The sequence below is a fragment of the Melopsittacus undulatus genome, chromosome 6, assembly GCF_012275295.1.
Source record: "Melopsittacus undulatus isolate bMelUnd1 chromosome 6, bMelUnd1.mat.Z, whole genome shotgun sequence".
NCBI classification, from domain to species: Eukaryota; Metazoa; Chordata; class Aves; order Psittaciformes; family Psittaculidae; genus Melopsittacus; species Melopsittacus undulatus.
The window spans coordinates 1,804,515-1,875,578 of NC_047532.1; the positions used below are offsets into that span (position 1 = coordinate 1,804,515).

A 71,064-nucleotide genomic window follows, 5' to 3' on the forward strand; every position below is an offset into this window, starting at 1 on the left:
ACCAGGCTGGGGGGAGCACCCATTATGGCTCTTCTCTCCCAAGGGCAGTAGCCATTTTAGAGCCCTATAAGCCATCCTCACCTATGGATGCTGAGTGCAGGAGAGCAGGGGCAGCCTGCTCTGCTCCAGCCCAGCCTCCTGCCTTTAACAGAACCAACACCACAGCACTGCGGGATGCTCCAGTCGCACTCAGGACCGCATCCAAACCCCTGGCACAGCATTGGGCCAATGGGATTCCCATCCACTGCTCTGCCCCTCCTGCCACCCCTGCCCGCTCCTCGTCAAGGCACTTGTGCAGAGCAGCTCTCTCGCTCTATGGGCACTTCCTAATGCGGGTTTTGGGGCCCTGGGGACAGGCAGGGACAAACCAGACCTCCAGCCATGGCAACCCCACTGCCCCACGGGCAGCACCACCTGCCCCACGCTCACTCCCTGAGCAAAAGCAGCTACTTCTGAAAGGAAAGGGAAGCAAGGAAGGAGAAGGGGGTGGCCACCAGCCCCTAGGATGTACAGGCTGTGGGCAGGGGGTGGCTGTACACCACCTGCCCCGTGCTGCTCACCAGCATCAGCCACAGAGCTGGCAGGTCTTTCTGGGAAGAGGAAGCTGGGAATGATTGCCCTAGAAGAGCCCAAGGCTCAGCCCTTCCAGCTCTGGACAAGAGAAGGGCAAGGCAAGGGCAGAGCGAGCAAGAGCTGGTGATGCTCCCGTGTGGGGAGCATGGCAGGCAGGGCGCTGCAGGGTCCTGTCCCCAAAGGCAGGTCCTACACAGGGGCACCGGGTTCCCCTCGTAAACCAGGAGCCATCGGCTCAGCTCCCAGCAGGCTAAGTCTGGGGCTACAGCCACGGGTGTTACACCTCCATGGGGCTCCCAGCACCAAGCACCAGCCTCCTCCTGGCACTCTCAGCCTCCCCAGCACCAGCTGTGGGTCAGGAATGTTTGTTTTCCAGTTTTCCTTTCCAAGAACAGCATCACCAGCTGGGGAACGGGACCAGGGGCTGCAGCTACCCCCTGGTCTGCAGCTGCACCCCACTCTGCTTCCAGCATGGAGACCCTCATCTCTCTGCAGTTGGACACCCTCAGGACGTTGGGAAGAGCTGCCAGGCCAAGGCTGCTGCTCTGCACGGAACAGGAGGAGCACCCGGACTCTCGCACACTGAATGCTTGAGACATGGTATAGAGATTGGTTTTTCTTTCTTTCTTTTTATAAAGAGACTAAAACAAGAGTCAACAGCTATGAACACAAGAGTTTAAAAGGGCAGCGCTGGGGGCAGCAGGGGTCTGCCCCACAGCCAGTGGGATGGTGTGCTGGGGGCAGTGGGCTCTGCCCCACGGCCGGTGGGATGGTGTGCTGGGGGCAGTGGGGTCTGCCCCATGGCCGGTGGGATGGTGTGCTGGGGGCAGCAGGCTCTGCCCCACGGCCGGTGGGATGGTGTGCTGGAAGGAGGTGATGGCAGGTACCCGGAGGCAACGGGCCGGAATCCCACCCGGAATTCACAAAAATAAAAATGTTACCAAAAATTAAAATAATTATAATAATAATAATAGTAGTAGTAGTAAATGGGGTTTGCCAGCTTCCTCCCTGCACGGCTGTCTGCATCTCGGCACCCAGGCAAAGCATCCTCCTCCTCCCCACACACAGCTGCTCCTCGGACAGCTCCACGCCGTGGCCCCAGCGTCGGTCCGGGCTCCGGGACCCGAGCGGTGGCCGATGCGGCACCAGGCGCACGGGCACTTCCCATAAGGACATAGAGGGGTGAGGCAGGGAAATCCCACAGTGAAGAAGGGGAGGTGGAGTCTCTGTGTTTGCCCGCGGTGTCCGAGCGAGCACGGAAAGGCACAGCACCCACCGCAGTCCTGGCGAAGAGGAGGATGCTGAAGGCTCACCCTCGAGTCTCGGGATTACAAAAGCTGAGAACTACAAAACTAAATACAAAGGGGAGAATGGAGCGCGCGGTGTGTGATCCATCCGCTCTCCAGCGCCGGACCCCGGCGCTCCCCGCGCCGTGCCGTGGGGTTCATGTCGCTTCCTCCCTCCTGGCACCAGACTGCTCGTGGGGAGACCCTGGGGGCAGCTGCCCCCCGTGCCCGGCGCTCCCGTGCTCCTGCATCGGTGGCTTGGCAAGGCTGCTCCTCACACCTTGTAGTAAATGTTGGCTGGGCTCTGGGGGGGCATCTCCTGGACAATGTAGACGGGGTGCCCGTAGTCCCCGCTCACCTTCTCATAGTGCGGGCAGTAGTTGTTCTCTGTAGTCCGTAAGGGGATGATGATGTCGCTGGGCTCGGAGCCCGCGTTCCCACTGCATTTCGGGCTGGCCAAGGTGCTGAGGGACAAGGCTGTAGCTCGCTGCTGCGTGTGCTTCCGGTGCCGCTTGCGGATCTTGATCAGGAGGACGACAAGGAAGATGATGATGAGGATGAAGATGACGCAGCCAGCGCCGATCGCCGCAAAGACGGCCACTTTGGAGCTCAAGAAGCCATCGCTTGGACCTTGGGTCTCCTGGCCGTCCTGGTTGACAGAGCCTGTGAGGCAAGAGGAGAGGGTTGTCAGACCCTGGCAGGCAGCCTGCACCCCACCTCTGTGAGGGGTCTGTGCTCTCCACCCCTCAAACTCGGCACAACAGCTTCCTCCCCCCATGCTGCTTGGGGAGAGGAGCAGCCCCTTCACCTCCAAAGGGACAGCAGCATCTCTTCACCTTCCCACCCCTGTCAGACCTACCCATTCATTTCAATCTCAGCCTGCAGGTGCTGGGCAGGGCAGGCAGGAGCCATGACATCTGCAGACAAGGGACCACATGCCCCCTCCACCACCCCAGAGTGCTGCTTCTGCTTTCCATCTCCCAGTCTATGGAGCACAGTGCTGCTCAGGTCTGAGTGAGACCAGTCCACACTCTGGGAGCCTTCACTCTGCAACAGACCTTGGTGCTCTGGTGAAAGTAGGCTCCGGTATCTGGAGCCCCATGATATCCAGTTACTGACCCCCTGCCTCCTCCTGACCCCTGGGCCAGGGCAGCCCCAAGCCCCCTGAGGGGACAGTGTTTGGCTGGCCATAGCGGGTGAGAAGAAAAGAGCAACTCTTCCCTACTTCATCTGATTTCACTTTTCTCTCAGCAGGGTCAGGAACTCAGGAAACCACCTTCAAAAGGCTTTCACACTGGCTCGGCTCACAAACCAAAGGACCTCACCTCCTCCAAGCCCTCTCAGATGTACTGTGAGGAACAGATGGGCAGCAAGGAGGAGGAGGAGGAGAGTGCTGAAACAGCACTTCCCTGAGCAGCAGCTGCCAGGACATACCAGAGCTGGGAAAACAAACCCAAGCTGCTCTGCACTGCAGCCTGGCTGCCTGTGCTGTGCCCTGCGCGGTCCCTGGCCAGAAGGTTCAGGGCTGAGGCAAGGAGATGCTGTGAGCCACAGGGACGGCAGAGATGAGCACAATGCTTATGGTAAACCCATTAGGTCCTTGCTCTGGAGCACCTGGCATTACTGGGATCCATGCTACAAGACTGGCTCAGAGCTGCCCCTGCTGCCCTGTGGGTGTGCAGAGACTCCATCCCTCTGTTGTGTGTCCTGCTCACCTGGCTTGCCAGGCTCCTCCACCACAGGGATCTTGCTGCGTGGGCTCTGTGTGACAATCTTCACGGTGTTGTCGGACTCCTTGCTCGGCCGACTTGTCGTCAGCTGCTCTGGGATCACTGCGTTCGGATCTGGGAAGAGAGAGGAAGTTACACATGAGATTCAACCTGGATGGCAGCAGCTCACTCCTCATTCCCCAGCTGCCCCAGCAATCCCAGCCAGCCACCCCCAGAGGGTGAAGGGAGATAACAGAGCAATGCGAGGTGCTGAGAGCAGCAGAGCAAGGCTGATCTGCTCCAGGGCTCATGGGAAGGAGCTTCCCCACCCTAATCCCCCCTGACTTTTGTTTTCTGAGCTGCCATGCGTGGGTTGGGGCAAGTTTCTTGCACGGGCAGCAGGAGGAACAGGAAGGGAAGGCAGCCTGCCAAGGCTGCAGCACTGCTCCTTCTGTTTATTATAAGTATTGGCCCCACAGTGAAAACACAATAATGAAAAGCAGCCATCAGGAGCTGTGCATCTGAATCAGCGGCTGAAACAAGCCCAGGGCATCCCAGGGCTGGGAGGCACCCGGTAGCTGGGGATGGAAGGTGTTGGGAAGCTCTCTCCAGGAGAAGAGCACACACACACAGTCAGATGCACATTGGTGGTACCCTTGGTGTCCCACTGCCACCATCAGCCTGCACTGTGCTCACACTGTGGTGGCCAGCACTGCTGGGAGGTGCCAGGACCAGTGCAAGTGCTGATGCATGCCCAACTGGTCCCCAGCAGGTCACGTGGACACTGCCTGGGCCACCCCCCCACTGATGCACTTGCATGGTTCATGGGTCCCATGCTGAGCTAGCTTCCCACCACATCAAACCACGAGGCAACACAGAACAACTGCTCCATTTTAATCCCAACACACCAAGCACGTTGGCAAAAGAAAAAAACAAGGGAGAAAAGGGCAAAAAATGAGATTCCACTGAATTAACTGTGGAAGCCTCCCAGGGACCAACTGCCCCAGAATCCAGACCCCTACACACAGTTCAGAGGCCAACATGCTGATGGGCAAAGGCATTGTGGTGACAGAGACCCGAGGGTGCAGAGGGACTCACCCTGCCCCACTTTCATGACGATCTTCATGGAGCGTGTTTGGCAGACCCCTCCTTCCCTGTTCTCCAGGCCATCCAGTGTCCCGTTGGAAGTGGCTGCAAGAGAAGAGAGGAAGCATTAGGCAGGGCTTCTGGAAGCTGGGAGGACACTGCTGGGCAGGTCCCCTATGTCCCCTAGCAGGGGCTCAGCATATTGAGGTTCATTCCTGACCCCTCATTGCCTCATTCTGGCACCCACAGTGTTTAAAACACCGAGTTCTTGTTTCCTACACCTTCTGAAGATGTTTGCAGTGATGAGGATATGATCCCTCCAGCTTCCCCTCGCTGCCACATCCACACAAGCAAACCATTATCCATGCCTGCACCCTCCTCCCCCTTTAATTCCTGGATAATTTCCTTTGCTCCTCGGTGTATAATAGGAACACATGCATATGCACAGTTTAAATTATACATATATAATTACACACTGTGCCTCAGTAAAGAATGTAAACTCAGAGCCCCAATGGGCTTGAGTGGCTCTAATTGCAGGGCAGAAGTCAGTTAAATTCACATTAACTTTCTACTTTAGCCAGCACAGGTTTTTTAAGCCTTTCAGTCCTGCAGGAGCTCAGGGAGCTGTATGCCTCCCACTGCCACCATGCAGAGAGGGACTTCCACACATCCACGTGCCCACCAGCCCTATACCATGGCAGGGACAGCTCAGGGGACAAAATTAACCCAAACCAGAGCATGGCAGCATTAAGCACCTCAGTGACAGACCCTGCTAAACCCACTCAAAGTGGCTTCTAACCCCCAAAGAGCCCTCAAGTACTCCACAGTTGCTGTGCCCAGTGCATGGGTGATGCACTGGGTGTAGGGCACACATCCAGCTCTCCCTGAGACCAGGATGGTCCTCAATACAGCACCTCTGTCCATCACAGCAAACACAGATCATCCAGTGCTCCCAATCCAGGCTAGGGAAGCAACAAACCCTGGGAGAGGGATGGTGACTGCATACAGCATGAGCAGAGCTAAGGAAAGGCTGCACAATGGAGAACCGCGAAGCTACGGGGATAGTTTTACAGAGACAAGGCAGTGAAGCAAAGCAGGATTTGGCCAGCACAGCACAGCTCAATGCCAAAACTCAGCCTCGGGGTTTCACGTTGCCTGCACAGCCCAATTCCTGCCTCCACCCCACAAAAGCTCAGGTTTGGGAGGGCGGTGACTGATGGTCGGTGGGGCTGAATCCATCAGACCCTGGTGGGTGTCGGTGAGGAGGTGATGGGCAGAGGCTGGGTTATGGAGCAAGGTCTTTCTTCTATACTCCCTTTCCCACAGCAAGACCCTTGGGTGCCTTAATGAGGCCTCGGTGCTGGGCTATGCTGGAAAGCGAGCCTGGATCACGCCGGGATGCAGCTCAAAGCCCATCAGCTCTGTCCAAACGCCTCTGTGCAATGGAGGCTCTCGTGAGAAACACCAGCAAATGTTTTACTAATCAGAAAGTCATTGGGCCGTCTGCTGAGTTATCACCTCTCCAGCGGCTCCCTGGATGGAGCTGTACATCCACGCATCTGGGAATCACTGCCGGGCGGCTTGACAGCAGCACTGTCAGCACAAATCCCCACGCAAACGCCTGGGAATGCAGGGAAACGCCTCCCTACAGCTCTTCTTAACCTGCACAGACTCCCCATACAAACAGCTTAGGGAGCTAACTCCAGCAGAAGGCACAGCAACCCAGTTCTCCCAGGCCAGAGGCGCTGGTTTGGGATTGAAACAAGCCAGTATGTCCCAGCTCACGGCCCTGAAGCATTTCCATTAACAGCTTCCCAGCCCCATGCCATGGACTGCTCCATCTTGAATAGACTTCACCCATTCACACTGCAACACAGCAGGACAGGGAAACCAAAGCAGTCTGTAAAGCCAGGCTCTGTGAGACCTCATAAGGTCTTATTTATAACATAATAACCTAATTATATCAGAATGATCTACAGAGTAAATATGGATCCAGCATGAGGAACTATGAGATCCTACAAAGGCAGAGCATGCAGCAGTAATGGAAGACAGTATTTCCTCCCAAATAACGTTAAACAGAGATGTTGTATTCGGATACAACAAAAACATTAAAGATCCAAACAGGATGGAGGAATGGCAGCTGGAGTCACAGGGACAGGCCAGGGGACACAGCTTCCTCCTGTGCCACATGCAGGACGATGCTCAAGAAGCCTCCTCTTGTTCTGATCATAAGAACGATGACAGGAGAAAGCAGCTTTGAAAGGGAACCACATGAAAAAATGAAGCAGTTGCTTGAAGAACACCAAAAGGTGCAGGTAAAACAGCAAACACTTGCAAAACCCATGGCGATAGTCTTCCGTGCAGCCGCTTGAAACAAGGACACCACACTCTGTACAGATCCAAACAGGCCAAAGCAAAACAAGATGCTCCATACAGTTGGCTGGGCTTCCAAAAGTCATAATCCCATCCAAAAGAGTGCAGCTTCTGGCAGGTCTTATACAAACACTCAGACTGATGTGCTGCTGAAGCAGGGGTCCAGAGGCGAGGAGCAGGGGCTGCAGCCAGGAGTCCCTGCTGACCCATGGGCACTGCAAGGCTCAGACTGGAAGAGCTGATCCTCCCACTCCATTTCTTGATGTCACAGCATTAGATCTAACAGCAGAAGGCCACAGGGTCAGGCCAGCAGGGATGTGTGATCCAGAAGGCACACGGTGAGTAGCGAGACGAAGTCCAAAGCATCTGTGCCAGTCACTGCTGTGCTCACGAGGGCAGAGCCATCACCGATCCTCAATGGCTGATGAAATTCAGCACCAATAAATGCACAGTAACATAAGGGAGGAAAGGTAAATCCACAGGCACACAGCAGAGAAGCAGCCCTGAGCCTGGGGAGAGGTGGCTGCAGGGCAGCAGCACAAAGCAGAGCTATGAAATGATGAAGGAAGACAGGCAGGGAGCTGGGGACACCCAGGGGACGAGGAAATGGCAGGACTCAAAGGACAGCCGTGATGTCCACACGCCACACTTACAATGTGCAGCTCCATCCCATTAACAAGGCTTGATCCAGGCAGCAACATGGAATATACGGGAGCATTTTCCTGCCCCCCCACCTCCATTTTGGACTTACAGTTTGACTGTAGGACCAAGAGAGCAAAAGCAGCCTCTGGACAAATGACTTCTACTCAGGCTTTAAGGAAAAGGCAGCTCCCAGTCCTGAGAGCTATTAGATGCCTTTGCCTTAATGAAGCATTAAGCCTCAGGCTGCTGAGTGATGAGGATTTAACACTGATACCATTAACCATGTAATTGCTTGTCAATTTAGAAGAGATGCTCAGCCTGCATGGAAGCACCAGCAGGACATCCACTTGCTGGCACAACTCAACCCAGTCCTCAGGCACAAGACCAGCAAACTCCACACCGCAACCCAGTGACACAGACCAGGCAGATGGGATGATGCCTCTGTGGGGAGGAGAACCCCAACAATCCCATGTTTCCTTCCCCAGAAGCAAGCAGAGCCATGTGCTAGTACTACTGCTAGTACTTAGACTAGCAGTACTCAGACTGTCACCACAGCTTTTCTGCCTTCCCTAAAATATTTCAACTGAGAACTTGGGTTTTGGCAGATGGAAGGCTCTGGAAGCAATACCTGGCAGCAGATGAAGGCAAGGGTCTCTTAAATGGTCAGCTTTGGACAGAGCAAGATGCTTGGTTTCTCTTCTGGATTCCCTCTAGCAGGACTCTGCTATGATTTGGGCCCCAAAGCACAATTAATGTGCTGAGACTGTAGCGAATCCAAATCTCTTTCCTTTTATTACTCTTAATTACTCTTCCATCTGTGCAGCACAGCCCTGCTCCAGCCCCAGCCAGGCGCTGCATGGACACAGCCCGAGTGCCTGCCTGCGATCTCCCCTTCACCCCAGACCTGTCCCAGGCTCCCATTACCATCACACAGCTCTAGGCAGGGGCAGCAGCACCCCATTGGCACCCACTGCTGCTGCCTGAGCAGGTTTTGGGGTGCACCACAGCCTGACCCCGATCCCACTGGAGCAGTGGGAAGGCACAGACTGACCCTGCTGAGGTGCAGGGCAGCTTCAGGTAAGCCACAGCACAGCCATGATACCCATACCAGGCTGGAAGCTCCTCCTGGCACATATAAAACCCTACAGCTGGCCCCAAAGATGTGCTTTGCATCTGCAGTGTGCTCGGGCACTGCCAGCAGACCCCTGCATGAACCCAAGAACAGACTATTGAAATAAAACCCTAGCTCATACCACCTTTCCCCTCCTCAAAGGCTTTCAAGCTGTTCAATGCACCCTCAGTACCAAGGTGTGGGTGATGCACGGGTAGGGGTGTTGCATCAGCAGAGGTGCTGCACCAGTGCCCAGCTCCATCACAGGCACAAGGCTTCCTTATTCCTCCATCCCAACCAGGGCTGGCACCACAGGGACCCACAGAGCCACTGTCAGGTCACGGAGCAGAGGCACACAGATGCCCTGCAGCTTGGTCACAGCCCCTTCTCCTCCTCCTCTCTGAGCAGGGAGGCAGCAGGGGCACACAGCATCAGTTATTATTACTATGACTATGATTTCCTCGCTGGGCCCCGCTGCAGGGAGCAGAGCCCGTGTCCCCCCACCGCACACATCATCCCAAGCCCTTCCCATTAGCTCCAGCACATTCACTGGGTCGGCTGCCAGAGCCAGGGCAGGGGCTGTGCAGGGGGAGCCGAGCCCCACGCTGTCATGCTGCCAGCGGGGCCGGCAGCAGCCTTCCAGCCCAGAGGCAGCTGCACTGGGAAGGGGCCCCGAAGCCCCAGATATGTGTGTGCAAGCCAGGCAGCCCCGTCCTGTCCCTGCACGGCTGCAGGAGGTGCAAGGCTTGGGTTTCACACACCCTCCTGGCAGCTCAGAGCTGCTCCAGCCTCCTGGGCTCTTATAGGAAGACTGAGCAGCCTGATTCCTGCCCCATGCCACCAACCCTGGATGCTCTGGGGTGCTCCAGCCCCAGTGTTGCAGGACACTGGCAGGCACAATACTACAGTGCCCATCGGGACTTCTCTGTCCCCCACACCTACACAGAGCCCATCACTGCAAACCAGCCCACACAGCCCTGGGGTCCTCCATCCCACCATCCCCAGTGGGCAGCAGGATCTCCAGCCTGCCCACCTGGCAGCTGCCAGCATCACCTACTGCCCACTGCTCATAAAAAACCCTTTTGGCAGGACAATAGTCTGCTCCAGGCTGCTCCATCCACAGCAATGGCTGTTGCAAAGGAGTGAGAAACACACATAGATGCTCAGTGCCCTAAGACCCAAACCTGAGTTTCACAAGCAACACCCTTCCTGTTTGATATCTGTATCCTCCTCCTCAGTTTATGGTCTCAGGGTCTCACAAACACACAGCTCAGAACAACAGGGGTGATTTCTAGAAGAGCCTGTCCCAGGCTGCTGGAGCTGGGGTTTTGAAGCACTGAATGGTGACACCTCTTCATGAACCAGCAATCTGGTTCAGGTTTCCTCCGCCTGCAGCACAGCCCCACAAAACCCAGGGTCTGACAACCACAGGCTGCTGGAGAAGCAGCAGTGGGACCCACACCAGCATGCACCGGGCAATGGTGTGAAGCTTCCCAAAGCCATCACTTCACATGCAGAGCCAGGTATGGGCACAGAGTTTGCCCCTACAACAACCTGGAGCCTGTGGCTTGGTTTTGCTGACAGCCCCAACCTCCCAGAACAGAGCTGGGCTGCAGGGCTCACCCAGCCCCACAGCAAAGCAGTGCACTCCCAGCCCAGCTCCCATGGGCACAACCGTACCAGCCCATCTGACAGCATGTACCCATAACAAGCAGGGCACAGAGCTAGAGGGGCACATGGCAAACCCACTTTCTAGCCAACACAACAGTCCCATTTACGACTGTGGTGGTTGCCAGGGATTTCAGCTCTCCAGAGTGCCACATCCTCCTGGGAAGCCCTGGAAGCACCCAAGTGTGGTTGGAGGGGTGTGGGATGCTAACATCCACCAGCATCATGTAACCAGCTCTGGAACTGCCTGTCTACATAGATTTTATATATAAACACATATGACTCTCCCTGCACTGCGGAGGGAAATGCCAGCTCCATGCCACAACCTCAGACTGAGTCCTTCCATCAGCGGAAGCAAGTGTGGCCAAGCACTGGTGGGTCTCCAAGCAAGGCATGAGGAAACAACCTAACGGTGCTGGTTCATGCTGAGTTTGTTATAGCCATTATTTAGAGCTGTTGCAAAACCCTATGAGCTTTTGCCATCAAGGCACAGCAGCTTCACCTCCATCCTCCCCAAGGACACAGTAAGCAGGGGACAGTCGGGGTGACAGCAGAGGACAGACCACTCACTGCATGCCCTGGATAACCCAGATACCCCACACATGCTTCTTGCTCCAGCAAACACACCACAAAGTGAAAAGCACCAGGTTCTAACACACTTCTGGAAATAGCAATGAAAGTCTGGTTGGGATGAAGTTCACCTCTGCCTGGCCAGGGTCAGCATCCCACAAAGATAAATAGAAACATTAAATCAGTCCCATTCCTTATGAAGAGCAGCATTCCTAAAGCACAGGACCAGCAGCACCAGGCAGGTTAAGGGGCTACCAAGGGAGGACATAACACACAGACACTCATCCTCCTCAATGTGCTACAGCAACACTGCCAGCCCTAAGTGCTGTTTTGGGACTGTCTCAGGTACTTTCCGGGAGCAAAGGGGGAAGTACTGCATAGAAGACAACACTAACACAGGTAATGCTTAAGTGAAAACCTAATTTCCCATTGAAACAGCTTTCTGATGGTCAGATTATAACCAACCCTAATTAGCATCATAATTAGGAGTCAGGGCTACATTGCAGGTAACTTCATCAAGGCTAGAAAGCACCTCTTGGTTGCAAGACCACTGCTTGCTTACTTGCTTCCAAGCCCTTTTGTACCAATGCTGCCAAGACACGCACGTGGACAAACCATGCAGGCTCCCAGCATCCCCATCCCTTGCCAGGGAGCAGGCACAGCCGGATACTGGGACGCTAAATAAAGCCTCTTGTCTTCAGGACTATCCATCCCCTTCCAAAAGCAGTGTCAGTATAAGAGAAGTTTATTTGCACAATCTCTGCGGTAGCCCCGGGCAACCGGTTACAGGTCAGGAAGAAAGTGCCATGTAATTCTCCACCTGATGCTCTGCCAGAGTCATTTGTGGGCCCCGTTGGGAGCACGAGAGGAGGAAAGTACTCATTGCATTTTAACAGGGTGCAAATCTCTTCAGTTAGGTAGCAAAACATCTATGACTGACTGAGAACTCTGTTGTGAAGGGGATGGAGACGGATGCACAGGGATAGTGCCACCCCCCCACTGCCCGGATGGAATAAACCCAGAGGAAAATCCAAGTTGTAAGACATGAGAAGCTGATTCATGTGCAAATCTGGAAGTTCAAGCTGCCTGGGAGAGCTGGGGAGCCAAGGAGGTGCAGGGCAGCAGGGAGGGACAGGAGCTCAGGGTGTGCTGTGGGATGGCTGGGAAGAAACCCCACTGCAAGTAAAGGTAAACCTTGCATGGACATCAGGAATCTGTTGGCAGCACACACTGGTGCAGAGCTGCAAATAACCCCATGGCTGGGACAGGAGTTAGCCCAGGCACTGCTTCCATGGTGGATGCAGCCACTGCTGCTGTGCACCCAGCTCAGAGCAGGACAGCCCCCAGGTCACAGCACCTCATCCCATGGCAGCAGGAGCAGGAGCTCACAACACCTCCATACAGCAATGCCCACAGCTCCTCAGGGAGCAGCACAGCAGCACCCACACTGCCCCACAGGAGGCCACTGGCTGCAGAGCCAACAGACTGCCCTTGGGTCCCAGGAGGACCTCAGGAAGTGGTTCCAGCCCTCTTCTCCAGGACACCAGCAAACAGACCTAACTGTCCCCAGCAATCCTATCACAGGATCTGGACATTTCCAGTATAAGCTAAATAAGCCCGACTATTCAGACAAGGACTCATCCCCTCATGCAGTAAAGGATGAGGAAGGGCCCTCTCTCTGCCCAAGTTAGGGCTGACCCCACTGCAGAGGGTTGAGCAGCACCCCCAGGCTCAGCTCTTCCCCACCAGCCTCCACAGCCAGCTCACAATTAGCTCTGTTAACACTACCCCGAGCTGCCAGGCAGGATCAAAGAGCACGGTCATTACACAGCAGCAGCAGAAAAACCATCACTCCTAGGGCAAAGACACCTCAAAGGGCAAATAAAACCCATGCTCCCCAGAAAGGCAAGTTTGTAAAGGTGCCACACACAACCTGTGCAGCCCTCCCCAGCACAGCCAGCCTGGCCAAGAGGCATCCACCACACAGATCATTAGAAAATAGAGATGGAAAAAGGCTGCACATCACAACTCATTAATGCCAAATCTGCTCACAACCTCCATGTCTCATAGTCTAGCTTTCTGCAGCCCCAGAGTGCTCTTGATCTGACAGCCAGCACCCCATCGTTGTGCACCCCAGGCTATCAGCAGCCTGAAGCTACAGCACACCAGGTCAGAGCTGCCGTGGTGCCTGCATGCCTCCTCCCAGAGCTCTGGCATCAAGAAAATTCCACAAGTACAGGAGCAATGGAGTCCATTGGGGATCTCAGGGAAAAAGCCTATGGAAAGGGTCTAGGCGAAGAATGAGTTATTAGAAAATATATGCCAAGGAAGTAGTTGCCTGAACTTATCTACTGCACAACCTTTCCAGGAGCTCCTGGATGCTGGGATGTTTTTCAAGTCTTTGTCAAGCTGAAGGGTTCTTCTGCCTTTCAAGCCTCTTCCTGGAAGTTTAGTCCAAAAGGAGCCAAGTTTTAATCTCTTCCAGTGTTCTGGAGGTGAGCATCACTGAAGAAAAGGGTCCACCAGAGTCCATGCACCTGCAGCTGCAAGACATGCTCTGAGGTCCCTGTGCCCCCTGCTACAGACATGCTGGAGGGAGCAGAGGCTGGAAGGGGAGGAAGATGATGGCAGAGGCATGGCCAGAGCATGCAGCACACCGGAGGGACTGTTTTAGTGTTTGCCCTCCGCTGCAGCTGCAAAGGGAGCACCTTCTTGGAGAGACAGGCAGAGTCACACTGTCCCAGCAGCATGGGACGGGGGCACAGCATGATCAGGCAGGCATGGTTGGATGTCACCTCCTTGCTGCCTCTGTCCTGGTTGCATGGCACCTCTTCATGGCACCTCTTCATGGCACCTTGGTTTTCAGAAGCACTGTGGAATCAAACACGTTTTACTTCACCCTGATGGGTCAGGTCAGAGTTAAAGAAATGCTCTTGGAAACCCTGTGCCTGGGGAAGAGCATCTTCAGTTGCAGGCAGCCCAAAGGCCCAGGCAGACAGAACCTGGTGCCCAGCACCCTGCGGTGGGGAGAGCCCTTGGCCTTGCAAGAGCTGCAGCAGGGGTCAGGCTCCCCAGCAGCCGCAGAGTTAAGCGGGCACCGGGACCCCAGCCAGGGTCTTTGTTGCAGGCAGGGCCCCCCTGTCCCCAGCCCAGGAGCAGATCAAAGCACTGGGTATTTACCTCCTGGCTGGGTGCAGGACACCGGCCCTTTCTGCTGCAGCTTTTCATCCCTATTAGGGCCGTGAAAGGCTGAGCTATGAGATCAGCTGCCAGGGGCTGTCCGGGGACAGCGCTGAGCTGCAAAGGTCAGGAGGGAGGAGGAGAAGAGAAAAGAGGCAGAGGCTTAAGGGACAGGGCTCAACAAAATCGCATTTACTGTGGTCACGGTCTTCAGACAAGCCTCCAAGACAAGGAACCGCGTGTTGTCTAAGGGCCATTATTTGGGTTTGACATGTCCAGTGCCTGGGCTTTGAAGTTGGGAGCGGGACACCATTAGAGACCCATTTGTCTCTGGCACAAGCCCTTTGGCTCCCACGCAGCATTTCCTGCAGGAAGAGGGTCTCATCTACCCTCTGCCACCAGCTCCCAGTGGGACAGGGATGGAAGAGGAAAGCCAGTGGTTATGGCACCAGGATGGCTTTGCTTTGCCCAGGCTTTCTGTGCTGCCCCAGGTATGTCGCAAGCTGGTGGGGCAAGGATGCAATGCATCTGCAGAGCACCAGCCCATTTGGGTGAAGAATGAGGAAGCCGGTTAATTGGGTTTTTATCAGCACAAGTTCATAGCTCTCATCATGGCATCAAACGGCACTCTTGCTTTCAACTCATCTTCACCAAACAAGTTGTGGGACGGAAGATGAGGAGCACATGAAAGTGGCCACATTCAAATGCAATCAGCAAAGAAAGCCAGCAAAGAGCTGGCGGGCTGACAAACCGCCCCGGGGGGCTGCACCCGCCCTCTCCCCCCCCCAAGCATGGCACCCATCCACAGCACTATGCTGGGACACAAGGAACAGGGAGAAGATCATTCAATCCCAAGGGCTGCAGGAAGAGCTCAAGCGGCTCCGCAGACACTCTCACACATGTTGGCACGGGCCAGAGGCTTCCCAAACCAACAGCAGCTATTCCGGAAGCTGGAGGAGCACAGCCAGAAAAGCAAGTATGGCAACGTGTCCTGAAAGCAAGGAGGAAGGATTGTTCTGGCAGTTGGCAGTACATAGGTGACCCCTTCTCCATGATGAAGTGCAAGCTATAGAAAAATGCTGATGTAGGACAGGCCCAGGGACGAAGCACACATCCAATGGTTTACAACAAATAATTCCTGCCAGGTTAAGTCTAATTGCGTCTAAAAACAGAAATGCAAGACAAGGGGTTTAAAGAAACACTCCGGATAATATATCTGGTCTCGCTGAATCCTGCTGCCAAAAAGCGTTAGATTGGATTACGAACATTATTACATCAAAAATGGATTGAAGGGCTTAAAGACTAACAATAAACAGCAAATGTATCAGATTTATGGGCAAACATCTACTGGGGCCTTGCTTTTACTTCAGCATTTTCATCGAACAAGGTCTGCTTGCCTTAAAGAGGCTCCCAAGAGAGGTGTAATCTTATGGCTGTGCCCAGGCACTCAGCAGAGGGACAGGCAAGAGAAAACACCCTGGAAAAACACAACAGCACTGGCTGGCCAAGGTGCTGCCCATCACATCTGCAAACACCTGCCCGGAGAGCACCCAAAGGCTTTGCTTGGAGGTCTTTGCTCTCCCACACCCCATCCAACACAGAAAGGGATGGCCAGACCACCCCCAAACACCAAATGGAGAATGAACTGGAGAACCACGTCCAAGGATGAAGCCAGTGCTCAGCTGAAAAACACGTCACCCCAGTAGCTCCCTGCCTGTGGCACTGGCAGCAGGCATGGCACATGGGGCCAGATGCAGAGCTCCTGCGTGGCAGTGCTGGGGAGCTGCATCAGGAGCTCCTCCTCACGCCGCCCAGCTGCCAGGACACCAGGATTAATGCATCTCTATCTAGGCACCTCATTACCAGAGATAGAAAAACTGGAGCAAGTTCAAAGAGTAGCAGCAAATGCAATTAAGAGCTGGAGTGAATTAGGAGGGGAGGTGGAAAGAGCCAAACCTGAGCGGCTGGCTAAGCCCTGGTGGGGCTGGAGTCACACACGAGCATCCCAAGAGTGCAGACACCAGGAGAGTGGGCAGGAAAGCCTACAAGTGGGACACAGACAGCCAAGGCATCAGGGAAAACCATCTAAATGGGTAAAAACCAAGGCTGGATAGATATCGGCATGGTCAGGCTCTCAAACCTGGGGTAGATGACCTGCAGGCACAAAGCAGGACCCCCACCCACATCTAGAACAGCACTGTCACAAAACAGCCATCAGTTTTCACCTTCCTGTAACTCCTGCTAGCCCCAAATACAATTGGATGGACTATTTGTAAGCACTCAGACACATTCTTCCTTCCCATTTCAGCCATTCCCTAGCATTCAGCTTCTCTACCAGCTCTGCAAGGATGAAGGGAGGAATAGCCACACATCTGCTAATGAGCTAGAAGCACCTTCTGCCTCCATGAGGATGCTATGAATGACCCATACCCTGCTGCCAGCCCAAGGGAATAGCAACATCAATTGCATCTGCACTGAGATGCAAGTACAAGCTACCCTGGAGTCCCCGTCAACCTTTCCAGCACCCTTGTCCATGTGCTTGGCCAAGGAACCCCGAAAAAGGACTTCTTTCTGGACAAAAAACAAGAATTAATTCCTGATGGATTGCATTTTACCACCTCCCACAGTACAGCCACAACTACACAATGTACAGCCACAACTACATGCTTCCGTCCACGGTGTACAATGGTTCTGCAGGGAAGAGACAGGAGACCACCACCAGGCATCAAAGGCAGGCAGGGAGGCAGCCACAGGAAACCAAGGACAGCAGAAACCAAGAGCTGCCTTGAACCCATGGAGCAAAACACCCAATTCCCAAATTCCCAGCTTCTCCATGGGCCGAGGGCCCTGATGCCCCATGTCCTCTGGAGCATCACATCCTCCACCATGCAAACCTCCATCTCCAGCATAGACCTGCAGCAGGAGCTGCCACATCTTGTTCTTTACGAAGCAGCTTAGGAAAAAGCATCACCTTCCCCTACCCAGCCCCAAGCAAAAAGATGCTTTTAAGTGGCAGAGGGGCTCAGCACCAGGCTGCGGAGAGGTTACGTTTGCTTTCAAAAGCCTTTTTCATTGCTAAGCCAAAGGCTGGGGCCATGTCCCTCTGTGATAAAAGTGGCCTTAAACTAGGCTTGGCATATCCAAGGCAGGAGCGAGGAGCAGCTCTGAATGGGGAGGGACCCCAGGAAGCCCCTGGCTCCAGCAGGGAGGTTTTCCCTGCTTGGGGAAAGCAGGGGCCAAGCAGCACACGTCCCGCTGCTGCCCTGCTCCCCTGCGCTGCAGCACTGCTTCCCCAGCTTAGGGCTGCCTGCGAATGAAAAGGAAGAAAAAACCCTTTTGTGTCAAGGCAAAGCTGGGGAAAGGGAGGGGAATGGGGGGAAAAAAGGGAAAAAAAAGGGAAAAAGAAGGGAAAAAAAAGGCAGCACGTGGGTGGTCTGCTCAGGGACTTCTGACTTTGGTTTTTTGGCTATTATCTTTCTGGGCAGAAACAGCTCCTGGGGCTGCTCAGCAGAAGGGTATGGTCAGATCACAGGAGCATCCCTGGCCCACCCAGGGCCAAAGCTCAGCTGGCAGCAGCCGCTCGCATCAAAGAGCAGAGGAGTCAAGAGACATTAAAGTCAGAAACGGTCCAAGGAGGGGGCAGGGGGCACTGCCGGCTCCCCGAGGAGAGAGGGGCACCCCACAGGGATGCTCTGTGCACCCCGCTTGCTGCATCCCTGTTCTAGCCCTATACAGGCTCCAAGATGCTGCAACTGGAGGCTGGGATTGGGAAACAAGAGGATAAATAGGATTTTATGGTAGCCTCTTAGGAGTTCTCTCTGCCTTGGGAAGAAAGCAGGATTATATAACAGATAGAGGGAAGACTTCTAGATACGGGAGACAATTCCCATCACCGGTAGCAGAATCATGTAAAGATTGGGCAAAAAGGGAACCAGCTTAAAAGCTTTGGCGAAACCTCTGCTGGCAAAGCTGGCACAGTGCAGCTTGCAAAACCCCAGCTGAGCATCCCGTGGGAGCTGCAGCAAGCCGGAGCAACAGTGACCCAGGTGTGCTGGCAGCCTTGTAGGAGAGCTGGCAATGGCTCAAAGCCATGGGGGCCCTTGGGGAGCTGCGTTTGTAGTCGGCAGCACGCCGTCGGCCGCCTGTGGAAATGCCACTGAAAGCTATGGGAGGTTGATTTAACTTAAGCAAGAGCTTTCGTGTGAAATGCAAAGCAGCTCCTTGAAACTTGTGCAATTCAGAGCCTGGTAAATCCCTTTGCCTGCACTTTCCTGACAGACCTGCGTTGCAAGGAGAGGGACCCCACGTTCCACCTCCCCAGTGCTTTGGTAGGTTCCTGAGCTTGCTCTGGGAGTGTATTTTGACTACGGGGGCTCTTTGCAGCCTGTGGATCTCATGGGATCTACCAAAGGGGCATGAGGTGGGACCCCACTTTCAGCCCTCATTAGCACAACAACCATGGCCCTGCTTGAACTTGACCTCCGAGCATGGAGAACCTGCTGACCAAGTGCTTGATGATGTTTGCCTGACACACAAAAGGCAGATTCATGGCTGTGCTTTGAGCCCCTCTCCCCACTCTCTGCCCACTGCAGGGAAAGCTTGCATTGAATCAAGCCTTGCCTCAGCTGAGGGACAGCAGAAGGGCTGACCTTTTGGGGTCCCAGAGCCATCAGGCTGGTGCCAGCCATAGTTACTGATGTTATAGGAGATGAGAGGCTGCTGGGGAGCTCTGCTGGGGCTTCTGACATCCCAAGCCCATCCCCAGGGTGCCTGGGCTTGCAGCCGGGGTTCCCTGCACCCCCAAAGCTGGTGACCCCACCTGTACCCCCTGAGTGACACCAGGCAGATGCCCCAAATCCAGACAGTGAAGGTGACCAAGTGATGGCAGCTCTTGGCAGAGACCGGCCCTGCCAAGGGGTGACTCAACCCAGTGCAACCCGCGGTCTCTGCCGGCACCATGGCCATGCAGAGCAGGCTGAGCCAGTTCTTGCACCAGGTCCTCACCTCTCCTACAGCCATGCGGTGCCCACAGCCCCTTCATCACCACCCTGTGCTCAGCCAAATTCATCACCAAGGGTGGGCTCAGTGCTGCCCTGTCACGTTCAGTGCACCAGGTATACCCAAACCTACAAGCAGTCCCAGAGAGGGCTTGCTGGGGAAATCCAGGCTGGCAGCATCAGTGTCACCACACTACAGCAGAGCACCTCCTGCCCCAGCTGCCTGCTAACACCCTCACCACCCCCTCTGAGAGCAGGGATTTCAGGCTAAAAATACCCTGTTTACTGACTGAGAAGCACCAGCTCCCACGGCTCAGGGCTCGCTTCCCATGCCGGCTGTGACCTCTGCACTGGGCTGCTCACCGATGAGCCTGCGGCATGGGATAGCAAGGGCAGGGATGAGGCACCGTGCCCTTTGCAGGCTGCTGTATGGCAGGTTCACAGGGGTAACAGTGAGCTTGAGGAGAAGACAAACAGGGAAAAGTGAAGCCAGTGCTGCCAGACTGGGGGCCAAGGGATGGCTGAGCTAACCAGAGTCCACACCAGAGCCAGCACAGGCAAATACATCCCCCTGCACCCATGGACCACGGTCTCCAAGAAAACTCAGCCCTTCTCTCACCCCTCCATAAACATGTATTGCACCAAGAAACAAGAGGATGACACCAGGATGCAGAATCTTACAGCCATTTAGACCACAGAAAGCACTGGGTGTCACTGGCAGCTTCCCACTTGCTGGGCTGCTCTCAGAGCCAGCACTAGTGAGGAGGATGAGCATCTTCTTGCTCATCACTTCTCCTGATCCCAAGTGCAGCACCAGGAGCTCCCCAGCCCCAAGACAAAGCCCTATAAGAAATGCCCTGCAACACCTCCAGCAAAGATGACAACAGGCTCCAGGTTTGACGGTGCTCCAGACACACATTGCCCTTCCTTGCCAGGCCTGACCTGGCAGGGGGACATGCTCCTGGCTGCGGGCACAGCCAGGGACACAGCAGAGCAGCCAGATAGGGGCCGATGACCTGCTCTGTGGGGCCAGTGTCACATTCCAACCCCTTCTCCCATCCAGTTGGAAATACTTTCCATGCGTGTCAGCTCTTTGCACCAGCCAAGTGGCGAACAAGCGCCTGGTGACACTCTCCAGACCCCTGCAGCCCCCCCGAGCCAGGGTCAGCGGCGAGGAGGAGGAGGGCGACTCACATGTGATGAAGTAATCCTGCTGCCGCTTGAATTCCAGGCCCATGTAGTTGGGGCTGAACTCCTGAAACTTGATGGTGAAGCGGATCTCCTGCTCCGGCCGGTTGCACGTCACCAGCACGTTGGGGTCCATGACGGTGCTGCAGGCATCTGCCTGGTCCTTCTTCACCAGGTACAACTTGTAGTACTCATAAGGCTTGGATGGCTCCGCCTTGGGGCAGATAATGTCCAGTTTATCCCCAATCTCCGGGTAGATGACCAGACCCTTCCCAGTCATGAACCTGGAAGAGAGGAGGGCAAGAGGTTAGCCACATGCTCTAGCACAGGCCACAGTGGTCACATCAGCCCTTTCCACCCCATGCACAGCCCTGCTTTCGCACCATTTACTTTGTGCTTAAACCCTGCTGGTTTTCCTCTGCAAAATGTGTTTGGACAGCAAAATAAAGCTCTCTTCTTCCTTCACCACCTCTGCACATGCAAGGAGGCAGTGCAAGGCTCCCATCGAGGAAACCATGGGCTCGATGGGTTCAGCCCCACTCCATATCCCTCCTGCCATGATGAGGGTGAGCACCTTCCCAGACACAAGCCTGGCACCCATAAGGGAATGGAGCCTTCCCACAAAGGGTGCAGAGCGGGCAGCCTGGAGACGCCGCGGCTCTGCCCGACGGCCAGGCAAGGAGCTTCCTGCAGGGACAGGCAGTAATTAGGCATGGGGAGAAGCCCTGACAATGGGGTGCAGGGAGGGATCCCTTCCACGCCCCGGCTCCCTGAGGAATTCCTGGCCTTAAATGGAAGGGAGGGAAGCATCCTGCAGGACAACTTCTCCCAAGCCAGGCTCAACGGCGTGCCCAGGAGCGTGGGAGGACCGGATGGAGGAGAGCAAGGAGGGAGGAAAGCTATTTGGGGCTGGAAGGCAGGGCATTGCGAAGGGAAGGAAGGCAATATGCTGATAATTAGCATTCAGATTTCATTATTGTGGAGCAATAATCTGAATAATTCTTTTTTCAGTGTGAAGTAAAGTATTAGGGCACCAAGGAGGGAAGCAGTAAATCATCTACTTTGATGTAGGCAACATAGCGCATTCTTGATGGGAGATAAGGTGGGAATGGATGCTCCTGCAAACTTATCTCCACTGCAACTCCCTCACATCATTTGGGCACAGCAAAAGCGTGTGCCTCAGCAGGCTGCACGTCGGCAGCTTTCCCTTCTGACTCTGATGCAGCTGGGTCCCTGCCCCATCCCACCCCTCAGTCAGATGGGGGGACAGGACACTCCAGCTCTGGCTGGGGCTGCAGGCACCACGGAAGGAAGATCTAACACACAAGACCAACCTGCTCTGTGGCTCTGGTACAAGTCTTAGCAAGAAGCACAGAGCTGAAGCCATTGCCTGAGCAGCGCAGGCTCCAGGCCTCTGGCTGCGGGAGCCGCAGCAGATCCGCACACCAATGGACGGGGCTGGGAGGCAGCAGGCGGAGCTGGGGCCCACGCACAACCCAATGCCCTTGGCAAGGGCTCCGGAGCTCGGTGCCAGCTCTAGCAGGGGGAGGGATGGCCAGGACACAGACAGACAGACATCAGCTGCACCCTTCTGCCAGCTCACCAGGTCACCCTCACCCAGACCCAGGAGGGGAGGCAAGGCACAGGGATGGGGGAACAGTCCCTTTCACCGATGCCACTCTGAACATGGGAGCTGAATTCCATGGGGTTGTCTGCCCCATCCTCCCTGCGGTACCCAGAGCATCACTGGGGGATCATCCCAACCTCAGCACCACCGTGGCAGTGGCTCTGCCTTTCCCATGCGAGCTCATGGGGAGCAAGTAAGTTGTGTTAAAGCCATGACTGCTGGAAGCAGGGATGCAGCAGCCTCATGGAAGAGCAGGAAACGCAGTGGGCACAGGGGCCGTGCAGGTGGGATGCGGCACCACGGCTCCATCCCGGCACTGCCGGCAGCTGAACCATGCTCTGCCTGCATGCTACCAAGTAGGTCATCTGGCCCCCAGCCATGCACTGCTTCCAGACCTTGGGAGGGAGCGATAGAGGCTTCCCCCACCCACAATTCCTGATGCAATCCCGGATCCGTGAGCAGGAGATGCAGGAGCCCCTGCCCCTCCCTCCCCACCCGCAGACATGCAGTGCAAGTGAACACTTGCACGCTCGCTCACGGGCTCCCACCCCACAGGCAGTTGGATCCCACACTTGGATCCACGGTTGGGCTGAGTCAGAGGCTTCTGGCACACAGCTCCCAAGTGACTCAAACTCCCTCCTCCGGCCCCTGCCAGCTCCCTCCTGCCCAGAAGATGCCGAACAGGAAGCCACAAACAAGCCAAACAGATGTCTTCAACGCTGGAGCAGGAGCACAAGGCTCCTATCTGTCCCCCATCTTCATACCAGAAGGACCTATCACATCTCCTCGGCCAAAGCCTTGGCCAGCACCAGCAAACCAACCGGTCCCAGTGACACCAGCCTGTGCTGCCGGCACAGCCGTCTGGGATCGGGTCAAACTGATTTTAATGAGAGGAGAGGCCATAAAGCAATCAAGGGAGCTGAGAACAGCCCAGCACCACATCCTGCTGGCACTTCTCTTCCTCTTAGGGAATTCACAGAGGAGGCCTCTGTTTGTTTTATTTGTTTCAAGGGTAACATGACAAGATTAATTTCTTCTAGGAACGCCTGGTTTCAGCTTCAGAAGCACACAGCTTCTGCCTGGGAATCAGACCAGGAACGTCTTCCAGATCTCCTACATGAACATCAAGCAGGACTGAGCTACCAGCCAAAGCCGCAGCCCTTCACATGCAGTGCTACATGGGGCTTATGGGGGTGCTCCCTCCAACTGCTGCCCCTGCCAACCACGTTCCTACCCACACACACTCTGTACCCCTTGCCCTCTTATTTCCCTGATCTCCTCCATTTCCCCCTTAGTGTCCTCCCTCTCTTCCCTAAGGATGAGTAGAGGCAGGCAGCACGAGCAGTGGAAATAAGCCCCTGAAGAGCAAGCATTCAAACCCCTCTCACTGTTCTTTGAGCTCCCAACCACAACCACACATCCCCATTTCTTCCCCCCCCCAAACTGTTGCAAGCACCAGCTTGTGATGCCATCCTAGGGGAGACAGACACGAGCTCCCATCATGCGACGGGCCTCCACAAGATTATACTTTAAAACACAAAAGGCACAAAGCACCATTTATCACAAGAACAGCACAGAAGTTGTGGGTATGAGAAATATCCCTCCAGAAGGATTGTTGAAGGCAAAAAAGAATCACTCTTGACTTGTCTTTACAAGGACACATCTTCAATTCTACCTTAACTGGGAAGAATGAATAGATCTCCTTTTAAATTAAGAGTGAAACTCACTATGCCCTCAGAGCACATACTGTCATTCTGTGGGGGGATCTGCTCTATCTTCTGTACACTACAGTTTGATGTCCCTGTTTTAAAGCAGGGATGGAAACAAAGGAAAATCATAATTCAACTCAACCTTAATGCTAAAACCAGTGCTTTTGAGGCTGACCCTGCACAGTGTATGCTGGAGCCTGGCTGTGGAAGGCCACAAGCAGGCACTCAGCATCCCAACCACACACAGCACCCACTTCTACCTCTCCCTCCACTTGGGAGGAGGATGGTGGTTCCAGCTGTATTTATTCAGCCTTGGTGCTACCACCAGTTAGCAGCTCACAGATAACATCTCAGCATCCTTTCTCCTGGTGGCAAAGGTGGTGGAAAAGACTAACTACAGCCATTAAAGACTAAAAAACACTGTATTTTTGCCCTTGCTGCAAGCAGCATTCAATTGAGCAGAGTGCTGTGGATGACGCTGGCCTCCATTATGGGCAACTTCATTAGTTAAACCCCCTCAGGTGATTTCTGGGTGGCACCTGTGGCTGCCCACCCGCAGAGCCATGCTGAAGAGCATCCCATCCCAGCCAGGCATCCCGCATCCCGGCCCCCAGCTCCCGGCCCCGCAGGTTCCCTGGGAGCGATCAGGTGGCAGCATCCAATTTCCTCATTGTTTCGGGAGGTGTTTTCTGATGGGAAAGGTGAAAAGGGTATTTGTGAGCCTTGTAAACCGACTCCTCCGAGTTGGGTAAACAAGGGGAGCTCTGTTGGCAGCGGGATGCCGGAGCAGAGACGGGATTAAAGACCAGCCGCTCCCCTGGCCCGAGCTGGGGGGCCGCAGGCAGGGACCCTCAACCCCTGCGGACCAGCACGGAGGGTTGGTCTCCCATCACAGATCTAAAGGCACCAGTGGGACCTGATGGAATGACCCAGGGCCTACAAATGGGAGCTGCTGGAAGGGCCATGTGCTCAGCCAGTATCCAGTGTCAGAGGTGGCCACCCTGTCATCTCAGGGCTGGTTTGGGGGAGAGGAATCTGAATGAGGCAGTAAGAGATGATAATCCCTAAGCTCCTAGCAAACCCCTGCCAGCCAGATCACAAGCAAAGGACACTGGTCCCATCACAGTGCTCTGGCAGCACCAGGGCTCCTGTAAGCCAGCACATCACACAGCAATGACCTGCTCCATCCCAACAAGCCCAGGAACATGAGGTAAGAAGGAAAACCATGCAGGTTTGGTCAGAGCAAGCTCAACTCCTGCTGGGCATGATACCTCTCTCCTCCACACATACACACATACCAAGCAGGCTCCTCTCCTCCACGTGGGCATGCATGGGCTAGCAGACTGGGTCACAGTTAAACATGGACAATGCTACCATGTACACAGTAATAGCTGCAAACACAAGGGTCTTGCAGATACAGCATCCAGCACCTTTACAAACAAGCTAGAGTCCTTCTGTTGTTCCTCAGAGAGAAAAAGACTGGTAAAATGCTTAAAATATGACTTTTAAAAAGGAATGAGCTGACACACTTTCCAACCACCTCTCCCTCAAGCACAGGCACTCCTTGCATCACACGAACTACAGCATCTTCGGGGCAGCACCACCTTTCCCCACATCCAAGGAACACGATGCACCTCCCCTTGTTTCAGGCTTTGCAGCAACAGAAAACAGAACAACATTTAACAACAGTCTCCTCTTCAGAGAGGATGCTCTAAAGCATTAATGCTGACATACACACAAGATGACATATGCTAAATGCTGTTTTCTTCAAAGAAATCCAAAAATAGCTGTATCTTCCAAGGAGAACATTTCCTCCTGGCAGTGAAGGCTGCAGGATGGCTGACAATGCCCAGCAGAGCGAGCACTGCATGTGGAGGGCAGCAATAACCAAGGTCCACATGGCATTTTCTAACATGCAGGGGATCTGCACCATCCCGGTGCCTGGGCAGCCAATGTTCAGGCTGGCACAGCTCTCCATACCAAAAGAGCACACAGGTCCCATCAGCAAGACCACAGCTTCCATGAGCCACTGCAGCTCCTGGCAGCTGGGAACCACCTTAGAGAAGGGATGGAAACAACCAGCAGCTCTGCAAGTGGAAGAGACACAGTAGAAAAGCCAAAAACTCCATGTATAAACTGTGTTCATACCCCTGAAAAACACCTCTGAAACCTGCCAGAGCTCTGCCCATGCCCAGCCACACACAGAATTAAATGCCTGCCTCCCTCTGCCTCATTCTTTTCCCTTCTCTGGGACACAGCACCCCTGTTCCACAATAGCTACCCAGGCACTGGGGACTCTCTACCCAGAACACTTGGCCATCAGTTAGAAGACATCAGTCCTGTCCATGGAGCAGTCCTCCAGACCCCCTGATGCCACAGAGCCATAGTCTCACTCCAGCCATCCAAGGGTCCCTCCAGAGCTCACAGTCGCTCCAAAGCTCCTCCAAGTAACAACCTAACATTTGTCAAAGCCATATTTTCACCAAGCAAGAGACATCAAGGGGTTAGCAGCAAATACTGGGTCCTTACTTGGGAGGTACCTTTGGCTGAAGCCAAACAGCATCATAGGGCAGGGACAATGGCATGGTCCCCTAGAAGCTTGAGCTGAGAGCACTGACATCCCATTTCACAGGGATGGGGCAGGACTGGATACATGTGTGGTGTCCCCAGTCAGCCCTGGCAGACACTGCAGCCCACCACCCAACTGACTTCACCTCTCCAGAGCCAAGGACAACTAATACAGGAACTACTCTCTTAACCACCCCATCCCAGTACACCAGCAGCATCCACAGCCCCTTCCCAGAGCACACAGGGCAGTGACAGCCTCTGGAAGCACAGGACCCTTTTTCAGCTCCCGTTACATTCTTGGGAACAAAGATACCCCACGGAAGGAAGTTAATTACAACCTGAATAAAAAGGTTCCCTGCTCTCCTCTGCCTCCCATGTGTATCTGTCGCCTTCTCACTTGTTCAGTCGAGTTACTCAGCACCACAAAGGAGGGTAAATAGGAGCACGCAAATCCCCACACTTTCAGATCCCACTTCTTTTATGTGCTCTGCTATTATTAGTCTCCTTTAAAAAGAGCCTTCGATCTTTTTCTCCCCCTGCTAATCTACGTATAATTATTTTCACTGCCCTTCTGCAGACCTCTTCTATTTCTGCTGCATCCTTTTGGAGCCGAGGTGGGGAGCACAGAACCTGGCAATGCCAGGTAACTCTTGCTCAAAAAACCCCAAACCCTCTTATCCTCATCAGCCCTGTGGCCTCCACTGCTCAAAAGGGTATTTTCCAGCTATTCACAATGGCACCTTCCAGCCTCTCCCAGCTCTTCATCATCCCTGTCCCTGCAGAGGGGGAATGGCTTCTGCTGAGCCCCTGCAGCCACACCATCCCGTCCCCCTCCCAGACGCACTCTAAGGCCCTTTTTCCACATCTTGGGTTTAATGAGGCCCATTCAACCCTCCCAAAGACAAAAGACCCTTCTCGTTTCCAAACGGATTTACACGACGCATCAGTGAGGCATAAACGGGTTGCCATGGCAACCCGCACCCTGGGCCCCCCCCCAGCACTGAGATGCCATTTTCTAATGCCACTGCGCCCCAAAACCCCTTTGTTGCTTTAATGCCAGCTGTAAGGTTTGTCACAGGCTGGTAGAAGCACCCACCCACCCCAAAGTGACACACGCACACCCCCAGGTGCCAAGGATGCCATTGTCTGAGATGAAGATAAAAGATGCTCAAGCTGGCACACCGCTCATGCAGGTACCACAGTAAGCTCTGCACCATGATCAACTCCAGGTCATGGTCAAACCAGGGTTCAAATTAAGCACAAGGCAAGGAAACCCCATCTGCAAAGGGGAACTGAGACTAAAATACCCTTCTCTCTGCCCAGAAAGAGGTGAGATGCTTGAGACAGCTCAAGGGAGTCCATGCTAAAGTGCCAGCCCTGGCTTAGCTCCCAGCCTCCCTCCATAGGGAAGCCAGTGGCTTTGGCAATGCCAGAAGGCCACTCAATACTTTGCACAGAGGCTCAGTAACCATCAGCCTCACACTCAATGCTTCACGCTGTATCTCTCCCTAACCAGCTTCAACCACTGAAGGCCAAGAGATCCTATCTATTCCATGCAGAGTTGCCCATCCCAGGTGGGAAGGAGAGACCCCATCGTGGCTCCTTGTTCAGAAGCTGCACAGTCACTGTTGTAACCCTGAAGACCAAACCCTTACAGAATATAAAGGGCATGGGCCAGTTGCTCTTAGCAAATGGAAAGACCACATGGAACCTATTTTATCACAAAAAAACAGTGTCTTTCTGCAACAGGAAGCCAGGAGGAGGACCCAGGTTACAACTGCAAACCAGCCTGCAGGAGGGTCTGGTCTCCCCTTCTCCATTCCAGACCCCTCTGCCCATGGGAGAAGGAATGCAGAACAATACTGGGCAAGGGCTGACTCAGAACTCCACCCACTTCACCACCCAGCAATGGTTTCCATTACTAGAGGTGCTCTTCAGCCCAAAAAGCCACCCACCAAGCAGCAGCAACACAGTCCCTCTGTACAGGGTTTGCCTGTATCACCCCTGCACCAGATGCCACGGCAGCACGAGGACAGCCAGCAGCCCTCGGGGGGGAAACAACAATCCCCACAGGTCTCTTTTGCCCTCCACACCAGCAGCTGAGCCCACCCTGCTCACAGGGGCTGTGGGACCAGTTCCACCATGGTTATCACTGACCAAGAGGGCTCCAGCAGTGAGGGTGCTGCAGGGAACAGGTTGGAAACAGGGAACAGGCGCCAGGAAAGCAGGCACAGGTGCTGGTGTCCATGTCCTCGGTGTCCATGGCCAGTGGCTGCCACGGCAGCAGTGACATCCCCATCCCCACAGCCAGCAGCACCAGGGCCAGCCCCGGTGGCTCAGAGCAGGGCTGCAGGAGCCATCCCCTAATGACAGCATGATGAAGGTACACGCTGCCAGAGAGCATCCAAGCCCCAGTCCTTCCCCGCACCAGTCCCAAGGACAGGCACTGGAGACCCACAGTGCTCGGGTGGCTACCAAAGCACCCAGCCAGGTAGGGAGAAAGCTCTGCTGTCCCCTCCCATAGCAGGGACCACATTTCCAACCACATCTCCTCCTGTCCCATCCCAACTATGGCCTATCAGCTGCCCACAAACACCCAGCAGAGGTTGGGTGGCTTTGGGCTTTGTCCCACAGAGGCTAAAGCACCAGTGACAGCAGAGCCACCACAGAAGCCACCAGCACAGGACCTGCCGTGCTGGGATCACTGGAGTGGGGATCCTGGTCCAGCCCTCAATGCCCCCTGCTCGCTGTCAATACATCCACTCAACTGGGACAGGGATCTCAAGGCTCTGATTACCTCCAGCACCCTGCCTGGGTGCACACTGCCTGCCCCGTGGCTGGAGAAGATGCACACAGGTAGTGGGGGACCACTGGGTACCCCCAGATCACCTCTGCACTGGTGATGAGCACTGGCAAAGGTGGATGACAGCACCCACCAGAAGCTGAGATCGGCCAGGATGCATCTTCATGCTTGCCTACCACATAAGAGCATGGCTGCTGACCACCCCAGCGCTCTGAGGAGGAAGAGGAAGAGCAGGAAGGCTCCCAGGTCCCACAGAAGCCAGGCACTGATGTGAGCAGCCATGTGCTGTTCCATCTTCCCACCTCAGTGCAGCAGCTCATGTGCTCAGATGCTGCACCCAAACCATGTAAACAAACCATATTAACTCAAAGCCTGTGAGGGGGAGTTCCAGAAGGAAAAATGCTGGTAATTGAGGGAGTCTGAAGCAGATTTAATTGGGGCCAGAGCCCTGGCGCAGGCTGCTGCTGCCACCTGCAGCACCCTCCACAGCCGGTGGCATTTGGCCCTGGGGACCCCCAGCTCCTGCCAGCATCAACCCGTGGGGTGCAGACCCCATCTGGGTTCAATAAGGAGCAGTGGGGGTCCCCTGGGCTCACCCCCACCCCTGCAAAGTCATTATCTATCAGCACAAAAAGCGACTCCAGCAGCAATGGAACATAAAACATAAAGAGGGGGATGAAAAAAGCCATATTCTCTCCCTCAAGTAATATCGCCGCGCACCTCCCCTCGGGGAAATAAAGAGGGACCGAGTTATCTAATGAATGCTGGCAAGGAGAGGGGAGGCCGGGGTCCGGGGGGGCACTGCCGGCAGCCCACAAAGGCGGCGTGGGGAGCGGTCTCCCCGCCGCCGCCGCCGGCATCTCCCGTCAATGGGGCCCCACGCTGGGAGTGAGGTAAGAGGGGATTCAAAGGGGGGTTTGTCAGGGGTTTTGTTAGTGAAAGCGGGGGAGGGGAAGGGGACGGGGCTTGACAAGAGCTGACAGACAACTGAACAAAACCATAAGGGCCATGAATGGCAACACGGCTCTTTAATTGGCGTAGGGATGGAGAGAGAAGTGAGACAATGAGGCGCGGGCAGCGGCGGCGGAGCCAAGGCGCAGGCAGCAGCGCTCACCTTCTGCTGCCTGCACCGCTGCCTGTGCAGGGGTTGATAATGCAGCTGCGAGCACCATAACCCTCCCCATTAAACCCACCCCAAGGAAATGGGATAGCAGAGCCCAGCGCCCCAGTAGGAGCTGCAAACCCAGACGGCACCAGCAGCAGCACAAACCCAGAGCCTGGGATGCTGCAGGTATTAAATGATCCAGCGGAAGCAGATCAGGTTCCCTGCTCAGCCTCGTGTGCTTTCCAGCTCTGATTCGGTTTGGATGCTCGTGCCCTGGCTGCAGCCCCGCTCATCCGGAGGACGGGGGGCCGAGAGGGGAAGCGGGGGGGAGGCAGGTTAAAAGGGAACAAGGTTGGATCAGCGGGGTTCCCACTCCTTCCCTGACCCCTCCGAAGTAAGACAGTGGAGATTTCGCCTCCCGGTTCCAAAGCAAAGAATTACTTTGGCAGGGGATGCGGCGGCGGCTGAGCGCCCACTTGGACGGGAAAGCGGCAGGAATATGCCCAAGGAGCCCAAGAGCAAGACCTCCCCGCCAAGCCCCGCTCATTGTCATGCAGATTAATCCCCTGCCAGGGCAGAAAGGAGGCAGAACTGCAGCCCTTCACCATGTGGGTTTGGGGACACAGGGATGGGGGTCTCAGCCCACCAGACCCGACATTAACCCCAGTGTTTTACCCCCCCTCCCCATCCTTCCCACCTCTCACTTTTCCAGCTCAGTTGGAAGAATGCAGAACTGAAAGCAAACAGCCAAGAGATGAAGTTACAGCCTGCGGTTAGGCCTTGGGCGAGAGGAAGTCCCTTCCTCCCTACACCCCAGTACCTGACACCCTGGCTAACCCCCCACTCCAGAACCCCAGACCAGCCCCCTCCCAACACGGGAGGGTGTCTGGGCACGCTCCCGCACCCCAACCTGCCCACCACAATGCTGCGAGTTGCTGCTGCTACATCCTCGGGGGTACAGGAGGGGTCCCCAAACCCCCTCGCTCCCCACTTCACACTACACACGGCCATACAGCTGCCTTCAAAGCAAAGCAGAGCATCAACCAACCTCACCCATTTCATTGAGGACTTCCACAAACCTAAAGCCCACACATACCCCGGGGCACAGCAGCAGTGGGGGCCTTGAGCTTCATCCACGTCCCTGGCACCCAGCAGCCCCCCAGGGTGTGCAGCGCCTGTGCCTCCATCCCTGAGACCCCACCGAGGGCTGGGTGATGGCACCAACCCTCCCTTGTGAGCATGGGCTGAGGCTCACCCTGGGGAGCAAGGCTGTGGCTTGAAGGGTTAATCCCAGCATTAGGAACTGGGCAGGGAGAGGAGAACCCCCCCGGACGGTTACCGCAGCCGCTGTGGGATGCCCTGCCCTGCACCAACAGGTCTCCCGGGTTCCACCAGCCCCATGGTGCTGGGGAGCAGCGTCACCCCGGCCGCGCCGCTGTGACTCAGTGCCAGGCCCTTTGATCTCCCAGATGTGGCCAAACGGGTTCTGTCATCCCGGCTCAGTCTGGGGCTGCCATCTTCCCAGGCAGCTGCAAACCACCATCCCTCAGCCCTCGTGTCATTACCGGGAACTCACCCAGCTGCAGACAGCCTTAGAACCCATTAAAGCCTTCTTAACCACCCCATCAGAACCAAGTGCATGTGTACAACCACCGTCCACTGCAGCCCTGCTCTAACTGCCCCAGCAACCAGGTCACACAGTATTCCTCACCTCTGAGTCAGCCCTATGATGCTCACACCACACTTGGCTGGACAGGACCTTCAGCCCCACACCACGGGGGTGGATGGGTCTGGTTTAAGTCTAGGAGAAAGAGCTAAAGATGAGTCATAAGACCTCAAAAGACTATTCCTCCCTTCACCCCACCCTTGTTCTCCTGCACACAGACTGCAAGGGATCACCAAAACCTGGGGAGCAAGCTCTGGGAAAAAGCAGGAATCCGGCCTCTAACCTTGGGCCATGCTCCTGGATGTCACTCAGGGAAGAACACTACCCCCTCCTCCCTTAAACCTCTCCCTAGTGCTGCTCACATTCCCTCATTCCAGCACAAAAGCCCCGATTTTCTCCGTATCTACAGCCTGCAGGAAAGACAAAGACCCTCCTAAAAGGCTCGACCACTGTAAGAGACTGGGATCTTACGTGCTCCCCCCTGCCTGCCATTCCACTGCTCCCAGTTTACCCAGTTCAGAGCTAGTTGGCACAGCAGCAGCTGAGAGAGGAGCTGGGAGAGAGGCCAGCACAACACCAGAGTGTCAGGTTTAAACCTCTCCTCCTGCCGAAAGAGATCTGGCTCATACTTGCTTTTATTTTTAGGCCAGATACACATAGAGCTGAACTTTACACAATGTACGGCCTCCTGCAGGGAACAGGAGGAGGAGAGGAACCAAAAAGCCCACTGCTGTCTTGGGTGTCATAGATGCTGTCAGATCCAGGTCTCAGAACTGGTGCTGCTCTGAGCCCCTTCCCCAGGGATGCCTCCAGCCTTTCCCCCCCGGACAGGAGCTATAACAAAGCACTAAGCGAAGCTCAGGTTTTAGATCTAAAAATAAACCAGCCCTTGGGCCTGGGGAGGAGGAGGAGGAGGGCAGAGCACCCAGGCTGCCGCCCGCTTCCAGCCCTGGCCCAGCACACAGCAGTTCCCAATTGCCTGCGGATGGGGAGCATTCCCAATCCTCCCCCAGGATGAAAACCTCCAACTTGCCACCCACATGCATGGAAGAAAGCTGACGATGCCGCAGGAGAGACCAGAGTCTGCCCCCAACCACTTCCTCCCACCCAGCTTCACTGCCAGATGTGGATCCCCAGAGCCTTGCCCTAAATCCCACCAGCTCAGGCATTCCTGGTTGCGGTGCTTGCCCCACCACACACTGTGCCACCATGCCAGGGACATGTCCCAGCAATGCCACCATGCCAGAGAGGGCTGATGCTAACCCTTGTATTGCAGTGCTACTGCACAGCACCTGCTGTGTGCATGGGGATTTGCCCCACTCTGGGCATGGCATGGACACCTCAGTGTGCAGGGCCAGAGGTGGCTCAGGGTGCTGAGAGGATGTAGGCAGATGTTTGCAGAGGGCAGATGCTTGCAGAGGGCAGATGTTGGCAGAGCTGCAGCCTGGGTGGCATGCACACCTCCCCAAAGCACTGGAGGTGTGAAAGCAAACAGAGATCAAACACCCATCTTGCACACGTGGCCAGCGATGGATTCAGAGCATCCACCAGGAAAGGGGGTTTGTTTAACAGGCCTTAAATAAATGCCAAGGGAGGCACTGCTGCAGAATGGCCCCAGTCCTGCCCTGGAGCCCTTTGGATGCAGGTGGGACTCTGCATAACTTCACGACCTGCCTTCACTCACCGGACCCCACATCACCTTCCTGGGCCCCAGCTCCCCCTTCCCTTTGTGCCTCCCTGCCCCAGCCCATGGAAGGCTCATCTGAAGGGCTCATCCAGCTTCCCCAATGAGCACATTTTAGCCCTGCTTGGCATTTCAGGCACTTCTCCTTCTCTAACTTAGTAAGGAGAAAGTTCAAAACACTCACAGTGACAGCGACACACTAATGTGGAACTTACCACGGTGCCGACGCTGCATTAAGTGTTTCTGTCAGCCGTGAGGACACACCACGTCTATGGTAGAAATTACACTGGCAATTATAGCTAAAGAGGCGTGTAAATTCCTTTTTTTTAAGGAATAATAAAAGAATGTCCCCAGAAATGCTAAGTGACATTCTGATGAGGATTACTCTAATTTTAGCAGAGTCATTTATATCCTGCCTCTGGATAAAAAATGGATTTCAATTCTAAAATCTGGATAAAAACTGGCGTTTAAAAGAAGTACTTTGCGAAGTCACCCTGCGTGATTGAGCGTGATAATCATAGGAGAAAGTTTAACAAAAGCTTTGCCATTAAGGAAGGGACTTGTTAAACTAAACAGAAGCAGAGGTATTTATCAACCTGAGCAGACTGTTCCAGGCTAACTCAGGACCCGGCACTGGCAGGTTTTGCCTTGTGGTCGCAGGTTAGTGGAGAGCAAATTGGCAACAGCAGTTAACAGGGAGGGCCAGGGAGAAGCCTGGGGCTGGATCAGCTTTGTCTCTGAATGCCAGTCACCATTGAGAGCAATATGGTGCATGTGTAGCCTGAACGAGGACAACAGCAAAGCACAGAAGGGATTCAAAGACTGGGAAAAAGGTGGGGGAAGGGGTTGGTTCAGCTTATCCAAAAGAGAAAACCCAAGAGATTTAACTCCAAGTTCCTTTTCAAAGAGAAGATATGGGCCACAGTGTCTGCTCTGATGCTGAGATCCTGCAGTCATAGCAGAGGGTAGGCAGCTCAGCATCACCCACACCAGCCTGAAGCAGCTCTGGCATAGATTAGCTGTCTTGTAGACAAGCTGCGGTGTTGGCCTCCTGCACTGGTCTCAGCACTGTCATAACTCCATGGAAAATGACAGGTTGAGTGATAAAGATCCTGGCAGGCTCTGTTTCCCAGAAGCACACACAAGGAACTCCTCCACTCCCTTTCCTGACTGACCCAAGGAGGATGCCCTTCCACAGCACCAGCTTCCTGTTAGGTACATCTATAACAACAAAACAGTCTCAATCTGTGTCCTTAGCACTGAGATACCCTAGGCAAGAAGCCACCTGAGATGCCTCCTCCAGACATGCATGTTGCTCCATGTCCCACATATATCCTCCATGGCCATGCCCATGAGCATCACGCACCATGGTGTACCAAGCAGATGTTCCCCTGCCCAGAATGAGGAGGACATGGAGCATGCAGAGATGGAGAACACAGGCAGCCAGCACCAACCATTCTCTTCTCTCACCCGCAGCCTCCCAGTTAGAAAGGCATTAAGCACATCGGCAAGACACAAAATGATTTAAGCACATGTGGAAGGAGCCAAATGCCAAAGGTGGGGGAAGGAGAGAGAAGTCCCAAGCTGGTTATTTTATTTTCTCCTGACAGTTTCAGCCACAATGGCCAATAAATCCCAATTACAGATTTTAAAGAAGCTTCCTGCAGACACTTGGACCATCAAGGCAATTCTGGGCTCCCATAACTCCTGGTTTATGATGGTCATGCATGTCAGCTCTTCCCAGAGCCCAGCACTTCAATGAAGATGACCATAAACCTAGATTAGAGATTAAAGGACTGACTCACAAGTTTGCCAGAAGAAGAAACAAGTTCCTCTGCAATTGCCTTGCCATTTTTACCGACTTTGGGTTTTTGATGGTTTTATATTACCAGTGAATTTCCAGACTGCCAACGTGCACAACCACAACCCAAGGAACGGGAACGCCGCAGCGGGAGGTGCAGGGAGGACACGGGCTCAGCCGACAGCACAGCAATGAGAACTGACAGGTCTCCTCTATGGGTTACCCATCGCCTGTGATGGCACAGGAACACAGACACCAGCTCCAACCGACCTTCCTGGTTCTCCCCTCCCACCCCCCCAACCTGTCAGGCTGCTCTCCAGGGAGCAGTGCTGTCCTCATTTCTCCTCCTCTCGCCTCGACAGGGTCAGCAGCTGCCAAGCAGAAGCACGCAAGCACATGGGAAGGTGACAGGAGGCTGATGACTCCCCCAAGGGCTCCCCATTGCTCCCCATCAGGACCAGGGACCCCCGAGCATCTCCATGGCTCCACAGCTGCCTCCAGCTTGTCAAATCAGCAGCAACAACCACAGCGGAGATGCCTTTTCAACTATAAACACCGTGTGTTTATTGTGCTCTTGTTTCCTGGATGAATCTGCTGCTTCCTTTTAATAAGTGCTCTCTTAGGAGAAGGGAAAGGGAAAACTCAAAAAGGCAGCAGAGAGGAAGGATGACTCACGGTGAGGCCACATCTCCATGAACACAGGAGAGCTGTGCCAAGGACAAGGGCTGGGATCAAAAGGACAAGAGCAGATCAATCGAGGCTCGTAGGAGCTGCCAGGGGGAGGACAGTGGGATGGAGCCGTGCCCTTCTGGCCACCCATGGTTTGCCCACTGGGGTTGCAAGGAGCCATCTCCCTTTCCGGAGGTTCAGCCACTACTTTCACATTCTGAACTGGGCTCTCACTTGTTCAATCCCATTCAGACAGCCACACAAGGCTGTTCCTCACGCACCAGGACACGGTGGTGATGGTGATGGGAGGACCAGTCAGAATCATGGGTGCACCCAGCAGGAGGTAAGAAAAATGCCCTTTTCCTGAGGAAATGAAAGAGCCGAGGCCGGAGCTCAGCACGCCGAAGGGGCCGGTGCCCTTTCTGCCGGTGTCTCTCAAAGTCTATCAAAAAGTCCCATTTACATCAAAATGCCCTTCCAGACATGCTTCAATTTTACTTTTCCCCTTTCATCTCCTTCCACCCTCCCGCCCCACCTCACAGCCCTATTGTACTCCCAGCATCTCGCAGGGCAGAGAGGCCCGAGCAGGCTGCCAGAGTGAAAGAAAACAGGGGAGAAAGAAAAGAGCTTTAAAGTAAGAGAGAAGCCGGAATCGCTCCTGGTCCCGCTCCAGCGGGAGCTGTGACCCCATCTCCTCCTGCCCGCTCCTTGGCAGCTGCCCTGGGGGATGGCGCTGGCCATGTCCCCACCATGGGGATGGGGACTGGGGCTGCCCAGCCTCCACTGGAGACCAGGCTTTCTGGTCAGGCTCCGGTAACCACAGATGGGTTTAATGAGCTTTAACAAAAGCCTTGGGCAAGGGTTGCAGAATGCAGCCCTGCACCACTCAGCACCCTGCCCTCGGCACAGCCGCCATCCCTGGCCAAGCAGCACCCTTAGCATCCTGCTCCCAACAAGGCAGCTACTGGTGGCACTGGAACAGCCCAACCTTGGGCACGGGCACAGCTGCACAAACCATTTGGCAATGAAGTGGATGGAGTTTAAGCGCCTCCCTCTCCAGATCAGTCCTAAACCCACCATGAGAGCTGGAGCATTCCCACCCCATGCCAGGCTCTCCTCTGCCAAAGCTGAGTCCCACCTATCCCCCTCGAACAAGTCGGATTTAATGAGCTGCCTCTTCCCCCAGCCTTGGCCCCAACAGCACCGCAGCCTCATTAACAAACTCCTGCAAGACCCTAAGAGCAGAGGCACAGTCCCTGGGTTCACTGGTTGACATCTAAGCCCAAGGGTGAAATCCACTCCACATTATGGCAAGCGCAAATGCAATTTAATTCTGGTCTAACACATTAAAGCCAGCTCTAGCAGTGCACAATGCTGCTGCCTCTCGTGGGGCTCTGTCCATCTCCCCTGACACAGAGCTTTTCCAGTCCTCCCTTCCTATTGTCAGGGTCTATTTTTAACCCCGAGCATTATTTCTCCCTGCATGCCTTCAGAAACCCTCCGGGGATGAGGTGGAATTGCTGAGCTGGTACCAGGCAAAGTGACTCAACTCTCACCTTCAGAAGCACTACAGAAATCACAAGAGTAGTGAATTCTCCTCTGTTCACACTTTCCTTCCTCCTTCTCACCAAGCTTTTTGTCTGGGGCTAAAAGCAAGGGAAACTGTGAGGAAGTAAAACCCACGTCCATCAGCAAGCAACATCCCAGCAAGCCATTCTGCTCCCTTTTCACCCCTAGCACCTTCACCATCAGCTGGATTTACCTCTGCCTTGGGAGCTACCTAGGGAAAAACCTACATCGACAACCCATTGCTGAAGCAAACCAAGGTCAGAACCATAAACTTAAAGTGGGTCTTACGAGTCGAGGCTCCAATCTACCAGGCATAGGAACCAGCTTGATAAATATGCAGAGAGAGGCACACACATCCCAGTGCAGGAGGGAGGAGGCGTTCTCCTCGCGGGGCCCTGGCCGGGCTGAGCACACCGGATGACAATGCTTCATTACTCCCTTTCAGCTGGTCCTCCCAGCACCACAGAGCAGTAATTAACAAGAAGGTCAGCAGCAAAGCCCTTCAAGAATCTATACCTTCAGGGGAGTTTATCAAAACAACCCTCCATTTGCCTTCTTCTAACTCCCAAAGCGCACAAAAACCCAACGCCAAACGTTGCAGGAGCAACATGTGTGCTGTGTTAGCCAGATGCTTACATTATCTGGCATTAAGAGCCGATAAATAACCATTAATAGCAAGCTAGCAAGGATGCTCTGTGCAAGGAAGCCCAATGCCAGCAGCACGGTGGTTACGGCACAAGCCTCCCGAGGCAGTGCAGGCTGCGGTGAAGCTGGCGCAGCAGTGAAGCCTCCCGCAGCACAGATCCGGCAGAGCCGCCTGCCGTGCACAATGCAGCCAGTGCTGCCAATTCCGGATTGTGTCCCCAGCACTTGGCAGCTCTCACAGGGCCCGGCACAACCCGGAGAGCCACAGCTCACAGGCACACTGCTTCCATGTCCGCACAGGACGGCTCCAGCTGCCAGGAGATGCGGTGGAATCAAGAGCCATCATAGTCTGAGCTGCTTGGAACAGCTTGGGCCAGCCCCAGCTCTTGGGCTGACTCCCTGGTTTAGCTCCATGGAGCTGGCAAGGCGCTGGAACACACACGGCCACAGCGACGAGGGGAGGCAGCATCTGGAAGCAATTATCCCACTGCTCTTGTATCTGTCACCCACTCCCCATCCCTGCGCAAGGAAACAATTCATACTATCAACAAATCTCTATCTTTAATAAACCAGAAAAGGGATTTTCACTCCGCTCCCTGACAAAGAGCAGGCAGCAGAGGCTGCCCCAGCAGATGGCACAGGGTGGGCAAGGTCCCTCCTGCCATGTCACAGGCACATGGGGACGGGCACCTGCATGTGCCTCAAGCAGGAAATGTTCTTGGGTAAGAAATGCAAGGATTCCTTTGCTCCATCTGTGTGCTGCAGAGTGTTAATGCTTTACTTGCAAGTCTGACGTCCCACAAACCTCCAGCTGCTTCACAGGCATGGGTGAACCCATAGGAGCTCCACAGGATGATCCATGTGCTTCTACCCTTAACTCACACCTCCCCATCCTCAAAGAGGACAAACAAGGAGGAAAGGGTCCTGCCTGGGGGAGCAGGAGCCAGGCAGACCCTGCAGCCCTTCCACACTCCAGACACCCCATCCCCAGGCTGGGGACAGCAGCAGGACTCCTGCACCCTCCATGCCACTCACTGCACCCATCCTGCAGGCACAACATGCCCTGCACCACAGAAGAAGCAAAGCCCAGCCTAAGGGGGATGCTGTAGGCAGGCACTGGTGCTCTTCCAGCACAACCAGCAGACCCCCTAGCCCCACAGACTACTTGACACCACAAGACGGGGGTACCCCCCACCTTCCCAATCCCATAGGTTCCACACGCAGCACAGGGAGGCAGTTTAGGAAGCCTTTCGTGCCTCTCCTGGCTGTTACGAAACCAGCCAAGGAGCATGAAACTGCCTGCCGTGGGTGGGAGCACCCAGGGCTATATGAAGAGCGCTGTAGGATTCCTGCCTGGTATGGGAAAGCTCCCCCACCCCGCACACACCCTTCCAGGGTATTTCTTTTTCCTTGAGAGAGAGACAGGGTAAGCACAAACACCAGCACAGCCCCACATGAAGGGGGTAATTAGGGAAGCAGCACCCATCGCTAACCAAGTCAGGGCAGAGATCAAAAGCAGTATCAAGTGTTAAACCTCCCTGGGATCAGGAAACTGCTCCTGGGAAGGGACCTGCATGGGACCCCCCCTCCCATCCCAGCCTTTGGGTCCACCAGAGCTGGTCTGGTAGGGTCCTGGCTGCTGCGCACCACTACCACAGAGTGCCATCCTCTCCCCAAGACACAAAGCAACAGCCAGCTGACCTACACACCATCGTGTACCATCCTGAGCCACCAAACCCAGCAAGGCTGTGCCCCAGTCCCTGCCTTTGCCAGGGCCCCGGTACTCATTGTTTACAGTGAGGGAACACCAAGCCCAGCATCAGTGTCCCCAGCATCCCTCATGGGCCAGGTTTCCTCCATCCCCTACCCTCAACAAGAGTTCCTGTAGCTCAGGCAAGAGGAAAAAGGAAGCATGGAGAAGTTCTCCTACTGCAGCCACACTGGCAATGGGCACAAAGGTGTGCTGGCACAGGGACAGGAGAGGCCTGGGGGTCCAGGAGGCATGGCCACACAAGGGACCCTCCTCTCCATCAAAGAATACTCCTACAAATACAAAGCACAACACAGCTGAAGGGGAAATTCCATCTGCCTCCAGCCCTTCACACCTCACACTGCCTTCCTGAAACCTCAATCTGGCCCCAGCTCCCCAGCCTGCTCAGGCAGCAGGGACCATGCGGCACTGAAGGTCTGCCCAGTGACAGGGAAGGGGCTCTGCACCCCCACTGGGACAGCCCTTCATCACCTCCTGGGGAAGCATCTCCTCCTCCTCCCACTGCCAAGGAAGCTGGGAATGAATGGATGCACCAGTGCCAGCTCCGGAGGGGATGCTCCTGAACCACAGGGACAGGGGACATGCTGGGGAAGACAGCCTGATGCAAGGGGCACTGGAAGATGCCAGCAGCACATTTCTTGCTTGATGCAAGGGGCAGTTCCTCATCCCACCACTGCAGGGGGACAGACCAGAGCAGAGCGACTACAGGCAGAGGTCTCTAGGGCAGGAGCTGTGCAGAGCCTCAGCTCAGTGCTTCCTGCAGGAGAGGCGCTGCTGCTTGATGCATTGGCCAGACCTTCCCCTATATATATATATATATAAAGGATTTTTTCCCCTTTTCATTTTCTTCTTCTAAAATAATGACTAATTGGCCGAGCCCCAGTTCCGTGCTGGGAGCAGATCCCAGGCTCGCTCTTGCATGGAGCATGTTTCTTAAGACACCAATGGAGGCGAGGACGCAGAGCATGGCCGGAGCAGGGTGGTACCTACAGCCAGGTGGAGACTTCCCATCGCACCCAGAGGGAGGAAGCCCAAACCTTAATCCCAGCACATCTCTGCCCAGAGCAGGGCCTGAGTCACCCATCAAGGAGAGCATCACACCCTTGGGAGCACATTGGGCTGTGAGCACGTGGAGGGATGAGGTGCCCCATGGGTGCAGGCCCCCATCCCTGCTCATGGGGCTGCCCCCTCCTCTCTTCTCTTTAATCCCCAGCCCCAAAGCAGAGCCCTTTTAGGGGAAAGTGTAACGCAATACCTGGAAAATGTCTCCCACCCGCTCTCCACTGCCGGCTGCCAAATGTAAAACATATTTGCTGCTCGGCCTTGCAGAAACGTAACCTGCTGCTCAATTCCAACACGTTCGGTCTTTGGGGGCAGCGAAAGAATGCGCACTGCCGCTGGTGGCTCCTCTCCTTACACCCCATGAGTGCTCCGGGCTGGGAGCTGCCAAAAGGCTGCCTGGGAACCGTCCACCACCACCATCGAAACGCACTGGGGAAGGGTGGGAAGCTCGCTCTGCCCATCCGGCCCTGCCTGCGGCACCAGTGCAGGCAGGGCAAGACATTTCTGACCGGTGAGTAGGTGCCCTTGAGCCCTGAGCATCACCTGGGTGTGCCACTGGCCTTAAAGCCCTTTGGATAAGCAGAATCCAGGGCACTTCAAGGCTCTGGAGTAAGGGGAAGGGCAGAGACCACCACACACTACAGGGAGAGGACCACTCTCTAAGATGCAACCGCTGCATCCTCCCCATCCCACAGACACAGTGCAGGTGCCCATGGTCCCCTATCCCTCGCCCCACCACAGGGCTCCTCAGCAGGAGGAATTTTCCTGGGCTGGGTTTGTGAGGGGAGGCTGGAGCAGTGGAAAGGGGCTGGGGGAGGGCACAATGTGTTTAGCAGACTGAGCAATCCGACAGGGCCCATTAAAGGAAACAATTTGTAATACAATAATTATTATGTCGTTTCTCTGGACTCTTTCCTAAGACTCTCTTTAAACAGTTAGAGGCTTGACGTGCCTGCAGAAAGCAGACATGATCTGTAGAGCTGAGGATGCTTAAGTGCCCACATGTGCCGAGACAAGGCAGATGGGGTGGATGCATGCTGCACACCCAGCTCTCACCCAAAGAGACAGGAACTCACCCCGGTTTGCTCACAGCCCTCAAGGGATGACAAGGGCACCTCCAGGAACACATGGCACGAGGGAAGCCAACACCCCCCAAGTACAGCGGAAGATGCTGGCGAACACCCAGCACGGCTGAATGAGGGGTCCTCTCCCTGCCCCACACCATGGCAGGGGCCGCATCCTGGCAGAGGGGCAGGACCCACAGCTCCTCCTGCTCCGCTTTTATGCTCTGAAGTTCTCGGCCACACATCTGAAGAAAGCGGCAGCAGTGAACAACAGAGCGAGAGCAAGCAACACAAATCCCCAGGATAATGAGCCCGGAGGAGGGAGCCGGTGGGCTCTGTCTGAGCAGGGAGCCCTGCTTTTATTGGAGAGGCCTAAAAGGGCTATAAATCCTCGGATTCAAAGGCGAACTCAAGCTCTTTCAAGTCTAGGAAGGCCTGGGATGTGTCAGCCGGAGGACGAACCACGCCGCGTCCCCTGCTGAAGTGGCCTCTTCAGCAAAGCCGCGCTGCAGCCCGGGATATTACACCCAGATCCTTTCCATATGCTGCCCGCCCGGCTGCAGGCAGGCAATGCTGTCAGCCCTGCCAGCAACGGGGGACCCCCGCCCAGCAACAACCAGTGCCCTCCGCTTTAATGGGGGAGACTCCTTAGAGCTTATTCCTCCTTTACCTTCCAATGGGTATCCTTCCGATACCCATCAAGAATCTGCCCCCCAAAACCCTGTTGGGAGCCGGGGGGTGCGGACCTCCCCCTCGCGTTTGGTTGCAATACTACAGCGAGAACAAAGAACACCGGAGCCCGGCACCACCACATCCCCGAGCATCACCGCGTCCCCGAGCATCACTGCATCCCTGAGCATCACTGCACTGCTGCCAGACCCGAGGCTGCCGGCCCTGTGTGCAAACCCACACGCCAGACTGAGCTCACACGTTTCACAAACCCACTAAAACATTGAAATCAGTAGCAAAGAGACGTGTGGAGTCTCAGCCTCGCCGCTAATGCATGTGCAACCACAGACGTTTCCCAGCTCATTAAGAGAAGGAAAACATGCAAACACTCGGTGACCAATATTAACGGTGTGAGGGTATTTATAGCTGATAAGCCATGAAAACACTCTTTGCTCTTTCTGAAGTACCTACTCGGAAGCTGCTGGATGCCAGAAGCCAGGGGGGACAGACAGTCCCCAAGGCTGGGCTTGTGCTGCATGCCAGTGAGCCACCAGCCGCTGCTGGGGACACAGAAAGGGACTGCCAGGAAATGGGATGCTTGTGTTCTTTCACCGCATGTGGAGTGGTGAGACAAGCTTGGGTACCACCAAACCAGCCAGAACCCTCTCCCATGGAGGGCACCCACCCCAGGCCTCTGTAGAGGGGGCTTGGCCACAAGGAAGGCACTTCCAGAACTCCAGGCTGAAGGTGCTGGGCTATGTCCCATGGTCATCCTGGCCCCAGCACCTCCATGCTGGCAGCAGCAAGAACCAATCCACATCAGACCATGATAACACAAAGCCTCTCACCACGGCTCAACCCCATGGACGTCCACACCAGCAGACACAGCACTCATGCGGGCACAGCATGACAGAGCACATGGAAAACACTGCGGGAAGTTCACAGATAGACACCAACAAGCCCTAACTCAGGCTTCTCCATGCACCCCTGGTCCCACAGCGTTGGGAATGGGGAGCAGCCCACCAGGGAAGGGAGGCTGTGGGTAGGAGAAGGTTATTCCAGAGCAGCAGAGCCAGGGTTATAAATAGCTGGCATGTTTGAAGCGCAGCTGCTGGCTGGGCCGGGGCAGTGCTGCCACGACGGCACCTGAGCAGGGGGGATCCTGCCTGGGGGCGCCGGCAGGGAGAGTACACAGAAGCCATCGTCTGCTCACCCAGCCTATGGCCCTCAAAGCCTCCGTCCCCTCCAAGCATCACTCACAGCCTATGTGGGGTTCAGCTCCCGCCCCAGAGGGAGAAACCCGTTCCCTGGAAGCACAGGGACCATGCAAACCTCACTCCATGCACAAACCCAGCCTAACCAAGCCTAGCTCATCTGGCACTGAGCCTAGATAGGCTGGCAGAGCCGGGGGCGCCAGGATCCGGAGGCTGCAGCACAGCACCGGTGCTCCAACCAGAGACACCACACAAGGGGCAAGGAAAACCTCCCCAAAGGATGCCGGGTGTGCACTGAGGGGCACCAAACCCCTCCACAGTGTGAACCACCTCCCCACCTCTGTTTGCCGGAGGAGGAGGGATGGGAGGTGAAAAGCTTTGGGAAGCAGCAGCAGGACCAAGCACAACAAAAGCCCCGCAGCACACACCACATTCCTGTCCAGATGTGACGCTGAGATAGGACCGAGCCCAGAGTCCTCCTCCTGCTCTCCCAATACAAGCAATCATTAATGAGACCCAGAATGGATTTCAGCTTTGTTTCTCCCCACCCTGTTTCAGCTGCCAGACTCCAAGTAGCATGTGCTACTGATCGGTACAAGATGTTTTCCCACCGGTCCCAGCACTCCTCGGCTTCCCAACAGCACTGCCACCGCTGGGTGCCAGCACCACAGGGACTGGGGTGCCCCAGGGGCTGCCAGGACCCAGAAACCCTGCATGGAACCAAGGGGCCATCCCTACCACTAAGCCCCCAGTTTCCAGGGACAACCCAAACACCCCCTGATGTGTTGTGCAAGGGGGTGTAAGCGCACCGCGGCTCTTGGTGATCCCCATGGCCTGAACAGACATCCACAGGGCTGGAGGGGACCCCTGCGCGCTCAGCTGCACCTCACAAGGACATAGGCACATCCACACACAGCCTATTTAGGATGGGGATCCAAGGAATAGGTGAAATAACCAAAGCAATGAAGTGCCTCAGGTGTGGCAGAGAAAAGGAGCCCCCATCAGCTCCATCCCAGCTCTCCATGGCCAGAAACAGCACAAAAGCCCAATCCTCGTCCTCGCTGCCACGAGGCTCAGAGGAGCTGCAGCAGCTGTTTTGCTCTGAGAAAGCTACAGCTCCTTTTACAATCAATCAGACACCCCATCACAGCCCTTTTTTCCTTTTAAAGGAAGCAGTTAAATCCATTTTATAGAATCCAGTGGTATTTACCCAGCTACTGCAATAGCCGCAGCCCTGCCTGCCCTTTTTTGTTGGGTTTTTAATTTAAGTTAATGAAGTCATTCCCAAACGACACCCAAGGAGCCCTGGGTGCTCCTTCCCCCCAGGCACAGCAGGAAGGGTAACATCACTGCTGAGACATGGGCCCAGCATGGGGGTTTGTGCTTTGGGGTAGTGAGAGCAAGAGCCCCCCACACTCTTTGGCACCCAGCAGCAACCTACAGGCTTGGAAAGGGCTCCTCAAGTCCAAGTGAGAAACTGCAGACCATCCAGGCTCACTTAACCCAAACCACCCTGCGGAGGTTACACAGAGCCCAATGGAGAGCAGAGGGGCCAGTGGATCCCATACAGAACCATCATGCCCCCCCCTTCATTGCTTAGCACACTCATGCTCCCCAAAGACTTTGCGAACCAAACACAACTTTAATTACACATAAAGGAGCCTGTTTTCACTATTTCCCAACTCCTCGCACTGCATGTGCCTCATGCACCCACTGGTATGGTAATTAAATTACATGTGCTCTGACAAGTGTGAGCCCACCGCCGCAGAGCTCCAGGCCAGCCCTTCCTTAGGAACCAGCCTTCCCGACAGCACTTATCGCTCGTAAAAGGCATTAAAAATGGCAAAGATATGGCAGGATTCAACCTCAGCGCTTACAGAATTCAATAGGACACCATAACGTCATTAAAGACAGAACAAAAATCCCAGCAAGGATCACACTTTTTGTCTGGGTTTTTCCTCTTTCCCTTTTTTTCCCCATTAAATAAATGCATTTATTTTGTTTTTAGGAAGTTTCAGGGTTGCCACACGGAGCCAGTGGAGCAGAGTAGAACTCTATACAAAGGGCAGGAGAGAAAAGCAGAGCCGACACAACCCGCTCCTCGGAGCTGCGCGGATGATGTGTCCCATTTCCCCCACCTCCTTATTAAAATACTTTCTGGAGAGGTGAATTCCAGCCTGAAATGAATTTTCCAAACCATATTTTATTAGGAATGCTTCCCTTTAAGAGCCGGCCCAGGAGCCCACCAGGGTCAGTGTTCCTCTGGAATCCCAGCCAAGGGAGTTAGGAAGGATTTAGCCAGAACTTCTCCAGCAATTCCCGGCTGTCCAACACGAGCACACTCCCGTCACCTCCCCAGCCGAGCACCAAAAGGGCCAAGGGAATCCCAAAAGGGCCCTTCAGACACAATGGGATAAAACTAAGACCATATTGGCTCCCGGAGACCCCTCCCAAGGGGCTCCACAGACAGCTCGCTCCGACGGGATCGAACTTAGGCTCAGGTTTGGGCCAATCCTCACCTTCCACCCAGCGAAAGCATTTCTAGGCCTAGTTTGGCCCCTTTAAAGACAGTGAATTATTCACGCTGGGAAGGCGGTGATGATTTCACTGCTGGCATTTGGGCACACACCTAAGAACCAACGAGAAACACTCACCCAGCACAGCAGACAGAGCTACAGCGTAAGCTAAACTTAACTCCATTAGGAAATCGTTCCTTCCATCGGGTGCGTTATCAGCATCGCTGTGATAACCACCACGAGAGCAGGAACCTGCCGGTAACGCCCCAGTGAAGTTTAAGCCCACACGCTCCAAGCACAGCCCTGAGCTGCCCAGGGGAGGAAAGGGCAGGAAAATACTTTCCTTATTTACAGCGATAGCACCAAGGCCGAATGGCCCCAATGGCCCCAACACGCGATGCTTTCTCCTTCTATCTGTTGGAAAATTCCACTTCGCCCTGTTATTTTTAAAGGCTTTAGCTCTCTTTACCCTAAAAACACAAGCTGAAGCTCAGCAGAGCGGGGAGGAGAGCTGGCACAGGCACGGCAGCGCCCACGGAACAGCAGAGGAAGGGGTTTGAAAGCCTGGAGTACAGTGTGGAGTGCATGTGGGGGGGTAATGCATCCATCCAGGGGAGTAATCCCAGCCTAACAAAGAGCGTGGCTTTTCCTGGAGCTGGAGACGGGCTCTGTACAGCACACAGCTGCCCAGGCTGGTTTACCAAGGAGGCTCTACCCAACACCATGCAACCTGTGAACATCGAAGGCAGAGGAGGAAGGAATAAAAGCAAGCAAAGGGCTGCAAAGGCAAACCCTAAAGACAAGGGTCCAGGGTCAGGCTACATGGACACAGATGGATGAGGCACAAGTGGGCCCATGGCCGGGAACCGGCACCCCCACGGACCCTTCCCTAGCACCCATTAGTTTCTGGGTGGGAACACCAGCATTCCGGGCACTTCCCACCTCCTCACACTGCCCAAGGGAGAGGTCCCCACATGGGACACATACACCCAGAAAGGCAGACAACCACAGAGCTCCAACCTGGGGGAAAACCCAGAGATGAGCCCAGCACAGCCCCCAGCACATGGGGAGGTGGTGGGAACCCATCGTGCCATTACCACCATGGCCACCTCATCAACCCCAGCTGCCTCAGACCTAACCCTTTAATAAAGCCAACACTAATGAAGAGCACTGGGGTGAAATAACACCCCCAACACCACAGAGCCAGAGAGGTTTCTACCTCCAGCTGCCCTTCCTTCAACAATACAAGGTATTTTCTGGAACCAACCCTCCTGTCTCAGCATCACACTCACAAACCCAGCGGAGCAGCTCCCGAGGGTCAAGGCTCGTTCTGCTCCCGTCGCCAAAGGGATGGGAAGGAAAACCACGGCACGCAGGAGGATCAACTCGTGGGAACGCTCACGGTTCTACCCAGCACTTGTGCCTGCGAAGTTGCTTCCCATACACAATGAAATGAAGGTCGGGTGGGAATACAAGTGTCCAAGCAGGATGGTTGTCCAGATTATTTCGGTTCTATAAAACCCCAAAAACTCCTTTTTTCCGATAAATGTGGTGGTGGGAAACAAACCCCAACCTCAACCTAAAGGCAGGATTATTTTCTTTCAAACCGAGAGGGGACTAAGACAAACAAACACTCTGTGATCTACAAGATACAGCCCAGCAAGAGGGCAACCAAAACCACCACCCTGGCACCTTCGCTGCTCCGCACCCTTCATCCCGGCGGGCTGGAAAAGCCCCCTCGCATTGTTCCAGCTCCTCAGCCGGGGCAGACACACGTACGCACACCCCACACACATATATATATATATATATAACAAACACCGATCTATAATGAACACACATCTATGTAATTCAGCTGTACATACGGCAAGGCTGGGGGGGGGGGAGGTCCGGCTTTGTTCGGGCCCGGCTCCCCCCGTCGGACCGGAGTCCCACCGCCCCCCCCCCCCGCTTAGCAAAGGGAAAAGCCATCAAACCCAATACAAAGTATAGGCAGTAAATCCAGCTCTAGCGGCGGCGATCCGGGGCGGCGGCTGCCCCCGGCCCCCTCCGCACCGCGGGCGGGGGGGGGGGGGCGGCGGAGCCTGCGCTAAATCCCGGGGCAAAACCAGCGTAAAGGTGGAAAAAAAATATAGGAAAAACTGTAAAACTCGAAAAAATAAAACCCGTTTTGAAAAATTTAAGATTTAAAGGTGAGAAAAGCTCTAAAACCAACAGAATTTACAAAAATTAGTAAAAAATCAAAGTATTTTATGAAGCACAAAGGAAGGTGGGAGCCCGCCGGGCCCCGCCGGGGGGTCAGTACTCCAACCGGGGCTCGCTCCTCTCGTCCGTCGCCCGCAGCCTCCAGCCGCTCCTCGCTGCCCGCTCCGCTCCACGGGAGGGGTTTTTTTCCTCAAAAATCCTGCGGTTTTGGTTAAAACGTTTTGTGCTCGCGTCAGATTCTCCTGTTTTTTGTCAATATGTGTGTTTCGCCAGGGGGTCCGAGGCGGGTGCTCCCCCCCCGTTCCCCCGCGCCCCCTCCGCCGCACGTACTTGGGGTTACCGGAGCTCCAGGAGACCGGGTCCAGGCTCTTGGCGAGCGGCGCGGCCAAGCGGCACAGGGCGAGCAGGACGCCCAGCAGCCACCGCCCGCCGCAGGGCCGCGCCATGGTCCCTCGGCGGCGGGACGGGACGGGCGTCAGGCGCCCATGCCGCTCCCCCGCCGCCCTCCGCCGCCGCCGCCGTCTCCTCCCGCACAGCGGCGCCGCCCGCCCCGACCGCCGCTCTACCCCTCCGCGCAGGCACCGGGACGGGCAGCCCGGAGCGGAGAGGCCAATCGCTGAGTGGCGAGGGGGGGGCCTTGAGGGGCGGGGACACGCCCACTTCTCCCTCTTAAAGGGGTCGCGTACCAGTTTTAACCCCCCCCCCCCCCTTTGCCCCCTACCCCCCCCAAGCGGTGACCGGTGAGGTGGGGGGGTACGGGGGTACGGGGGTACGGGGTACGGGGGTACAGACAAGCCGCTGTGGGCACGGGCCCCCCGACGGCTCATCCCCGCCCCGACGGCACAGCCCCGCCGCCCCCCCCGTCCGGGCCGTCAGCCGCGGTCCAACAGCGCCCCCCAGCGGGCTCGGGTGGGGGAACCGTGGGAGGGAGCGGGGGGAGGACGGCAGGGCTCGGGTTCGGGTGCGGGTTCGGGTGAGGCTGATTTACCTTCAGGTGCTGCAGGATCCTCCGTCCGGGGCAGTTTATGTCAATCTGGGTGCAGTTGGGTTGGTTTCTTTTAAAAGAGTGTTGGAGGTTTGGGAGACTTCTTGAAGATTTTTTTAATTCTTGTTTTGTTGCAGTTTTGGGGTCTTTTTTAAGGTTTTGGAGGTTTTTACAAGGGTTTTCTGCGTGTCTTCTAATTTTATTGAAGTTCTGTTGAAGTTTGGGGTTCTTTGGGGGGTTTTGGTTTTGAAGTTTTTGAGGTTTTGGTGTGGTTTTGGAGGGTTTGGGGTTTGGGGTTTTTTGAAGGATTTTGGAGGTTTTTGAGTTTTTCCCTTTTTTTTTTAATTTGGTGAAGTTTTGGGGGTTTTAAGTTTGGAGGCTTTGGGGAGAAAAAGAAAAGAAAAAAGAAAACAAACAAACTCCACAATCATCGTAAACCCATAATTTAAAAAACTCCCCCAAATCAGTTCATTTCCTGAATTCACCCCCAGAACCAGTTCACTTTCTATTAAGAAACTATTTTAAAGCCTCTGGAGTCAGTTCACTTTTAATTACAAAAATAATCATTTCTAAACCCCTCTGCAGTTAATTCCGGTTCTATTGATAACATTAAAAGAAGGAATTGTCTGTGAATTAAGCATCCAACCAACTCAGGAGTCCGTTCAGTTTTCATTCAGAAAGCAGAATACAAAGCTCACTCCGTTTGCTTTCTGGTACAATAATGATAATAACAACAAACAAACTTTGGAGTCAGTTTTATTTGTTTTAAGAACATTTAACAACAAACAACAGTGGATTCACTTCTATTACAGAAAACCTCCAGCGTCAGTTTTCTTTCTATGAAGCAAATCTAAATCACATCTCAAGTCAGTTCACTTTCTAGTTCAACAATGGAGACAAACACCACTGGGGGCACTGCACTTTCCACTCAAGACGTTCCGAACTCCCTGGTTCTGTGGCACCCTGAGACACTTTGGTCTCCCTTGTTTCTTCACTGATATCCCTATTTCTCCTCCCACATCCTGCATCAGTGAAGGTTCTGTATTTTACCCAAAACCTCAGTGAGGGATTTGCATCAGAGGCTGTAACAACAGGACAAGGGGTGATGGGTTTGAATTGGAACAGGGAACGTTCAGGTTAGATATAAGGAAGTTCTCTACTGTGAGGGTGGTGAGGCACCAAAGAAGCTGTGAATGCTCCATCCCTGGCAGTGCTCAAGGCCAGGCTGGACAGAGCCTTGGGTGACGGTTTAGTGTGAGGTGTCCCTGCCCATGGTAGGGGTTTGGAACTGTGTGATCTTAAGGTCCTTTCCAACCCAAACCATTCTATGACTCTATGTGTGGGGCACGGGCAGCTGGGCCTTGTGCTCATGTGAGGATGCCCTGATTCAAAAGCAATAAAAATACTTGAGGAAGGAACAAAAACAACCAAAGAAATGAAACTATTGTCAGGTTTTGGAGGGGAGATTGAGAGAACCACCCGCATGAATGGGGCAAGGGAAGTGCTGCCTGCCCTGCCTGCTGCCTGCCCATTCTTGCCATCCTTGCTCCATCATCTCTGCCGGTGACATCATGATCAGTTGCCATGGCGATGACGGCTCTCCCAGCACAGGCTCAGGTGGGGATCCAGAGCCTGGGAATACAGAAGGAGGATGCTGGCCCATTCCCAGGTGCCCAAGGGACAGAGGGAGATGAAGGCAGGAGCACTCTGATCGCAGCCCCTCACCTCAGCACCCCAGCTTGCTGCCAGCAGGATGAGGGGTTCCAGCATTCCAGGCATGCAGAGCCACTGGTGAGTACCCAAAGGCCACCCAGTGCCATCTGGCTATGGGTTCCAGTGGCACAGCCACAGCCAGCATGTCAGGGATTGCCACATGCCGGGTCCATGGCCTCAGCCCTCACAGGAATGTCTCAGCAGACACCAACCCAACACAAGGTGTGAAGGGCACATGGGGAGAGGCATTACTCTGCCGTGGGCCACCTCTGAGACATGGGCGTCTGTCTTGGAGAATGGGAAAACCCTTTCCCAACCCTTCCCTGTGCTGCCCCTAGAACTGGGAACACCCGCACAGTGAAGACAGGGACAAAATCCTGCTTGTCTCACCCAGCCCCAGTAAGGAGATCGGTGGTGCCAAACTAGGGCATTTCCTCAGGCAGTCTGGGAAGTGGCTCCCAGCCTCGGTTGCACCGGCAGCAACAGGGATTGTTACCCTGGAGAGCCCAGACAAGCATCTCCAAGCAGTTGTAGGGCAGGTGCAGGGGGCAATGACACCTTGAACTCCAAAAATCCCAGGCTTTATGGGTGACCCTCATGCTTCCACAAGGAGCTGGATGCGGGAGACAGATCACCAAGAGGCTGTCAGCCCAACAAGCCATGGGGATTCGTGGCTCCCTTCCCTTTGGCATGGTCATCCCCACACACTGCAGCGACCACGGGCACAGTCTCACCCAGGCCTGTCCATAGAGAGGCAGAGAAGCATGCACAGAGAGTGTGCATAGACAGTGCATTGAAAGGGAGTGAATGGAAAGCATGAATGGGGAGTGTGAATGGGGAGTGTGAATGGCTGCGGGTGTCATGAGCTTCATGAACTAAGCTCCCACGAAGGCTCCTTCCCCAGCGCTCAGGACAGTGACCCCGCACCGAGCTCTCTTCCCTGGAAGGATGCAGACACTGGGTCCTTGTCTACAGCTGTGAGAAAGGAAAGGGCATCACTTAATTCCTCCATTGCTCAGTTTTTGGGGCCCAGGAGATGCCTTGTGCCACATGAATGCCTTTGCTGCCTCTAGATCACACTGTCTGTTCCTACACCACCAGCACATGTGTACACTGGTCTCTTGGGTTCCATTTCTTCCCTCTTCCACCTCCCTCAAAACCTCATTTAAAATGATAAGGCCATTCAGGGGAGTGATCTGGGGAACTCACCCCACCTGCTTCATTCTAAAGGTACAATGTGAGACAGAAGTTAACATACACCCTTCGGTAAAAGCCAGCATCACCCCCAGTTTGCAGTTCCACATCAGCTCAGCATCACCCCATCACCTCCTGAGCATCTGTACCTTGCAGTTTCTTACTTACAGTCTCATCAAATGATGATCTCCATCCCAAAATGTATTCCTCAGCCACTTCATATTTAAATTACCTGAGACATTTTATAGTGCAGGAGTAATGGGCTAAAACAGAGCAAAAGGAAATTCAGGCTGAACACCAGGAAAAAGTGCTTAGTGCTAAAATCTGTGGGGCTGTGGGATGGCTCCCCCAGGGAAGCCTTTGAGTTATTTAAAGCTCACCTAAATAAGAATCAGTGGGGGTTATACCTTACTCATCCCATAGGCACAGTCACTGTGGGACCTGCTAGATCTTTCCCCCTGTCTGTTTTCTGGGATGAAAGGGATGAGGTCTCACCAGGCTGAGCTCACACAGCACGTGTGTCCCAAATGGCTTTGCAGGGAGGCGCAGCCGCTCTCCCAGAGCAGAACCCTTCCAGTGAGACAGCCCTGCACATCTGCAGCCAAATCCATGATTAATCCAGCCGGCTTTGAACACCCAGCACAGGGGGTTTGAAACGCCAGGACATGGGATGCGTGGAGATGTCTGACAAGCCTTGTAGCTATTAAATAGCAAACAGGCAGGCAAAACGGGTGCCAGAAAGCCAGCGTTGCGCTGCTAAATCAGAGGATCAAGCTCAGAAATGAAGGTGATGTCAAGGATTTGCCTTCACCGTGATTTATACCATCATTCTTGCACTCCAGCTCCTGGAAACTTGCACCTTCTGCAGATGTGCTGGCTGATTAAAATGATGCAACACACTCAGAGCTGTGTAATGTGCTTTAGATTAAAAAGCCTGTATTCTAACTGAAAATCTGCTCCCCCTGCCTCCCTGGCACTTCCCACCTGCCTAGCCTGCTAGAGGGCCAGGGCAGAGGCGAGGGGGGAGCCAGAGGCACTCGAACCATCAGGGCAAGGAATGAGCATGGGACTGCAGCAGCAGAGGTGCTCGGTTTCCAGAAGGCACTTTTATGGGGCTGAGAAGCCTACTGCATAATGGTCGGGGGAAGGAAGCATTAAAGTCTTTAACCAGTTTTCAGAGACGCGATAATTAAGGTGTTGCAAGGTACAATTGCCTGGAAAGAAACAGAAACACAGGCGGGGAATGAGATTTTTATCACTTCAGAAGAGGCCACTCATGGATTTCAGGTTTAAGGGAAAAAGGATGGAAAAGAAAGTGTAAAAGGTGAATGAGGAAGGGTCTGGCCAGGAGCTGGGGTAGAAGAGCAGCAGAAAGCAGGAGCTGTGCAGCCCCAGGCACTGGGAAGTCAGGGAACCTGATTCAGGAAAGCACTTAGCATTGTCCTGAGTCCAGCCACTCACTGCTTTAATCAGGCGCTTTAATGGAACTTGAGTACAGGCTTAATGCTTAAGCATCTTCAATGGAGCTGCTCTCTTTCATCAGGACCTCTGGGGAGGAAAGAATATTGGCTTAAATTAATGAGGCCTCAGAAATGGGTGAGAGAGGCTGAACTCACGGCTCTGCCTTCTGTGAGGGGTGAGCAGAGGAGGCAGCAGCTGTGGATTGCTTGAGAGCAGGACAAACCATTCCCCCATCTCACCACACCAGGAGCACATTCCTTTCTTTGGCTGTGCTCTGGACAAGGGGGAGAGCAGACGAGCAGAGTTCATGGGCTGTCCCAAGCAGCTGACATCACCCTAAAGAGAAGGGAATAGGGGAGAAAGGTCCTGAGCATTCTGAAGTTACTGAAAGACAATCTAAAGGTCCTCACCAGGAGTAGTTTACCTTGCTCATCTAATGGCAATGGTGAGAAGTGGTAGGGAGCTGTTTTTAGCTCTTTGAACAATACTGTAGAAAACATAATGAAAATTACTCAAATTGGCTGGAGCTTGAACAGCCCTAAACTGCACAGCAATCTATCCCAATAGCAATATGGTGGGGATATATAACCATACATATAGATATAAATAAGGTAGGTAGCCATCTACCCACTTGTGCAGAGCTTGCTGGAAGAGGTGGAGTCAGGAGTATCCAAGGGGGTACTGCGGAGGTCATTTGTTACCATCATCCTTAATAACCTGGCAGAACGCATAAACAGCACGTTAATGACCTGGCAGAGAAGATAAGCAGCTTGTCGATGAAGCTCCCGATGTGCAGGGCTGTGCATACTTCCACAGGCAGAGGAACATGAAAGGGACCTAAATGGTTAGAAATGCACACAGGAAACTTAACGATTTTGTTGCTGGGGGAGATCTAATTGGATCTATCTTGGGCAAGCGACTCAAAACGTGTCGGAGGGGGAGAGCGGCAGCCAGCAGCTCAGCAAAGGCTGCTGGGGACTGCAGGTCAGGTTTAATATGCAGCTATGCCAGAGCTCTTCTCATCTACCTCTCCCAGGGAAAACATAAAGTGCATTTTCAGGTCACTGATCCACCAAAAGAAGGAAAAGCCCCAAAAGGAGCAGGAGCCGGAGGAATGGTATGTAAGCCGAGATGTTAAAACACATGGATCTGTTTTCTTTGGACCGGTAGCGGCGAGGGGAAGTCACGATTGCATGCAAATATCCCACAAGGTTTTAACACCAAAGGAAACATGATTGAGGGTGGCAGAGGAACAGAAGGTGACCTCAGGCTGTATTCTACCCGAGGGGAAGCTGCCAGCAGCCCTGAGGCCATGCTTCACACCGTGCCGGCACTGTGCCAGGGCATGCTGCTGCTGGTGGAGGTGCCCAGGGCATCACACCTCGGCTGCTCCCAGGGCTGCTCTCCTGCTTGCCACAGCTTCCGCCCTTGGTTGGGGCAGCACATAAAAGCATTGCTGTTGTTAGGGTCAGATCTACCGTCCCCAGTGTCAGACCTGCCATCCTCAGCATCAGAACTGCCATCCCCAGTGTCAGACCTGCCGTCCCCAGTGTCAGACCTGCCATCCCCAGTGTCAGACCTGCCATCCCCAGTGTCAGACCTGCAGTCCCCAGTGTCAGACCTGCCGTCCCCAGTGTCAGACCTGCCGTCCCCAGTGTCAGACCTGCCATCCCCAGTATCAGAGCCTGTGTCCCAGTGTGACAGTGGGTTTCAGCCAGCTGGCTGGAAGAGTCTGGGGACTGTGGTACATGGCCTCATAGTCACGATGCTGCTGCAAGAGGGTCCTGGATAGGCTGAGCTCTCCCATCTCACCTGCAGCCACCCAGGGCAGGGTCCCTGCAGAAACCCCAGCACGTACCTAACTGAACACGTCGGTGATCTCACGTGAATGAGCTAAGAACTGGCTGGGTCCTGCCGGGATTTACATGGGAGGCTCCAGAGAGTCTGTGTGTACTCACAACCCTCCTGCCGAGAGCCACAGCTCTCCCCGAGGGGAGGAGCGGGGCTCCCTTTCCTGCTTCCCCACCTTACCCTGCCAGCTCCGGCTCCCTGGCACCCAGCCTGTGCTGAGCGGCCCACGCTGCTCCCCATGAGACTGCACAGCCCTGCCAGCACCTCTGCACTGCCCCGCTCCAGGTACCCTCCACACTTGCATCCCTGCATCCCTATGTCCCTGCATCCCTGCATACTTACAACCCTGCATCCCTATGTCCCTGCATCCCTATGTCCCTGCACCCCTGCATACTTACAACCCTGCATCCAGACACCCTGACACTCCTCCACCTCACAGCTCATCCCTACCCATACAAGGCATTGGGAAGGGATCCCAGTTTTCCCAGGGCACAAAGGCTATACAATCCTCCTGTTTATGCAGATGACGGTGTCATGCTGCCTACTGGGACCATTGCTCCATGCCCACCGCAGGTTCTGCTGATGCAGCCTGGGAGCATTTGGCAGCAATGCTACTTTTGAGCCACGTTTAGATGCTGGTTCCCAGCGTGGAGCAGAGTAGGGCAAAAGGCAGGAGAGGAAAGCAGAGAGATGATGCTTTATCTCAGTGATCACTAAAGGGATAAACTGACATCATGAGTAGTTGCACAGCAGCGTTTCTTTTGTGGGGCCGGTAATTTGTGACAGGGAACATCACTGAAAATATCTTAATGAATGTTTATTTTGATGGCTGTGTCGGGTTGGGTGACGTGTCCCTGGGTCTGGAATGGGGATGGGGATGGGGGATGGGGGAAAAAACAACAGAAAAAGCAGATTTTTTTTGACTCGCTGCCCAGAACCACAAAAATGCCTTTTAAAGGCTCCCTCCCTCCCTCGCCCTAACAGGCTCATCAGGAGCGGAGCAGAGATCATGGAAAGAGGAGAGATAGAAAGATAGGCATTCAGAGGAAGGGGGTGAGGGGCAAAGACATGGGAAGGAGACAGACAAACACACATAGAGCAATTTGCATGTTTTATGAGTCTTTGATTTCAGTGTATTTACAACCTCAATGCTAACACCCTGGTGGGAAGTTCTGGAGATTACTGTATTTACCCTCTATTTCTCTTTACATCTTTATCAAGCGATCTGTCTTGCCTCCAGCCAGTCGTTTAACGAGCTGCATCCATGGTACCTGCCATGCACATGCCCTGCTCAGAGCAGCCCCTTCCCTTCAGCCCCCGGCAGCAGTTCCCATCACCAGCACCCCGCTGTCACTGCACCCTCTACCCCATCACCCTGCAGGCACTGGGATCCCCTCTCACCACAGTTCTCCCCTTATCCACCCTTGCAACACACTGGGAGCTGCTGGAGGGCCATGGGGGATGCATCTGCTCTGCTGGCAGCTGCACCAGGCCCTGGGGTAGAGGGAATTTTCCTTGGATGCTGCTGGAAGAGCAAAGATAACCTTAGGAATTGCAGGGTTTTCTCTGAGGGATCTCATCCCTTTGGTGCTGTCAGGTTTGCCCAGACTCAAGCATGGGCAACAACAGTTCTGAAGTCAGGCTGGGCAGTTTCTGGTTCAGCAGAGGGGAATGGGACCCCATGCCCAGAGCATTTGGTTCCAAACTGGAGGAGACACTGAGGGTGCAGGAGCTCCATCCCTGTGAGCATCCCATTCTTCTCCCATTTCTTTCTCATTTTCCTCCCCTTCAAGTCATTTTCTTCCTGCATGCTCACCAATGGTATTGAGTCCCCTGCATTAATCAAGCATGCAACAATGATGGGACAGCTGGTAGGGCTGAAATGTGTTCATTTGGTACTTGCAATATTGACACAGCCCCAGAGCAACTTCTAGAAACCTCAGTGGGGAACATGTCTTTTCTACCAAGTGCCTTTCTGCTGGGGGAGACAATGTGGGGGGGAATTCAAGACCTGAGTGAATCCATCCTCTCGCTGGAGAGCACCCATCACCCAGACACAAGTGTTCCCTATGCAAAGAGCCATTGGCTTGTGGCAGGTTTCACAGCTCCATCCTCCCCAAACCACACCAGTTAGCACTGGAGAAGCAAATAACGAGTCCTCCATCTAGTGCTGCTTTCAGCATGTTTGCTTGGTATGAATCCTATGATCTGCCTCCATCACTCCAGGCACACCCTTAATTCATCTCTTTTCTGAGCTGTGATCAAGGGAAGTTTTTCCTCAGGTTTTTGGCTTCTTTCTGTGCTTGGAGTTCCCCCAGATCATCACGATGGGGTTTTTTCCCCTCGGATTTAGACACCCACATGCACACAGGGAGGATGGATCTGCCAAGAGCAGCGCAAGGGCAGTCCTGGTGTTTCCCATCACAGCTCTGCTGTTCCAATCACAGGAGCTGTCTCCACTTGGATGCAACCCCCCCCAAACCGTTTCCACTCCATAATAGGGCAAGGGCTGCTCTTCCTATCAGATCTCCAGTGCAAGCACTAACGAGTGCCTACAAGTCTGCAGTGAATAATAAGGAATATTCAAGGAAAACCTTGTATTTCTTCTCATCTCCTTTCTGCCAAGCTCATTCTGGGGGACACAGAAGCTGAAGCACAGCTCGCAAGCACAGGCAGCTCTTGCATGACTATTCATGGGCAATCAGCAGAGGATTTGCTTAAACGTGAAGCAGATTTGGAGGCAAAATAGGAAACCTGCAGCACGCTCCTCGCTGTAGCCCTGCTGCTGCTAAGGTTCATCCCAGCACCACAGGAAGGTTCCCTGCTCCCTCCTTCAGCTCATTTATATCGCTCCCCCTCCAATGTTATTTCAATCTTGGTTCTTAATAAGTCTACAACTAAAAGCAATTAAGGAGTTCAGTGAGCAGCATCAATGTCAGCAGTGCCTCCAAAGCGTGTCCAGCCTAGATAAGCCCTGCCTGGAAGGCAGAGGGAGGGCAGGAGGTGGCTGTGTGCCCATGTGATGCCCCGTGCCAGAGACCACAGGAGGTCCCTGCTGCCCCCAGCCCAAGCCTTCCCACTGTGTGAGGTGCCCCCCAAGCCTTTGTTTGGAGGGTAAGGGTCTGCAGGGCACAGCCACAGCATCCTGCCCATGCACCCCTGCACCAGGAGGTGCTGCTCCTCCGGTAAATGGTGCTTAAAGCAAAAGCAAGATGAGTTTTCCAGTGAAGCAACAGACCAAAAGCAACTGTACCTGTGAAGGGATTGTAATGACTGGCACTACCCTACCTGCAGTCACCTCTGGGGAAGCAGCATGGGGAAAGATAGCGGGGGCAGAAGCCACAAGTTACAGACACAGACAGGGCTTCAGCAATAAAAGACATTCAGCTTTGCCTAAGGGGCAGCTCACTTAAATCCAGACTACCCCAAAGTCAAAGCTCCAGAAAGGGTGAAGCAGTGCAGGGCCCAGGGCAGCAGGCAGGGACCTGGCTCTGCCACCCCCGAGGGGGCAGGGTATGGGGCTGGATGGGTCCTTTGCCCTGTCCTTCCTCTCCCTGTCCTTTGTACCACCATGGACAGTCAATACAGACAGGGACAGATGCCCAAGTGCCCTCACTGGCACATGCAAAAGCCCTTTCAGCCAATACTGTATTCTCTCTAACAAAGGGCTCCTGCTCCCATCTCAGCAGTAATAAACACCAAGGCAGGAGAGCTAACCTTTTCCCACAGCATTTTAATGAAGAAAACACCCACTGAGATGTAAATGGCAGCCGCAGCTGCCTGAAGACCTTCCCTCCACCTCTCCTCATGCAGGGATGCGGCTAACCACCCTGCTGCAGCCACATGCAGCACCCAGCAGCAGGGCTGCCAGCTGCAACTGGTGATGCCAATGATAAAGGTCACCCCAAATCCCATGTCACGGCTCTTTTGACACCAGAGAGAGGGGCATCCCCACACAGGGCACTGCCACATTGGGCATGGACAGGAGGGGAGTGGGCAGCAGCACATGGAAAGAGGGAATCTGCATAAATTAGCAGGAGACAATTTTACACTCATCTTCTAATCACCCTGTGCACACGCTGCTCCGCAGAGCTAATAACAAAGCAGGTGGTTTTAGTCCATAAGCATGCTTAAACAAAATAGAGATACCAGGCTTTTAATGTCAACACATCCTTAATTACCAGGGAGCAGGTACTTGATCTGGATAAGCCAACGCCAGCTTTCTAGTAACAGGGCTGTGCTCTCCTGGGCAGGATCAGCCCCGCAGTGGTGCCAAGTGCCTGGGGCTGGACCCTGTCCTCCCCGTGGTACCTGCAGCCCTCCCTTGTCCCCCCTGGCTTCTTCAGAGGATGCTTGTCTTCAGTGCCACACACTGCTCCCACCTGCCTGCATCCAGCATCCAAGGTGCTGCAATAAGCAACCCTGCTCATGGGTGAATGTGACTTTGCTCCAAAGCCATCCAGCAGCTCTTATGCCATCTTTGAGTATTGTCCCCAAAAGAATCACATAACAATGAGAATGATTTACTGAGGTTTTTCAGGCAAACACACAGGTTTTATCCTCCTGGAAATGTGGTTTGCAGGTGGAGAATTCTTTAACTGGAAAAGAAAGTATGAGATGTGTGCAAAAAAGAGACAATTTGGGGGAAAAAACCCCTACCCCAAGCCAAAACCAACCAGAAAGCCCAAATATCCATTGGAAAACCATTGCTGGGAAGTTAATAAAGCATCACCAACAAAAGCACCACAAAAGCTGCTGGTTAGAGCAGGCAAATTCACTTCTGGCAGAGCAGCCTCAGGGCAGAGGGGCCAGTGCCTGCAGTGGGCTCACACCAACACACAGCTATGGCACCCAGGACACCCAAATCCCTTTGGTGCCATGCCCACCACTCAAGGCAGATAACTGCAGTCACTGCACTGTCAGTGCACAGGAAGAGGAAAGCTAAATAGACCTAAATGGTACAAGCCTGGTGTCCCCAGCTCTTCTCCCCAAGGGAGGAGGGGAGGCAAAGCATCAAGTCCTCCCTGGCAATAACCCCCCCCCTGCTGCAGCATCACCAGGGCTCCACCATTCCTCCTGTGACCTCCTCTGCATTTGGCCTTTCCTTAGGGAAAAGCAGAGCTATTGGAGCACTTCCCTGGGAGCATGGCCCTACAAGGGGAGATGTGGCTCCCGCTGAGGAGCCCGGACGGGTGAGCCTCACTCCTGTCAAAACATTTCAGAGTGATGGTCATAAAGCACAGCCAGATCAAAACAAGTTAAAACAGAGCCGCCAAGGTCTGGTCACCTCATAAACCACAGATAAAGCCAGAAGGGCCTTGCTAAAGCAGGTTTGATCTTCCTCCCTTCCTGTATCTCTTTCATAAACATCTTTGGGAGCTACAGGAGAAGAGCCTTATTGATGAAGTCTGAAAACTAACATCCTATGGGTGCTGGGAAAGCCCAGCTAACTATCCCACGCTTAATCCTCCCTGTCCACAGCAAATGCTGCCAGCTCTGCAGAACCCCTGCCCATCCCACCCCAAGGACTGCTCTGTTTGCTTTATCCCAGTTCCTGTCAAGGTCCTCACTCAAGAAGAGAGATAAAATGGAAGAAAGAGGCCTCTTGGCCACCCCTTTCCTCCCAGCTCAGCAGGGCCTTGACCAGAGGAGCAGTTACCATTGACTGCAGGGGAAGCATCTCAGGAGCTTTTCCCATTCCAAGGAGCTTTTCCAAAAGCCCCTCTACCTTCTGCTCTTCTTGTCCTGGAAGCTGTTACAGGAGCATCCTATCCAGCCCAGCTCCTCTTTGGGCTGAGTCCGTACAGCAGAGCCCTGGGGAACACAGCACCCATTCCCTGTATTTCCAGGCCACTCATCTCATGCACTGCTTGGGATGAAACCCAGCAAAGCCTCTGGCTTTAGATGCTCTGGGAGGAAAGGGGCAAACCCTGAGTGTTGGCAGGGCTGGAGCTGTCCCCGAGCATCTCTGCTCTGTCCTGGTGCTCCCTGTTGAGCCTGGCAGCCCCTCAGCAGCTCACCGGGCATGGGGCAGGTCTGCCCACACCCAGCCATGCTGTAATGCCAGTGCAATTACTGTAATTAAGCTCAGCTCTTGGACGATGTTTTGAGCAGAGAGGTTGCTGTGCAATAGTTGAGTTCTCCACAAGGTCACTCAGCAGAGGCTGGTGAGGGGAGAGAGCTGCCCCAGGTTGAATGCAGGTTAATCACTGGTTAAAGGCAGCAGCAAGGATTCGGGGTGAAGAGCCTGCTTCTGCAGCGGAGAGGACTTCCATCAGGGTCCCATAGGGGTCTGGCCAAGGACATGTAATGATCCTCTCCAAGGAACGATCCAGAGCGCAGTGGATCAGTGCTGCTTGCAAGTGGCACCAAGTTATTCAGGCAGCCAGACCTGAATTGTGACGCTGACAGATGCAGGGAAGTGTAACGATTGTGTGGAACAGAGCAATCAAATAGCAGATGAACTGCTCTATTTGTAATTGCAAAGTAATGAACATGAAAAGCATTACCCCCACTGTACACACAGATCGACAGGCTCTGTATTACCAATTACTGGTCTTTAAAGAGATCTCAGAGACATTGCAGAGAGCTCTTTGAAGGCATCCTTTCAACCATTAGTTAGAGTCAGAAAAGGCAAGTGGACTATTAAGGACTCTTAGAGCCAGAAGAGAGAACAAAAGAGAAAATGTGGTTTTTCCTTCATCTGGAGCTGTGGAGCTCTGGAGCTCAACTCCAACTGACCCACGCCATAAAAAGAAGAGATGGTGCAGAAAAGCATCGCAACACTGATCAAAGGCTTGGGATAGCACCCATACAGAGAAAGCTAAAATGGACCAGGACCCCATAGCCTGGAGAAGAGAATGGAGAGAACTAACGTAAAATTATAGAGGTTGACATAAGAGTGAATGGAAGAATTGACAATGTGATCCTTAGACAACAGCATTAATGCAAAGGAGGAGAAATACTTTCCCCACAAAGCAGCTTCATTGAACTGCAGGACTTGTCACAGAGGAGACCCCTCACCACCCCAATGGCTCCCTAGGGTCAGCTCAGCAGCCCTAGAACAGGCAGGGAGCAGAAATAGGATCAGCACCAGGTAGATGGCTCACTGATGCTCACACTGGGCTGTGAACCTGGCCCAGCAGTTTGCTGTTCCCAGCAGAGCCCTTTGATGTGCCATGTCTGTTTGACCATTGCAATCAAACAACACTTTGAGGTCCACGAGGGAAGAAAGCCACATCCCACAGCACAGAGAGCTTGTGGATGGGGAAGAGAGAAGAGGATGGAGCTGGGCACCACGTTTGAGTCCTTCACCTGGAACTTACTGGGAAATTCTGGATCCCTTTCTAGGGATCTATGTGTCAAGAGTTTATAGGGTTTTTTTCCACAGCTATGGATCTGAGAGGGAATGTTCCTTTTACATTCTTCCTTTTTTGCCATGAGCCTCTGCTTTTAGGAATTTTCCATCTCTTCCTAGGAAACCCTCAGACTTTCTGTATTCTTCACAGCTGATTTGTGTCTAGAACATTCCAGGAATGTTCAAGTGCTTCCCAGGACTTCCCAACCTGGAATATCTCAAGGAATTCCCCAGACTTCAGGACCTTTCTCTATTTAGAAACTTCCCAGGAATTCTCCATTTTTTCCCAGGGGTGTTCTGGTATTTCCTGATCCACAACCTGACCAGGAGCATCCCAACACCTCTCAAGGATCCCACAGGGGCTCTCAAGGAATCCTTCAGTCTGGAATCTTCTTATGAAATTCTCCAGACATTCCTCAGAAACTTCCCCATCTTGGAAACCCTCGGTCCCTTTCAAGCTGGATTAGGTCCCTAACCCTAATCCTAACCCTAACCCAACTCCTTACAGCATGCTTGAGAGGTACCAATCCTCCAGAACAGCCCAAGTCAGCACAGAGGAAGGGAAGTGTCCATTTGTTATCCAACACCCTTGAGCCATTCCAACACCTGGATGGAGGGTAAAGGTGCAGCATCACAGGTCCTTGGATGAGGTGGAGCAAACTCACTCTGTGGATGTCAGTGCAACCCCACCAGCTTGCACTACCTCTGCATGATGGATGCATTGGTGATACATGGAGGGATTCAACCCACAAGCCCTGGGAAACATCTGCAGCATCCAGAGCCTGTCCTTGCAGATTCGATTCATCCCTTCTGCCCCTCTGCAAGTCCCCATAGGCTGTGCCTGAGCTCCCAGCTGGGTTCGGGGCTCCGAGGAGGCCAGTCCATCACTGTCATGCCGAGAGCCCCATTCTGGGATGCGAGCCATGCTTCCGCTCTGTCCCTCATCCATCACTGCCAATTAGCAGGGCGCACATGGGCTGCAAGCACAGGGGTGCTGTGCAGCCAGCGCTCACAGCCACATGTGGCCAGATGTGAGGAGAGGAGGAAAACACAGAGTTGTGAGCAAGGCAAGATGAATCATGGTGCTAAGCACCCATATTACTCCTTCCCTGGCTGGCTGCTCTTGATGCTGTGTATGGGGATACCACGGTCATTCCCTGCTGAAGCCCTTGGAGACGTGCAGGGGTCTTCACAAGGATAACATGGAAGCTGGACTCTGGGTTTCTACTTCAACAAACTCAGTGATCACTGAACCCATCACCCCCTGCTTGGCCACTTTGCACTGAGGGCTGCAGAATGAGCCCCTTGGGGAAGTGGGGCCACACAAGGGTCCTGACACCCACCCTGGTGCGGGGTGACTCACAGAAAGGAGAAGCAGGGTCTGCACAGACCCACTGGTGCCAACCAGCCACCCCTGCCCTAAAGCTTTGATGGGCAGAAAGCACTGGGTGCCCCTTACAGGCATGGAGGAGAGGTGCTGGGGAGCAGTGGGTGCTGCCCCCCCAGCGCCAGCACCCCACAGGCACCATCCCCACCACCCACAGCCTGCCTGGCTGCTGACTCACAGCAGTGGGGATGGACTCACCCCTTCTGCAAACATGTCCCGAAGGGGAATCGCCAGGGCTGTGTTTGCTCTCTTTATCTCTATGACATTGTTTGTTTCCTACCTATGGACTGGAGGCTGTGGCACTGTCAGCACTGGGACTGGGCTGAGCACATCACCAGTGCTGTGTTGGCAGAGAGAAGGGGAGCCTGGGCCAACCTGCTCAGAGCAGGAGGGAGCACACTGCTGTGGAAGAGGAAGAGGAGGCGAGGAAGAAGCTTGCAGAGCTGTGGCACCAAAGGGAGGGAGAGCTGGGTCCTGGTCTCCTTCAGCAGGGCTGCTGTGCAGCAGGGAGAGCACATGGGCATGAGCAAGAGCAAGATGAGGAAACTGGTCCTGCAGTCCTGTTTTGCAGGAATTGGGGTTGCGGTGCCCCAGGATGCACAAGTAGGACCAGCATAAAACACTTATCTTGCCTCGGAGCTAATTCTGCAGCCAAGGGGGTCACAGCGATGCCAGAAGGGCAGCAGGGTTGGTGTGGATCTGGGGTAAATGTAGTGCTTTCTCTGGGCCAAGCATCCCCAGCACCCACTTTCCTGCTCCTGCTTCCCTGCAGCCTGGGCTTTCTGCTGGCCATAACCCCCCATTGCAAAGCAGCACAAAGGGGCCAACAGCAGCAGCACCAGCTCAGTGACCCCAGAGCACAGGCACCCTCCTGCACCCATGCTCTTATGGGGACAAGGGTGAGGGCTGACACCGTGGCTGTGGGCAGGCCGGAGCAGGCAAAGAGGTGCTGCACCCATGGACTGACCTGGAGGCACCTTATTGTGCAAGAAGCAGCTTAGAGAGGAACTGGAGGATTTGGATCCTATTTCTTGCTTAATTCCCCTGATATCCGATCCCTGGGGAGGAAGAGAGGATTCCTCCGTCCCCCATCACAGGGGACTTAAGAGCAGGGACTAAGCAGGGCTGAAGCATCCGCGTGATGAGCCCTGAGCCCTGACACTGCAGATGATGCCTTGAGTGGTGGGTGCAGGATTAGGGAGGGCTCCCAGGGTGGTAAGTGGCCCCGATGCTGCCTGGGTGAGGGGCCACAGGGGGAACAGTTGCTGGTGGCCATCCAGGCCCACTGCTGTGAAGAAGCACCCATCCATTTAGGAAAGCAGATTCCAAACAAAGCTGAGATCATGTTGCTGTTTAACCTAATCTAAGGCCATTTTGTCTCCAAATCCTTCCTAATTCCTCACAGATATCAATTACAGCATATTATACCCAGGCTTCAGCAATGGTAGCTCTTCCCTACATCTCATACCAAGTGCCTTCCCTGAGATAGCTGTTTGCAGCCAACACTCGCCAGACTAAATAAGCCCCTGGCCTAATGCACTGACTTAAATTAGATTTGGTCCATCCATCCCTTTTCTGACCGTTCCTTCTCATTTCCCTACATCTGTATAACAGAGAAAACAGAAGGGATTTGGAGAGGCAGAGCTGGCTGTCTTCTGCAGCTCTCTTAGACCACAGGATACAGGCTTTGCCAGGCACTCCTCCTTCCAGAACCAGTCACTTGCTGCCTGCAGAAGCAAGTGTGAATGGGTGGATAGATGCAGCTCTGGTGTCACCGTTGTCACTCTGGTGGCTCAGATGGGCTTTTGGTCCTCACTGCAGGGCTGGGGATGCTGCAGGGACACACAGAGTTAAGTTAAGCCCTTGTCAGAGCCCTGGGGCACTGTCAGGCCCTGAGCAGCCTCACCTGGGGCTCCCCACACCTGCCTGCAGCTCTATTTAAGTCCAGCCTGGAGTCTTCAGCATCTTCCTGTCCTTGGGGTGGGCATCTCATCTCCAGCCTTGCTTCTAACCTCAGGCCTACAGCACAGGTAACTTGTCTCTGTGATGGGGCTGTGGATGCCCATGATTACTTGTTTCCAGCCCTGGCTTTGCTCCTGGGTGCTCCAGAGACACCCTGCATCTGTGCCTCCATCCCTGGCAGTCCCACCCCGAGCCACTGGCTCAGGGTATGCAGGAGATGGGCTCAGGGTATGCAGGAGATGGGCTGTGCACCCTCAGTGGTGCTGTGTCCTCTGCAGGGACAGCTTGCAAGGGGCCGAGCAGGGAGCTCTGAGCTGACCTTTAGCTGAATACCACTGTAATGAAACTGCAGCATCAAGGGGAAGATGGGAGTGGCTCAGCCCCTTTACAAACACACTGCTCCTATGGGCCCTGCCTCACAGGCAGGAGAGCATCCTATACAGGTAGGGAAGCTCTCTCCTGGCTGCTGCATGGCTCCTGTGCCCACAGCATCCACATCCATGCTGGAAGCACTTCCCAGCACAAGTGTCAGCCGGCTCGTGCAACCACCATGCACAGGATGGGAGATATGGGGATGCTGTGACTCCTGTGCTGCGTACCCCGTTTCCCTGGCCAGTGGGATGCTGGGGTGCACTGGGGCACACATGGTGTGCATTGGGCAGGGGCTGTTATTGCAGAGCCATTTCCAGAGCAAACAGAGACACCCCTGTCAGTGCCCTTTGCCCACAGCCCATGACCTGTGGGCAGCACATTGTGGTGACCTGGGCTCCGCAGAGTGCTCTAGGCTGCAGATCTCTCCACAGGCAGTGATTTATGGTTGTCTGTGCCTCAGACAGGCAGAAACCATCTGCCTGAGTGCCTGCAGAGCCTGGGCCCACCTTGCCACCCTGCTGGGACAGAGCTGGGGCTGCCTCCAGCAGGATGGAAGCCATGAATCAAAGCTTCAGAGATGCCCTTAGACAAACACACGGGGTAGTGGGAAGCCCTTTAGTCCTGTAGACAGCTCTGCAAGAGGGCTGGGGTCTGGTGTGGGCTGCCTGGCCCCTCTGCTGCCCTAGGGTTTGGCAGGGTTTTGGGGTACTCAGGCTGTGAAGCAAGGTGAGTGCCTTTGAGGCACTGGGAATGGTGTGCAGGTCCCTCCAGCACCCTCCCAAGGCATTGCCAGCAGACTAACCCTGCTCACCTTCGCTCTTCCTGCCTCCCCCCGCAGTGCTTTGGTTTCAGCAGGGTTTTGGTTATGGGTCTATATCTGTTAATGTTTATGGTACACTGTGCCCGGGTTGGGAAGGGCAGGTCCGAGGCATTCCCGGCAGCATGTGGTGGGTAAGCCCTATGGCTGGGGGATGCCGAGAGCACCTTCAGCCCATCCTCACTCCCTAGCACAGGTGTGGAGCTAGAGCCCCTCACTGGGTAGAAACTGATTGGACACAAGCAGCTATGCAGAGCTAGTTCTCACCCAGGCTTTGCCATAACCTGGCTGGTTTGGGGCTTGTTTGGGGACCACTTCTGTGCCAGGTTCCAGTCCCTGGGCTTGGAATGGCATCTTGGAATGGCTTTATCCCCGTGCAGGCATCTGCCAGGGTTTGCTTGGAAGAGATAAGCCCTTTTCCCATGGGTGCGCCCATCCTGCCCCCTCCTCACACCCCCTGCCCCCTGCCCAACCCCTCATTGCTCATTAACTACCTATTGCACCAAAGAATAATGAGTCGTAAATCATGCCAGCAATATGCCTGGACTTTAAACACCAGCCCACGGTGGAGGTGCTCAGTAACCCCACAGTGGGAAGGGGGAGAGGCCCCGATCATCCCACCCTGGATTCCTCAGACTTGGACTTTTGCATCTTGCAGGCTCTGACTTAATCTTGGAGCAAACAGTGTGGGAGATAAGGAGGTCGGGTGACCGCCGAGCCCCTTTGCCTCCAACCCGCACTTTGTTTTCCCCTTGCCAAGCCCTGCAGGTGTTTGCTCTGAGATCAGCCCCATTGCCCTGGGATGCTGGAGCAGCCAAGTCTGTGCCTGTCACATGGGACCGGCTGCATCCAGCAGCACACTGGGTCCATCCCAGTTATCCATGTTATGCCCTTGGCAGCACTATGGGATCTTTCATTGTGTTTTACTCCAGGCCAACCCAGTTGCAGCATCTGAGCTTTGTGGCCGGAGCGGACATGGGGTGAAACATGTTCTCTTCCATCCTGGGTGATGAAATCTCTTTCATCTCCTCCTGTAGCTCATGTCTCTGCCAGTGCACGGGCTTGCAGACGTGGGGTAACTCGTTAAGTGATGATAACACCATCGCACTGTTTCCGCCTTGGCTTTGGCTTCCATAGGCCCCCGTGACTCACCCAGTCAAATAAAAGGGGTGAGGTAAAATAGGGGGCTGGGACTGGTCATAAAAGGGCCAACACCTCATACATGTAAGAAAGAGGGCGAGCTGCATGTTTTCAGAGCCTCTCATCAAACCTGGGGGGGGAGGGATGGGGAATGAGAAGTGTTTTTTTGGCTTGAAACAGGGAAAACCAAAAACTCCTCCCAAAGTTTGAATTTGTTTCATTTTCTCTTTCTCCACCCAAACTCCTCCATGTCAGGGCTGACTAAAAAGAGGTTTCAACATCAGCCTCTGGGGTGGGGAGGTCTGTGTGTGGCAGTCCCAGAGGATGGACTTGTTTAGCATCATCCTTCCAGATGCACAAGCTCCCACTGTCCTGCCCTGCTGCACCCCTGGGCTTGCATGTGGAGCTCTCGCTCTTCCTTTGAACCTCTCCCTTTGAACCTCTCCCCAAGATGCACTTGTGGGACACCTGAAAGACATTACCCAGCAGATGCTCCGTGGGAAGGGAGCTGTGGGGTGGCCTCAGATGTGTTTACGAGGGTGACCTATCTTTGATCCAGACCTTTGCCTGCTCCTCCCAGCTCCGGCTCTCAGCCACCCTGGGTCAGTGCATGAGGGCAGCACACAGCATGATGCTGCAGGGGCTGTCTGCACCCAGAGGCACTTCGGTGCAGGGGCAATGCCACCTTCAATCTGTCCTCTGCTGGGACACCCAGTGTGGGCAGTCTGCTGCTGTGCCTTATACAAAGGGCTCTTGCACACCCTGTCCTCCTGGGAGCAGCAGCTCAGCCCTGAAACCACTGAGCCCATGAGACAAGCTGCTTTACTCAATGCAACAGCTAAGAGAATGGCTGGGACCCCTGACAGGGCAGAGGAAGTGCCTGTTGCCACATGGCTATGGCTCAGGACTACAGGATGCCCTCCTCGTTTACATAGCTCATGGAGGTGGTTTCTGGTGCTCTTCACATGACAAGGTGCTGCCCAAACCACAGCTTGGCACCAGGTAATCTCATTGGGTTTATGCCAAACAAGTATGAACCCACAAAGCTCATCAGCTGCCCTGGGGGAGCTGGATCCTGTCTTCATGCTTTGTGTGTCAGGCAGTGCAAGGGCTGTGGCAGCATCCCAGTCAGCTGGGACAGGGTCAGCATTTTCCAGGACACCGGGAGCTGCAGGACAGGAGGGGCTGCACCCATCCAGCTGCATCCATCCAGTTCAGGAGCAAAGTCCAGTTGTGCAAATGCCTCGCAGCTCTGCACTGGCATAAACCCAACCCTATGTGAGCCCTGCATGGGTTTCTGGGGCCAGAGCATGGCCACACTGACCACTTCCCCTCTCACTGAGCGCACACATTGGTGCAGGGCAGTGTAATTGTCTTTACAGCCATATGGATCACCCGACAATGGGTGCCTGCCGTGCACATCTTCCCTGTGGGTCAGGACCCTGTCAGCAGCGGCGCAGGAAGGATGGCTGCGCTAAATCGTGCGTCTCCACCACATATGCTGCTCCGCTTACAGCCCCTTCCCTCCCTGCCCTGAGCATCCTCCCAGCCGGGGCTGTGCAAGTGCTTACAGACACGGTTCATGGCACTGGGGTCTTCCCTGGCCCCCCTGCTGCAGAGCGGAGAAGATGGGAAAACAAGACCCCAGCCTGGCTCTGGTCAGTGCTGTGGAGGGAGCAGGTCACATCCTGCCTGCAGCATCAGCACCTTGATACCCTGCTATAGGCTCGTGGCATTTGAGGGGCACCATTCTGCACCCATGGCTGCACTGTCAGCTCCCCGGAGAGGCTGGTTTCCCACCAGAAGGGATGGGATGCTCATGTCCCTGTGCTCCAGCAGGGTCCCCACCACAGCTTCCCTGCTGCCCTCAGTCTCCTTCCCCAGCACTCCCAGCAGAGGCAGCTGCTGCACCCAACCCATGTGTGCATGCTGTGATGCATGCTGCCATCCCATTAGCCTGGGTCCTGACATGCTGTGCCCTCCCCGGCAGGGAACAGCAGAGACAAGGCACTTCTGTCTTGCTGTATAGGATGTTTCACAGCCCTGCAGTCACCCTGTGCTCTTCTGAGCAGTGGCACAGCCAACTGTGCATCTG

General features: G+C 54.5%; 1 protein-coding gene across 1 annotated transcript; it reads right to left on the minus strand.

Annotated features, from left to right (window-relative positions):
• Positions 1-1,285: 1,285 nt before the first annotated feature.
• On the minus strand, positions 1,286-49,263 carry EFNB1 (ephrin B1). Its single transcript, XM_034063592.1, has 5 exons — positions 49,061-49,263; positions 20,390-20,667; positions 4,667-4,759; positions 3,575-3,703; positions 1,286-2,522 (listed from the first exon to the last, which is right to left on the minus strand). The coding sequence occupies exons 1-5, from the start codon at positions 49,174-49,176 to the stop codon at positions 2,134-2,136; spliced, it is 1,005 nt and encodes a 334-aa protein (XP_033919483.1). The 5' UTR covers positions 49,177-49,263; the 3' UTR covers positions 1,286-2,133.
• Between the last annotated feature and the right edge of the window lie 21,801 nt (positions 49,264-71,064).

Excerpts from the sequence above, each read along its gene's own strand:
- EFNB1 (XM_034063592.1), bottom strand. The coding sequence starts at position 49,176 with ATGGCGCGGCCCTGCGGCGGGCGGTGGCTGCTGGGCGTCCTGCTCGCC. Across the intron at positions 20,668-49,060 it reads TGGAGCTCCGGTAACCCCAA|GTTCATGACTGGGAAGGGTC; the intron begins GTACGTGCGGCG and ends CCTCTCTTCCAG. Across the intron at positions 2,523-3,574 it reads GGAGGAGCCTGGCAAGCCAG|GCTCTGTCAACCAGGACGGC; the intron begins GTGAGCAGGACA and ends CTTGCCTCACAG.